General features: G+C 43.7%; 2 protein-coding genes across 17 annotated transcripts; both read right to left on the reverse strand.

Moving 5' to 3' along the window:
- Nucleotides 1–15,822: 15,822 nt before the first annotated feature.
- Nucleotides 15,823–31,010, reverse strand: LOC109438641 (leukocyte immunoglobulin-like receptor subfamily A member 5). 10 transcript variants are annotated; one of them, XR_016021966.1, is made up of 13 exons: nucleotides 30,871–31,010; nucleotides 30,037–30,102; nucleotides 29,848–29,880; nucleotides 29,377–29,663; nucleotides 28,930–29,232; nucleotides 28,570–28,620; nucleotides 27,127–27,240; nucleotides 19,655–19,697; nucleotides 19,503–19,561; nucleotides 19,237–19,289; nucleotides 16,994–17,194; nucleotides 16,389–16,512; nucleotides 15,823–16,271 (listed from the first exon to the last, which is right to left on the reverse strand). XR_016021966.1 is itself a non-coding variant. In XM_088800000.1 (12 exons), exons 1-11 carry the CDS (start codon nucleotides 30,873–30,875, stop codon nucleotides 18,595–18,597), a joined length of 1,104 nt encoding a protein of 367 aa, XP_088656126.1. In that variant the 5' UTR covers nucleotides 30,876–31,010; the 3' UTR covers nucleotides 17,058–17,194; nucleotides 18,572–18,594. The 10 variants fall into 10 exon arrangements, 7 of the variants coding, with proteins under 7 accessions (XP_088656123.1, XP_088656124.1, XP_088656125.1 ...); XR_016021964.1 differs by having other exon boundaries at nucleotides 15,823–16,512; XR_016021965.1 differs by having other exon boundaries at nucleotides 16,389–17,194.
- Nucleotides 30,913–51,237, reverse strand: LOC109438650 (leukocyte-associated immunoglobulin-like receptor 1). 7 transcript variants are annotated; one of them, XM_088800012.1, is made up of 10 exons: nucleotides 51,021–51,237; nucleotides 50,534–50,569; nucleotides 49,991–50,077; nucleotides 48,932–49,255; nucleotides 44,219–44,329; nucleotides 44,081–44,123; nucleotides 43,964–44,001; nucleotides 43,701–43,753; nucleotides 42,399–42,440; nucleotides 30,915–31,049 (listed from the first exon to the last, which is right to left on the reverse strand). In XM_088800012.1, exons 1-10 carry the CDS (start codon nucleotides 51,202–51,204, stop codon nucleotides 31,032–31,034), a joined length of 936 nt encoding a protein of 311 aa, XP_088656138.1. In that variant the 5' UTR covers nucleotides 51,205–51,237; the 3' UTR covers nucleotides 30,915–31,031. The 7 variants fall into 7 exon arrangements, with proteins under 7 accessions (XP_088656139.1, XP_088656138.1, XP_088656136.1 ...); XM_088800010.1 differs by lacking the exon at nucleotides 30,915–31,049 and adding an exon at nucleotides 41,495–41,628; XM_088800013.1 differs by lacking the exon at nucleotides 42,399–42,440 and having other exon boundaries at nucleotides 30,913–31,049; nucleotides 51,021–51,236.
- Nucleotides 51,238–72,089: the final 20,852 nt, after the last annotated feature.

A 72,089-nucleotide genomic window follows, 5' to 3' on the forward strand; every position in this document is an offset into this window, starting at 1 on the left:
ACGCTGGTGTGGGTAGTGATATCCTGTGGTTTTAGTTTGCATTTCTCTGATGACTAATGCAACTGGGGACGTTTCATATGGTTTGGGTTATTTGGATATTGTTCTTATTTTTGTGAAATGTCTGTTTGAGTTTTTTTCTTACTTCCTCATTAAAAAATAGGTTGACTATGTGTTTTTAACTAAACAGTAGGAAGATTTCTATTTTTCTTGTTATATGTGTGAGTTCTTTGCCAGATACAGTCACTGTGAATATCACTCTAGCTGAGGTTTCACTCTCTTTTTATTAATTAAAATTTATTGGGGTGACAATGGTTAGTAAAGTTACATAGGTTTCAAGTGTACAAATCTGTATTACATCATCTATATCTCACATTGTGTGGGGGACTGGGTGGTAGATGAGGGTAAACAGCATTAAATATTTGGAGATGGGAAGTTTCACTCTCTTATTGGCCAATTTTGAAGAACAGAATTTCCAAATCTCATTATAGCCCAGTTGACCTATATTTCTATTTTATATTTAGTGCTTTTTGGTGTTCTGATTGAGAAATAACTGCCTGCAGCAAAGCAGGAAGAAACGCTGTGTGTGCCTCCCAAGTCCTGGAGTTCTAACACAGCACGGTGGCTGCAGTCGACAAAACTGTGGTGTTACTTCCGAGTTGCTGAGGGACCAGATCTTCAGTGTCTCCACTACAGAGAAAGAAATGATAATCATAGGATGTGATGGAGGTGTGAGCTCACGCTGCGGGGGTAACCATGTTGAAGTATGTAAGTGTATCAAATGACCTCGGTGTTCACCTGTAAACAGTAATATAAACGGAGCCACTTCAACATGGAGCGGGAGTGCCATCCAGAGGAACGGCCTTGCACGTCTTGTGCCTCAAACCTTTGGAATGTTAAAAAAAAGGAGGGGGGCAAAAGAAATTTGGACTGGGCCTAAAGAAACATTGTGTCCCAAAGAACTGTTTGCCAAGACAACAAGAAAGCAGATATTATGACCACTGGACTGATGACTACTGGACTGAAAACTAAAAACATTGCTTAGAATACCATTGACTACCTTCCTTATGCTACACTCCACCTCTCCTAAGCATAAGGCCTCTCACTGTGAAGGGCCTTTTGTTTTTAGGTCAGCACAACTTAAACTTACACAATGTTATCTGTCAAAGATATCTCAATAAGAATAAATAAATAAGTAAAGCAATGACACGAAAGGATGGTGTGAGAAAAATCACTGCACTGTGTACGTCTTCAGTGGCTGAAATCACAGTGTACAGAAAGCCAGTCTAGCACAGTCTGCAAAGAAAGACATGGAAAGTGAGCTCATCCCTCCTGGGACTGAAAACATAGGTCAGACCAGGTCTCTGAGGAACGCCTCTTGGTCATATTCTCTCCTGAGATTGGGGTCTGCTTTAGGGGAGCTGTCCATTCTCCTGTGTCTTCCTTAGAAAGAAAGCGTGTGTGTACTATTAAAGTGGTAAGTTGACTCTAAACCAGTACTGACCAAGAAAAATATAATTTAATTTAAACCACAAATACAAGCCACATATGCATTTTTTAAATTTCCTAGCATCCACGTTAAAAAAGCAAAAAGAAACTGGTGGGAATTGATTACAATAATGTGTTTTATTTAACTCAACCTATTTTATTTTTATTTTTCATTACAGTGGACATCAATATTATATTAGCTTCAGGTATACAGCACAGTGATTAGACATTTATATAATTTATGAAGTGATCACCAGATAACTCTAGTACCCACCTGACACCATATATAGTTCTTACAATATTACTGACTATATTCCCTGTGCTGTACTTTACATCCCGTGACTATTTTGTAACTACCAATTTGTATTTCCTAATTCTTTCCCCTTTTTCACCGCACCCCCAAGCCCCTCCCGTCTGGCAACCATCAGTTTGTTCTCTGTATTTTTGAGTCTGTTTTTATTTTTAACCCAACCTATTTTAAAATGTTATATTTTCAATGTAAAAAATGATCAATGACATAGCTTACATTCTTTTTTTGGTACTATGTCTTCTTTTTGTTTCTTTCTTTTTAAAAAATGTTTTAAAACTGGTTTCAGGTGTAAAAAGCCACACAATAGTTAGACATGTAAACCCCTCATGAAATGATAACCCCACCCCCCAAGCTACTACCCCTCTGACAACTTTATAGCTGTTACAATACCATCGACTCCCTTGCCTATGTTGTGCTCCACATCCCGTGACTATATATACACCTACATATTTAGTTATAGTTGACATTCAATATTATTCTACTTCACCTCAGGTGTAGAGTGCATTGGGCAGGCATCTACACAGTCTATGACATGATCCCCCTGATAAGTCCAGTGCCCATCTGGCACTTACATGATCTTTACAACATTGTTGATTATATTCCCCATACTGCTTTAACTACCAATTTGTATTTCTTAATGCCTTCACTTTTTTCACCCTGACTCCAACCCCATTCCCTTCTATCACCCTGATAAACCTAGTACCTATCTGGCACCAAACCTAGTTATTACAATATTATTGACTATATTCCTTATGCTATACCCTACATCCCCATGACTACTGTGTAACAACCAATTTGTACTTCTTAATCCCTTCCCCTTTCACCCATCCTTAACCCCCCTCTGATCTTAAAGTGCCTCGATCATTCCTTGTAATACTGGTTTGGTGGTGATGAACTCCTTCAACTTTTTCTTGTCTGGGAAGCTCCTTATCTGTCCTTCATTTCTGAATGACAGCCTTGCAGGGTAGAGCAATCTTGGTGTTGCTTTTCATCACTTGGAATATTTCTTGCCACTTCCTTCTTGCTTGCAAAGTTTCTGTTGAGAAATCAGCTGCCAGTCTTATGGGGGCTCCCTTGTAGGTAACTAACTGCTATTCTCTTGCTGCTTTTAAGATTCTCTCTTTGTCTTCAACCTTTGGCATTTTAATTATGATGTGTCTTGGTGTTGGCCTCTTCGGGTTTATCTTGTTTGGGACTCTGTGCTTCCTGGGCTTGTATGTCCATTTCCTTCACCAAGTTAGGGAAGTTATCTGTCATTATTTCTTCAAATAGTTTTCAATTCCTTGCTCTCTGTCCTCCTTCAGGTACCCCTAATGCAAATGGTGGTACACTGGATATTGTCCCGAAGGCTCCTTATACTCTCCTCAATTTTTTGTATTCTTTTTTCGTTTTGCTGTTCCGGTTGGGTGTTTTCTGCTACCTTATCTTCTACATCGCTGCTTGGATCCTCTGCTTCATCTAATTTACTGTAGCTTCCCTGTAATATATCCTTTATTTCTGTTATTGTATCCTTTATTTCTGACTGGTTCTCTTTATGGTTTTCATATCCATTTTTATGCTTTCTATTTCTCTTTTGAAGTTCTCCCTAAGATCACTGAGCATTTTTATATCCAGTGTTTGGAACTTGTATCTGATAGGTTGCTTATCTCCATTTCGCTTTGTTCTTTTTCTGGAGCTGTGTTCTGTTCTTTTATTTGGGACATGTTTCTTTGTCTCCCCACTTTGGCTGCCTCCCTGTGTTTGTTTCTATGTATTAGGTAGGGCTGCTATGTCTTCTGGTCTTAGTAGAGTGGCCTTATATAGTAGGTGAGCTGTGGGGCTCAGTGGCACAGTCTTTCTCATCTCCTGAGCCATGCACTCCAGGTGTGTCCCTTGTGTGGGTTGTGTGTGCCCTCCTCCTATAGTTGAGTCTTGGTTGATAATTGTACATCAATGGGAGGGACTGACCCTTGGGCTCACTAGTTGTGAGGACTGGCCTTGACTACAGTGAGAGTTGTTGTGCAGGGGCTGATCCTACAGAGCAGGATCTGCCTCAGCAGGACTCTGGTGTCTGCCCAATCCGCCCTTTGGGTATGTCGTACTTGGAGGTGGCTGGGTGATGCTCTCGTTTATTTTGACACTGGCCACTGGGGGTGGAGCCCCAGGACCACTTTGGAGGGGATCCGCTGTAGGTCTACTTCAGCCACAGCTTGTGCCCCACTCAGGGCCGCCCAGCGGGAGCCAGAAAGCAATCCATGGATGGCTGCTGCCGGTGCTGGCTTGGAAGCTCCTTGAGAGGCCAGGCCGCGATCCAAGGCTGGCTGCCGATGCTGGCTTGGAAGCGCTTTGAGAGGCCAGGCCGCAATCCAAGGCTGGCTGCCGGTGCTGGCTTGGAAGCGCTTTGAGAGGCCAGGCCGCAATCCAAGGCTGGCTGCCGGTGCTGGCTTGGAAGTGCCTTGAGAGGCCAGGCCGCGATCCAAGGCTGGCTGCTGCCGGTGCTGGCTTATTGCTGCTTGGCCAGATGTACAGGACACGCTCAGGCCAGATGCTGCTTGTCTGGTTTCTGAGAACATTTGAGAGACCCTAGGAAAGTCTGCAGCTTGAGCCAAGGCAGGTGGTCTGCACAAAAAAGTGACTGAAAGCAGCCTGGATGTGCCCAAAAGTTGGGCAGTGGCAGGTCCCAAATTTGCAGGGCATGGTGAACAAATGGTGGAGACTCAGATATGGTGGCCACATGTGTCCACATGCCAGGAATTGGGAGGGCTCAATGAAGAAACAATGGCCTCTGCCAACTTCTCCGTCCTAGAGAAAGCTGCCTCTCCATCCCCCGTTCCAAGCCAGAAAACTCAATTCCCCACCATTTACCCCTGCCACCTTCCAGCTGCTGCCCCAACACTGGAGCTCAGAGTGAGTGATTCCAGTGGTGAGTAAGTCCAAGCACAGTCCCTTTAGAGGGGCGCCTGGGAGTTCAGCTGCCCTCAGTCTCAGTCAGTCACAATCTCTGCTGGTTTTCACAACCAGAAATTATAGGGACTTCTCTCCTCAGCACTGGAACTCTGGGCTGGAATCTCTCACTCCTTTAGGGGATGGAGGAGACCCCCACAGCCGAAATAGGCCTCCAGATCTTTAAGGGTCACATGCGGGTGTGGGACCAGCCCATTCAGCATCTCTGACCTTCCTACCAGTCTGGAGGTGCACGTTCTTCTGCATTTCCTTAGTTGAAAGGCTTCAGTTCAACTTGATTTTAGGCAATTCTCAATAATGGTTGTTTTGTAGATTAGTTATCATTTTGATGTGGTTGTGAGAGAAGATAAACACAGTGTTTACCTACTGCGCCCTTTGTTTTGTACCGGGTCTTCTTAATCCAGTGTGTGTTTTATACAAACAATGCATCCCAATTGAGACTGGCTTCATGTAACCTGCTCAATAGCCACGCATGGCTAGTGGCTACCATGCTGGGCAGCTGGGGGGACTCTTCCCTTGACTTGGAGATACCTGAGTGGCCCAGACTGGGCCCTGGAAGAGACATCCAGGTGAGGTGCTCCTGACTTGACTCAGAATCCACTCTTGGTTAAGTCTCTAAGCTGTGGACGCCAGCCTGGGGCAGGAGAGCTTAATGCTTGGGGAGGTAATATTGTGTTTCCCTGATTGTCTCAGCTCCCTTTGGAATCACCTGAGTCCTAGGGCCTTCCACTCAGCCAAGCCTTAGGTCGTGGGACGGAGTTGGTCTACATGATTAGGGGCTGTCTCTCCACCAAGAGAGGCTCTCTACAGAGGAGCAGGGGAGGGACTGAGACAGGCATGTGCTCCTCTGGGGCCAGCCCATGCGAACAGTGGCAACTATGAAGCCCAAGGGACAGATAGGGAAGTCACGTCGGGGAGCTTGACCCCAAGCTTGTTTTTGTTTCCTTGTTGATTTTCTCTCAGAAAGGGAAATAACTTTTCCTTGAGCTCGGTTCTCCTCACTGCCAACCTCAGCAGTGGTGAGGGGTGTTTCATAGGATGACAGATGTCTCAACTGCTTCAAAAGCCACTGCTCACCCAGCCTGACCGCCACCCATGACCCCAACCGACATCAAGTTCAGATGAATAAGTTGGTTCCTGTTCTTTAAAAAATAAGTTTTATTTCTTAGAATAGTGTTAGGTTCATAGAAAACTGAGCAGGAGGAAAAGATTTCCCGTACACCCCTGCCCCCCCACCAACCGCCTCCCCCATTATCAACATGCTGGCACCAGAGGGGTGCATTGTTACAATAGATGAACTTATATTGGCACTTTGTAACCACCCAAAGGCCATAGTGTCCTCAGGGATCACTCCAGGTGTTGTACATTCTGTGGATTTGGAAAAATGTATGACACGTATCCATCATTATAGTGTCTTACAGAGTCGTTTATTGCCCTAAGCATCCTCGGTGCTCCCCTTAGCCACCCTTCCTCCCCACATCCCTTGGCTCTGTAATGACAAGAGGGGAAAAGGAGGAGGAGGAACATACGCTAGAATGGGGCTAATGAATTTATTTAGCAATATCTAATCAATGTATTTAGCAATATGCAATAGCAAAAGACAAAGGCAATTAATAGAATGTGTTAATGATAGAAAGTAAAGGTGTTTAAGACTAAACTATATATATTGATAACAATGTCATGTCAAAGGAGTACACATATTTATAAGTTAAGAGATTCCAACATGTTTACTGTTGATCAAAAATCACTTGGCTAACTATACAACTAACATCAGTAAGGAGCATCCAAAAGCAGTACTGAGCTCTGTAGAATAGTAACTATTACAGTAGATGTCAAAAGCTCACCAAAGTGGGGGAGAACAGCACTGGAAAAGTCGTAAATCAAAACCTTGCCAGGTCTGTAGCTGAGAGAAACTCAAGCGTCTCCCACCCCGCTGCTTACAAGTTTCCAAGAATGTTGTTGTCTTTGTTGTTGTTAGAAGTCAGGGCGTCTTCTGATGTTGTAAGCTGCAAGCTGCACACAAGTTTTCTAGACGCTAACAAGTTCTCAGGAAGGCTAACCGTGGGGACAACACTGGAGAGGCCGGGAACCAGCCAGACCTCCCCAGGTTCGCGTCTGGGAGTCAGGCCATCCCCTGGTGTAAGCTGCATGTTGCTGGGAGTCTTCAAAATGTTAGAATGATGAAGAAAATCACCAATGACAAATGACCAAATGATGAAATAATAATTATACTGCCAACTGAGGTCTGTCTTATATATTTTCTCAGATGTACCTTAGAGCCAAGTTTTTTGTTCCTGCCTCCCCCTCCGGGAATGGCCAGTTCTGGGAGGGTCCAGCAGTTACTGATATGAATGTTGTCCATCTGGCCAAAGGGCCAATTCATCCGGATAAGCAATATCTACTGTTCTTGCTTGGGATCATCAGCCCAAGGTCTTCCAAAGCCTGGCAACGTGCCTGTCAGGTCGTCCTGATATAACTTAGCTGCTTCTTTACTTCATCTGCAGATGTGGGTGAAGCAGACAGAATAAAGAGGGAATTCTCTCAACCCCTGATCAAGATTTCTTTAACCCTAAGCTAACCATGACCTCACAGCACAGACAGAATAACAAACATCATCTCATATCTCCCCTGCTCAGGAGAATGAGACCGAAGGGGGAAGTTACTCAACCCCTGATCACAACAGAGAAATCACCTCACATATAGGGACAGATAAAAGCTAATAGACAAAAGCTCACATCAACCGGAGTGACGTCATAGGAATGGCGGCAGCGGGGCACACTTTATGAGTTCTCCTCCGGATCTTATCACAAACGGGACATCTATAACCCATCAAAGGACTCTCTGCTCATCACTCAGAACACCTAAGAGACTCGTGCAAGAATTACTTGAAGGTGGACAAATTGGGTGAGCGGGGGAAGAGGGAAGGGAACAGAGTGGAGACATGGCCCGTATCTGTGGCAGTGGAAATGCCCGCGGCATCTGCAGCTGCAGAGACGCAGGGGATCCCAGGATGGAACAGAGAACACAAAAGCCAGGAGGTGGGCTCTTTCCCTGCATCCCACAGCTGATCTCTCCTTCCAAGGGGGCAGGATATCCAGCATTTGAGGCAAATAACCTCAGTGAGACCTCCTGTTGGGCCCTAGACCGGACAAAGGACACAAATTCCATACCTGGACCCCTCCCCCCACTCTTACAATCCTACCCCCGCCCTTACAGAGACTTAAACTGGCCCCTGAACTGAGGAGTAGTGTCAGATTACAGAGGAGCCTTAGTGCTCAGGCTCTGGGAAGACTGGCGGGCAGCTCTGACCCAGAGAAGAGGCTGGGAAGTGTGTGACTTTTGCTGGGCTAGGAGAGAAGAGACTCCTCTGCCCCCAGCCACCACCTTTTCTGGCCTGCGGGAAGAGTGTGACACAGCTGGGCTGGGAAAGAGAAGACCCCTCCATCCCCAGCCCCTACCCTTTCTGGCCTGCCTAGGGCGGGGCAATTACATCTGCGGAGGCACTCTCAGAGATCAGCAGTAAGCGGCAGACACAGCTCTGGGCTTTCAGCAACTCAGAAATCTCCCGCCTGCCCCCCCCCCCCCCCCCCCACACACACACACGGAAGAAGTGCCCTAAGACTCAGGAGAACTGGGCACAGGGCTGGTGGTGTTACTCTCAGTGTGCATATGTGCAGGCAAGAGCAGAAACTGCACTGACTTTGTAGAAACTACCATCCAGACCCCTCAGCCCCATGCATCTAAATCTGCAGTCCCAACGTCACTCTGGGCACCAGGTGAGCGGCTCTGCCTGCACAATACAGAGGACTCTTTGGTACAGCAGAGGACAACCTGGAGATTACTTGGTGGGCTTAAGCCAAGACTGACATTGCTTTTTGTTTTGTTTTGTTTTGTTTTGTCTTTATAACTTTGATATCTTTGCCTGTGTTGAGTGGGGGTTGTCGGTTGTTTTTACATGTGAAGGTATTTGATTTTCTCTTTGTTGTTGCTGTTGTTGTGCTTGGTGATTTGCTTTGTTCTGAAATTGCCCTACCAGGGCCCAGCTTAAGAGGCAACATACCCAGAGGCCAACTCCAGACCAAACCAGAGTACTACAGGGTTTGACCTACAAGTGACACACCCAGAGGGAATTCTCTACAGGTACAAGAGCCCATAGAGGCCAAATCACATTTAAGCGGTCAACCCTCACGCAGCAGAACACCCTGCTCTGGGCATAGCCAAGTCTCACAACTAGTCAGCCTAGGAGTTAACCCCACCTACTCACAAGTGAAAAGCAATTAAAAATCTTCTTTAACAGGACAATATACACAACGCAAGAGTCACCTTTGGAGCACACACAGAGGAGAAGAACGAAGTAGTGCAAGTCAAATATAAAGGACACATACTACATAAGATAACCCAGCAAGAACTAAGAACTCTAGGGGATCTACCTAATACATCAAAGCAAACACAGAGAGTCAGCCAGAATGGGGAAACAAAGAAACATGTCCCAAGTAAAAGAACAGAAGAAACCTCCAGAAATGGAACCAAATAAAACAGAGGTAACCAACCTATCAGAGACAGAGTTCAGAACACGGATGATAAGAATGTTTAAGGAGCTTAGAGACGACATAAAGAAGGATGTAGAAATCATAATGAACAACCAGTTAGAACTAAAGAACACAATTACCGAAATAAAGAACTCACTTGAAGGAATTAACAGCAGGTTAGATGAAACACAGGATCGAATCAGCAACTTAGAAGACAAGTTAGCAGAGATCACCCAAACAGAACAACAGAAAGAAAAACGAATAAAAAACAATGAAAATCATTTAAGAGACCTCTGGGATAACATCAAGTGTAACAACATGTGCATCATAGGAATACCAGAAGGTGAAGAGAGGAAGCAAGGGATTGAGAACATATTTGAAGTAATAATGTCTGAAAATTTCCCTAACCTGATGAAGGAAACCAACATACAAGCCCAGGAAGTGCAGAGAGTTCCAACCAGGATAAACCCAAACAGGTCCAAGACACATTATAGTTAAAATGGCAAAGGTTAAAGACAAAGAGAGAATCCTAACAGCAGCAAGAGAAAGACAGAGGGTTACATACAAGGGAACTCCCATAAGACTATCAAATGACTTTTCTGCAGAAACATTGAAGGCCAGGAGGGAGTGGCAGGAGATACTCAAAGTGATGGAAAACAAAGGCCTACAACCTAGATTGCTCTATCCAGCAAGGCTATCATTTAAAGTTGATGGAGAGATGAAGAACTTCCCAGAAAAGAATAAGCTAAAGGAATTTATTACCACCAAGCCAGCATTGCAAGAAAAACTAAAAGGACTTCTGTAAATAGAAGAAAGACGAAAACAATCTAACTACAAATTTAAAAATGGCAATAACTATGTACCTATCAATAATCACTTTAAATGTAAACGGATTAAATGCTCCAATCAAGAGACATAGGGTGGCTGAGTGGATAAAAAAGCAAGACCCTTGTATATGCTGTATACAAGAGACTCACCTCAGATCAAAAGACACACACAGGCTGAAAGTGAAGGGTTGGAGTAAGATATTTCATGCAAATGGAAATGAGAAAAAGCTGGAGTTGAAATGCTTATATCTGACAAAATAGACTTTAAAATGAAGAAAATATTAAAAGACAAAGAGGAGCACTATATAATAATAAAGGGATCGATCCGACAAGAGGACATAACCCTAGTAAACATCTATGCACCCAACATAGGAGCACCTAAGTATATACAACAGATATTGACTGACATAAAGACAGACATCAACAGTAGCACTATCATAGAAGGGGACTTCAACACACCTCTGACAACAAGGGACAGGCCTTCCAGACAGAAAATCAATATGGAAACAACAGCCTTAAGTGACACAGTGGACCACTTGGATTTAATCGATATTTTCAGAGCATTTCACCCCAAAGCTGCAGAATACACGTTCTTCTCAAGCGCACATGGAACACTTTCCAAGATAGACCATATGTTAGGGCACAAAACAAGTCTTGATAAATTTAAGAAAATTGAAATCATACCAATTGTCTTCTCTGACCACAGGGCTATGAAATTAGAAATTAACTACAGGAAAAAGACTGGAAGACACACCCATTCATGGAGGCTGAATAACATGTTACTAAATAATGAATGGGTCAAGCAGGAGAACAAGGAAGGAATCAAAAGGTATCTCGAGACAAACGAAAATGAAAACACGATGACCCAAAATCTATGGGATGCCGCGAAAGCAGTCCTGAGGGAAATTCTAGCATTGGAGGCCTACCTAAAGAAACAAGAAAAATCACTAATCAACAATTTATCTTCACACTTAAGGGATCTGGAAAAAGAACAGCAAAATAAGCCTAAAGGGAGTACAAGGAAGGAGATAATAAAGATCAGAGTGGAAATAAATGAAATAGAAACCAGAAAAACAACACAAAAGATCAATGAATCCAAGAGTTGGTTCTTAGAGAAGGTAAACAAAATTGACAAACCTTTAGCCAGACTCATTAAAAAAAGAGAGAGAGGACCCAAATTAATAAAATCAGTAATGAAAGAGGAGAAGTGACAACAGACACCGCAGAGATACAAAACATTTTAAGAAATTACTATGAGCAACTATATGCCAACAAATTTGACAATCTGGAAGAAATGGACAATTTTCTAGAGGCGTACAACCTTCCAGACTAACTCAAAAAGAAACAGAAAACCTGAATAGACTGATCACCACCAGGGAAATTGAATCAGTAATCAACAATCTCCCAACGAACAAAAGCCCTGGACCAGATGGCTTCACAGGTGAATTTTACAAAACGTTCAAAAAAGAATTGTCACCTATTCTCCTCAAGCTCTTCCAAAAAGTCCAGAAGGAGGGAAGCCTCCCAAACACTTTTTAAGAAGACACTGTCACCCTGATCCCAAAATCAGACAAAGACAGCACAAAAAAAGAAAACTACAGGCCGATATCTCTAAAGAACATAGATGTAAAAATCCTCAACAAAATATTAGGGAACAGAATTCAGCAATACATTAAAAAGATCATACACCATGATCAAGTGGGATTCATCCCTGGTATGCAAGGGTGGTTCAACATCCGCAAATCAATTAATGTGATTCACCACATTAACAAAATGAAAAATAAAAATCACATGACCATATCGATAGATGCAGAAAAAGCATTTGATAAAATCCAGCAGCAATTTATGATAAAAATCCTTAAGAAAGTGGGAATAGAGGGATCATATCTCAACATAATAAAGGCCATATATGATAAGCAGAAGCAGAGCCCTAGCACAGGTCCAATGGTCAGAACGGGCCCTGCCGCTGATGTGACCCATTGGCTGCATAGGAAATTGCAGCACACTAGAAGCTGACCCATGTGGCAGGGGAGCAGACACTGGGGTCTGCCTTTGAAATGGCAGGAGATAGCAGATGCCTGCTATGACTGTGCCATCTGTGCCCAGGACAGCCCCCAAAGGCGGAGGCTCCCCTGGGAGACACAGCAGATTATTCGAGGGAGGGTGCTGGCAAATGGATTACATTGGACCCCTGCCTAAGGCCCACAATGCAATATATGCATTCACAGCAGTGGACACTGCTGCGGGGTTGATGTTTGCTTGGCCATGTCCGGCTGCGGATCAGCCACGTACAGTGGTCGCTCTTACACAGCTGTGCGCCCTCTATGGGCGCCCCCAAGTCATTGAAAGTGACAGGGATACCCATTTTACCGGGCAAGAAGTGTAGCGCTGGGCTGCCAGGATGGACGTACAATGGTTGTTCATACCCCATACAACCCACAAGCAGCTGGCATGATTGAACGCTACAACGGCCTTTTGAAGCAAGGCCTCCTGGTGTCAAAACACCCTCCCACGATGTGTGACTGGGCCTCGCGTCTGTGGGACGTCTTGAGAGTCCTGAATGAGAGACCACGGAAGGGAGGGCCTGCACCAGTAGAAGCTCTGCTACATCGGACGGCCGCTCCCATTCAGTTACAGGTTACCAATTGGCCACTGATATAACTGCCGGGACTGCGTTGATTGGTCGGTTGGTTGGCAGGCAGAGAACCGGATGGTGGATTGATTTGATCCCATTTCTTGTGTCTCACCTGGCTGCCAGCGAGACTGGGGCACAGGAAGACCCCTTGTTGAGGTACTGGCGGATGTTTGCTTTTGTATCTCTAACCCAGCTGTCAGGAGAATATAGTGGTATGACTCCCCTATCTATGGCTCCATTGTTGTTCCTGTTTGGCCTCACCATATGCTGCGTCCACCTGCCAATAGCGGGACCAGAGACCCTGCAGGACAAATCTCATCTAAAACAAAATCATTAAAGAGTGTTTTAAAGGAATAAAGACTGTGTTGCCAATGTGATATGTTGGCAGATGATGCATTACAGAATTGTACACTTGAAAGCTATGTAAGTTTACTATTCATTGTCAATGCAATAAACTTTAATAAAAACATGTGTTGCTATTATTTAATAAAAGTAGCTGATAACTTATAAATATTCAAAAAATTGAGTATAACACAAAGTGTTTATAAAAATTATTTTATCTTTTGAAATATTTTGCTTAAATATATAGCACTCATAACCACATGCTCATCTAATCACGTATCCTTGAGGTACATAAAGTCAGTACTTAAGTGGAGATTGAAAGAAACAGTTATAATATCGATTAAGTGGGTGAAAAGATATTTTTATGAGAGCAAGTGCCACAGAAAGGCTTGGCCTAATGTGTACACATTATAAAGCTTTGTATTACGTATATTGTATAAACATGCATAAAATTATTTGTGGTAAATAAATACAGTCTTATGTATATACCAACAAGGAAAGGACGCACATACTTAAGGTCCATATTGTACCTATAATGCTTAGCATTTAATAGACTAAAAAGCTAGTATTTTCATAGCTTTTCAAATTGCTATCCTACACTTTATGTACTCTGAGTAGATTGTAATTTAATTAGCAGTCAACAATAAGAAGATATGAAAAACCTCAATACTGCATGGAATAGGTAAAATCCTAAACTGTGGAATATTTGTTTGAATTTGAGTAATATTACGGAAGAGAATGATGAAGTTATATCATATGCAAACTTGGAGAATGCCAGAGGAAATAAAGCAGACATCTGAGAGATGTGAGCAGGATGGCGGATAAGTTTTCTGCCATTGGGCCCCCATTCAACATCAATTCTGACAACCCCAGATGAGAGAGTTCCTTTGTGGAAACCCGGATGTCTAGCAGAGAAGTTACAGCACAGTGTTGGAGCAAAAATTTGAGAACAGACCCACTAAATAGGACATGAAGAGCAGTTTCGTTTGGAACCATGCCTGGTCTGGAACCAATCCTGGGCTGTGACCCCAAACCACCACCAGATGGGGTTGAACCCAAACTTTGAAATCACCTCCAAGTCCATACTGCTGGGCTCCATCACAAGTAAGATTCTTGGGTCATTATGAGTTAGAACTCACATGGACCCAGTTTAAATCCTGCATCGTGTATTGTTTGCTATTGGTCATGTGTTTTGTTTAGAGTCTCAGTTTCTGACCTGGAAAGTGGCTCGTTGTCTGATTGGACTGAGGTGGGGCTGACCAGGAAGGTGAGGGCATGTTTGGTGGACATACAAAGCTCCCATGTGAAGTATCTACTCTAAGTGGTCAGCACCAGTTCGTTGTAGATGTAGTCACTCGTGTAGGCTGTGGCCTTCACCTCCCTAATTCATCCTCCGCTCACCGAATTGTAGGGAAAATAGTGATGGTTATGGAACAGTGTGGGGACAGAGTCCCAGAGAGGTTTCCAGGCTTTCAGCCTCGCATGCAGGGGTGCTGGCTTGGGTAGTAGATGGCCCTCAGCTGTGGCTGGTTGGCCATCAGCTGTAGCCATTGGCCACTGGTGTAACTGTGGCTAAGTCAGCAAGCACGGATTGCAGTGAGCAAGTGGGGTCGGTTGGCAGCGAAATGGCCGGCGGATTGCAGATCGTGTGGCTCCTGCTTCCTGTGTCTCCAACCCGGTCACCAGTGAGGATATAGTGGTATGACTCTCCTATCTATGGCTCCGTGGGTGTTCCTTTTTGGCCTCACCATATCCTGTGTTCTGGTGCGGGGAGCAGGACTAGAGACCCTGCATGACAAACAGGAAAGCACTGTCCACCAGTGGTGACAATCAGACTCCAGTTCAGAAGAACCTGAACAGTATTCTGGAACATTCTGTGGTTTCCATCTTGAAGAAAATGTTCCACCATTGCCTAACTTGTAACTACCATCATGGATTTCATGAATTCTTTATTTGCATTGATCATAGGTATACATTCCTGAATAATGCATGGTGTCTCCTTTTTAACTTTAGGTAAATGGAATAATACTAAACACATAGTTTTTAATCATCTTATTTATTCACCATCACATTTGAAGATGGTTGTACATGACCATGTGGAATTTTAATTTGTGCATTTTCACCGACAAAAAATATTTGACTTTTTAACATAGAACAGCGAATTCTCTCTCGTCTTTTTTGGTGCATGTAACTTTGTCATGGTCTGTGGCTCACATCCATAACTCTCTTGTCAATGTCCTGTGAGTGATGCTTATGTACATGTTTTCTCTACGGCATGGAGTCGAAGATGTCGCTGTGTGTCTCTCACTTTAACCAGAAAAGTGTAATCCACTCTCTACATTGATGAGCGTGTAGTCTGCCCTCCTACCAGTAATGCACTTGAGTTCTATGGGCTCACTGTTCCCTCTCACCACTGACATGAGGGTTTTTCATTTGCATCTCATCTGCGTGTGCTGGGATTGTGGTTTTGTGTTTTCACTGAAAGAATGCCATGAAACTGAAGTGGAAATGATCATTACCCATAAAATGCAAGGCAATTCAGGTGCACTTTGGGGTTCTCGGAGCAGAACTAATGGTGTCCGACATTGGCTCGCATTGTTTTGTGCAAGTCAGTTCTGGGCATCACTCCCCTAGTTTGCATCAGGACCACACATGGACGCCGTGAAGATGGCCATGAACCGAGCAAGTGGCACAGCCATGAACCGGTGTCTGTTTTTGCATCTACACATTGTGTTTATTTACAAACTACAGTTGACATTCAATATTATTTTATTAGTTTCAGGTGTACAGCATAGTGGCTAGACATTTATATAATTTACAAAATGATCCTCCCAAATTTACAAAACGATCCCCATCTGGCACCATATGTAGTCATCACAATATTGGTGACTGTATTCTCTGGACTGCACAAGGATCAGTGTTTTTAACTGGGTTTCTCAGAGGCAGTACAGACCAGGTGATCCCTTCAAACAACAATGTCTCGATTCCAAGTGGAGACATTTCTGAAGAAACTACACAGGTAGCATCTGAGGAAAATGACAGGCTTGGAGTTCAGAGAGAATGTTAGGACACCATTTTGGATTTCTCTCTCTCGGGCTAGCTCTTTGTTATGCCAACTTACAGATTTATTAAAATAGACTGCATGCTCCGAACCGAAGACTTGGAGTGGCAAGATAATCCAATGAGGAAGCAGAGGGGACCTGGCAGAGTAGAGACAGGGCTCATTAAGGGACCGCGTCACAGATGACAGGAGAACCAGGGCATCGGGGAGCACAGACACAGAAGGGAAACTCATGTCTCCCCAAGTGCTCACTCACACTCTCATTTCATGATTCTCGGGAGCAGCTGACACCATCAGCCCATCACAAAACACGTCAGACCCCAAGAGTGGTTCAGTGGGAGAAATCCTCAGTCATGGGACTGGGCTCTGAGGGTCATGTCCTGTCAATGAAATGCAGATGCCTTGGGGACATCCAGGGGACCTGGGGTGATTTTGGTCTGCGCTCACCTCTGAGTCCACAGTTCCCAGCCCCCCACCCCCAGAATACACAGTGGGGAAATCTCATCCAGATGGGCGTGGCTAGCTTTTGTCTCTTTCTAATCATTTTGTTTAGGCCCTTAATTTTCCCATTTGACCTTGATATGTAACATTTGCATCACCAGTAGGTAAAAATATGTGTTGATATAAAAGATTCACTTTATCTTTTCAGTAAAAAAATAGTTATATCTTCATTTGGGGTTTTCTTCTCTCAACCATTGGTTATGTAGAAGTGTATTGCTCTATTCCTAAAAATGTAGAGCTCATAATTATCTTAATCTGCAGAATTAGCTCACTCCTAAGGTCTTGGATATCCTGTTTGCTTTCACAAGGTCCCCAGGCTTGGGGTCACAAGCTGTGTCTCCATGGTGGCAGGTCCTGTACCTTCCACAGTCCCTGCAGGCCCCTCCCTGGAGTGGGGTGTGGGCCCTTCCCGGGCTAGTGGATGGCCAGAGCAGCGTACATGCTGGGCTCATCTGAGGTCTCTGCTGATGGAGAGGAAGGGGGTGCACTTGTCCCCCGTCTGAGCGTCAAGCGGTTCAGCTGGGCGTAGGTCACATCCTGGGGGGCATCAGATGGAGTATCCTGGAGGGGTGAGAGTGAGAGTCAGGTGCATGACTGGATTGGGGAGAAGCCGGGGCTCTGGAAGCAGAAAAGGTCCACCCGACTGTCCATCTGCCTGTCCTCTCCTACTTGTCTGGCATTTGTGTCCAGCAATTCCTCTGACAGATCAGAAGGCACAGTGGCCACGCCCACCCCTGTCTGAGCCCTGAGAGGTTCAGCTGGGTGTATATTACTCCCTGGGGGTCTTTGTTGTCGGGCCTCTGCTAGGCGGAGACAGTGAGGGGGTGAAACTCCTCTCTTTGCTTTCACTTATCCCTCTTTAGTTAAGTTTCTGCCCAGAAGCCAGAGAGCTGACTTTAAAACATCCATCAGATCATGTTACTAGCTTACTCAGATGTGTCTTCATTCTTGTTTACATTAGCTAGTCAGTGACAGAGCCTTGCAAAGATAGATCCCTAGTTAGTATTGTTGACTCACTGAATAAGTAAATGAACTAATAAGGGGAAACTAGCTTTGATTCATCACTTCACCCAACAGACACATACAAGTATGTCCACACACATGTATATAGTATATGTATAGTGTATATATAGAGGATATATAGATATATAATATATATGCTGTATAGATACATATATATTATTTACATATATGCTGTATGTTGTGTACATCTATCTATAGAGAGAGACATAGCAAAAGATGGAGAGACAGGGCACTTGCCAGGGGTCAAATAAGACAGATAAGGTCCCTGTGCCCAAGGAATTGATAGTCTCTGGGTTGGGAACAGTTCATAAACAAGGAAACAGATAATTTGGGATGGTGGTAAGTGTTCGGGAGAAAATGAAATAGCGATACCATAAAGAGTGACTGAAGGAAGTACTTTAGTTACGATAATGTCCCTCCACTCAGAAGAATGGACACGCTTGGCCAGGCGAGTGTTTGTTGGTGGGGCCGACCTGTGACGGGCAGGGTATTTAGCAGCATCCCTGGCCACTGGGTGCCATTGGCACCTCTCCCTGCTGTGACAAATAAAATGTCTCTTGACATCGGTGTGGGGACAAGGAAAGAATTGAGAAAGACTTCTGGATTTTTTGGAGTTAGTGAACATTGTGGGAGAAACAACTCTTTGGGGGGGTTTAAGAGTTGCATGTGAGATGTTACAGTGCCTGCTGGATGGACAATAGAGACGGCTCACAGGTAGCTGGACGTACGAGGCTGGTGCTCAGGCAACAGGTCAGGGCTGCAAATAATTGTGGATTCATGAGCATAGAGAGAACCTTGCTACACCTGGGGGTAATTAAATTTGACAACAGAAAATAGTGTATTCTCACGGTGAGGTTAGCTGGGTGGACTTCCTGTGCGGTAGGAGCCAAATGCTAATTGCTGCACCCAAGGTACCTTATTGTGCGGCTCCACTGCGTCTAAATCCATGGGACCAGAGGCAGGAGCATAAACAGAGGAAAAGGAAGGCAGGGGATCCACGTGCCTCGATGGGCTAGTCCATAGGGGGCCTTTGTGTGAAAAGAGAAGGCACACCACTCAGACCCCACCGGTAGGGTCTCAAACCCTACGAGTCTTACTGTGCAGGGCACAAGCTACACAACTCTCCATGGCAGCACTATCAGTACAAGTACAACAATTAAAAGGACCCAAGTAGATAATAACTAATTAAATCCATGTGTTGCATTTGGGGAGTTTTGGGGGAAGGGGTTTTCTATGCCATGAAGCAATATTCAGTGAAACTAATTCCCCAGCATAAGATTTCAATAAACTTGATGAAAGTGACACACACACACACACACACACACACACACACACACATATATGTATATATATCTATATATATATCTCCAAGTAGGGGAACCAAGAAGGAGGGGCCCATGTGGTATCAGTAAAACCTGCTGAGAAGTGGTCTCCTAGCAGCCTGAATGTATCCTCTTTCAGGAGGAAAGGCAAGGTCAGAGGCTGCTGAATGTTGAGTGACAGGAGGAGAGAGAAGCGTCCTATGGATGTAGCTTATTAACAAGCCTGTGCAGGGTCCCCGGACAGGGCAGGATTCTTACCCAACTGTCCATCTCTTTGTCCTCCTCAGGCTGGGGATCTCTTATGGGAGCATCTGGAGAACAAGAAGATTCTATCTCGTGCCAAGATTGCTGCAATCCTGCTATCCCACATAGCCCTCCCCATCTTAGGTGGGGAGACTGAGGCCCATCAAGGTGCAGGAATGTGCCTAGCATCACACAGCTGTGGAAATTTTCATCTTTCCTCAGCCCTAAGCCCAGAACCCCTCCCAACCACTCATTGCCCCTGTCTCCCAGCAGGCCCTCACCTCCTTCCCTATTACACTGCTTCTCCTCCTGGACACAAGCCGTGGAGCTGGACCTGGAACTGAGGGGAGGAACACAAGGGCATTAGGCAGTGGTGATAGAGCCACAGGTGGGGGAGGGAGGCCGGGGGGGGGTGTCTCTGGGGAGAGGTTACCTTTTCTGCAGTGCTCTGGCCTGAGCTTCAGGGTGTGAAACACCTGCACAAAGTTAGAGACAAGCTTCTAAAATGCCCCAGAACATAGCCTTCAGGGCTGCATTAAGATCTCAGAGACTCTGGGAATGCTTGGGAAAAATGGCGGCGTGAGGTGAGCCTCTGTAAAGCTCCCCTGGAATTCACAAAGAATCAAACAACAAAAACTCCACAAAGGACTCCCTGCACAGCAGACAGGCAAGATGAAGAGGCCCACTACTGACTGAAATCACCTACAGGTGGGAGATTCGCGCGCGCGAGCGGGGGGAGGAGGAAAGTGAGAAGTGAGCGGAGACGCAGCTCCGCGGGCGCAGGACTCAGACCCAGCTCAGTGCGCCGAGCTCGCTGCTTCCCAGAACTACCGCAGCTGCGGGAGATCGGACTGCTAGGGCTCCGCCAGGGCTCCACAGGGCTGAGGGGACAGCATATAACACGGCTGAACCCAACGCTCACGGCAGAGACCTCGGAGAAAAGACTGAGGGAAAAAGGCTGAAAATGGTGGTTTAAGCCCGCACTGCCGAGCAGAGAACGGAGCCTTAGGCACTGAGACTAGCCGCCCCCTCCCACCCCTCCCAGAGCTCGCCCCGCCCCCAGCTGCCTGGTGCTAGAAGCGAAACAGTAGCAGTGTCAGATAAAAACAACAGAAAATTTGCTATATTTGAGAACTGTGGCCCACAAACACAAATCCACAGCCCAACTAGTTCCGGCAAAGGGAAGAGAGCTGTAGAAGCAGGACAGGCTGTGGTGGTGATCGCCACCATTGCTCTGGGCCACCTCTCACAGCTCACCCCGCCCCTGGCCCCACCTATCTGGGTGGATCCCTGCAGGAGTAAACAGAACTGCTGAACAAAAGAAAGACCTCTTCCTATCAACTTGTTGCAGAAGTCACTCCTGTAGATGTCTAGGAAGAGAAATAGTAAACCAGTAATCGCCATGAGTAACCAAGGCAACAAGATAGCTCAGAAAGAAAGTGAAAAATCTCCAGAAAAGGCACTTAAAGATACAGAAATATGTGACTTAAATGACAGAGAATTCAAGGCTGCAGTTCTGAAAAAACTCAACGAGATACAAGAAAACACAGATAGGCAGTTAAATGAACTCAGAAACTCAATTAAAGAACAGTATGAGCATTTTACGAAAGAGATTGAAATTTTAAAAAAGAACCAAATAGAATTTCTGGAGATTAAGAACTCAATAGAAGAAATTAAGAATGAAATAACAAGCTTAGGTAGTAGAGTTGACCAGATGGAGGAAAGAATCAGTGACATCGAAGATAGAAACCTGGAAATGACACAGATAGAAGAAGAAAGAGACTTGAGACTTAAAAGAAATGAAAGAACTCTACAAGAACTTTCTGACTCCATCAGAAAGAGCAATATAAGAATAATGGGCATACCAGAAGGAGAAGAAAGAGAGAAGGGAACAGAGAATATATTCAAACAAATCATCGATGAGAACTTCCCAAATTTGTGGACAGAACTGGACCCTCGAATCCAAGAAGCAAGTAGAACACCTAGTTACCTCAATCCCAACAGGCCTTCTCCAAGGCACATTGTACTGAAGCTGTCTAAAATCAACGACAAAGAAAGAATCCTCAAGGCAGCCAGGGAAAAGAAGACGGTAACCTACAAAGGAAAGCCCATTAGAATATCATCAGATTTTTCAGCAGAAACTCTACAAGTCAGGAGGGAGTGGAACCAAATATTCAAACTATTGAAAGAGAGAAATCATGAGCCAAGAATAATATATCCAGCAAAGATATCCTTTAGATATGAAGGAGGAATAAAGACCTTTCCAGACATACAGAAGCTGAGGGAATTTTCTAGTACACGACCTGCACTACAAGAAATACTAAAGGAGGCTATTTGACCACCATCAACAGGGACAATTTGTGGCAACCGAAACTCAAAAAGGGGGAGAGTAAAGGCCTGAACCGGAATATGGGAATGGAGAAAGTAAGCGTGCTGAAGAAAATGGAATACTCTAAATATCAAACTTACTTTTACATAAACTTAAGGGTAACCACTCAAAAAAAATCCAGAACTGAAATATATACTGAAATAAAAGAAGAAACAGAGGGAAACATCATAGAATACCACCACACAGAAATAATAGACAACAACAAAAAGGCAAAGAAACAATGGAGACACAGCCTTACCAGAAAACTAAAGATAGAATGACAGGAAATCCTCACATATCAATAATCACCCTAAATGTAAATGGACTGAACTCACCGATAAAAAGGCACAGAGTAGCAGATTGGATCAAAAAACTAAACCCAACCATATGCTGTCTCCAAGAGACACATCTCAGCTACAAGGACAAGCATAGACTCAAAGTGAAAGGGTGGAAATTGACACTCCAAGCAAATGGTGCCCAGAGAAAATCAGGTGTAGCCATAATGATATCAGATGAAACAGACTTCAAGGTGAAAAAGATAACAAGAGACAAAGATGGACATTTCATAATGGTGAAGGGGACTGTAAAACAAGAAGACATAACAGTCATCAATATTTATGCCCCCAGTCAGGGAGCACCGAAATACACCAAGCAACTACTAACAGAACTAAAGGGAAAATTGACCAAAACACAATTATACTAGGGGACTTAAATACATCATTGACAGCTATGGATAGATCATCCAAACAGAAAATAAATAACAAAATAGTAGCCCTAAATGACACATTAGATGAAATGGACATAATTGACATTTATAGAGCACTTCATCCTAAAACATTAGACTACACATTCTTTTCTAGTGTACATGGAACATTCTCAAGGATAGACCATATATTGGGACATAAAATCAGTCTCAACAAATTTAAAAAGATTGAAATCATACCATGCATATTCTCTGATCACAAGGCTTTGAAATTGGATATCAACTGTAAAAAGACAGCGGGAAAAAACACAAATACATGGAGACTAAACAACATACTTTTAAAGAAAGACTGGGTCAAAGAAGAAATTAGAGGAGAGATCAAAAGATACATAGAAACAAATGACAATGAAAATACATCCTACCAAAATTTTTGGGATGCAACGAAAGCAGTTTTAAGAGGGAAATTTATCTCATTACAGGCCTATCTCAAGAAACAAGAAAATTCCCAAATAAATAACCTCATGTTACACCTTAAAGAACTAGAAAAAGAAGAACAGTTAAAACCCAAGGTCAGCAGAAGAAAGGAAATAACAAAAATTAGAGCAGAAATAAATGAAATAGAGAACAGAAAGACAATAGAAAAAATTAATGTGACAAAGAGCTGGTTCTTTGAGAAGATTAACAAAATTGACAAACCCTTGGCTAGACTTACTAAGATAAAAAGAGAGAAGACACTGATTAACAAAATCAGAAACGTAAAAGGGGAAGTTATCACGGAGACCACAGAAATACAAAGGATCATCCAAGAATACTATGAAGGACTATATGCCACCAAATTCAACAACCTAGAAGAAATGGATAAGTTCTTAGAAACATATAGCCTTCCAAGGCTGAACCATGAAGAACTGGAAAATCTAAACAGACCGATCACCAGTAACGAAATTGAATCAGTCATCCAAAACCTTCCCAAAAGCAAAAGTCCGGGACCAGATGGCTTCACTAGTGAATTCTAACAAACCTTCAAAGAGGACCTAATACCAATTCTGCACAAACTCTTCCAAAAAATTGAAGAAGAAACAGTACTCCCCAACTCATTTTATGAGGCCAACATTACCCTGATACCAAAACCTGGTAAGGACAGCACAAAAAAAGAAAACTACAGACCAATATCTCTGATGAATACCGATGCAAAAATCCTAAATAAAATTCTAGCAAATCGATTACAACAATGCATTAAAAAGATTATTCATCACGACCAAGTGGGGTTCATCCCTGGGGCACAAGGATGGTTCAACATACGCAAATCCATCAATGTGATACATCACATAAACAAAATAAAGGACAAAAATCATATGATTATATCAATTGATGCAGAAAAAGCATTTGACAAGATACAACATCCATTTATGATTAAAACACTTAATAAAATAGGTATAGAAGGAAAATACCTTAACATAATAAAAGCCATATATGACAAGCCCTCTGCTAATCTCATAATTAATGGAGAAAGACTGAAGCCCTTTGCTCTACGTTCAGGAACACGACAGGGATGTCCCCTATCACCTCTGCTTTTCAACATCGTGTTGGAAGTCCTTGCCAGAGCAATCAGGCAAGAGAAAGAAATAAAAGGCATCCAAATTGGGAATGAAGAAGTTAAATTATCACTCTTTGCAGATGACATGATGCTATATATAGAAAACCCTAAAGACTCCACCAATAAGCTATTAGAAACAATCAACGAATACAGTAAAGTTGCTGGCTACAAAATCAACGCACAAAAGTCCATTGCCTTCCTATATACCAACAATGAAATCTCAGAAATAGAAATTCAAAAAACAATTCCTTTTACAATTGCATCAAAAAGAATAAAATACCTAGGAATAAACTTAACCAAGGATGTGAAAGACCTATATGCTGAAAACTATAAGACTTTTCTGAAAGAAATTGAAGAAGACACAAAGAAATGGAAAGACATTCCGTGCTCATGGATTGGAAGAATCAACATAGTTAAAATGGCCATATTACCCAAAGCAATATACAGATTCAATGCAATCCCCATCAAAATCCCAATGGCATATTTTAAAGAAATAGAACGAAAAATCATCAGATTTGTTTGGAACCACAAAAGACCCCGAATAGCCAAAGCAATCTTAAGAAAAAAGAACTATAATGGAGGTATCACACTTCCTGACTTTGGCTTGTACTACAGGGCCACAATAATCAAAACAGCATGGTATTGGCAGAAAAACAGACATATAGACCAATGGAATAGAATTGAGAACCCAGAAATAAAACCACATAAATATGGACAGATAATTTTTGACAAAGAAGCTAAAAACATACAATGGAGCAAAGACAGCCTCTTCAATAAATGGTGCTGGGAGAATTGGATAGCCACGTGCAAAAGAATGAAACTGGACTGCTATTTGTCACCATGTACCAAAATTAATTCAAAATGGATCAAAGACTTAAGCATAAGACCTGACACAATAAACTGCATAGAAGAAAACATAGGTACTAAACTTATGGACCTTGGGTTCAAAGAGCATTTTATGAATTTGACTCCAAAGGCAATGGAAGTAAAAACTAAAATAAACGAATGGGACTATATGAAACTTAAAAGCTTCTGCACAGCAAAAGAAACCATTGACAAAATAAAGAGGCCACCAACTGAATGGGAGAAGATTTTTGCAAACAGTGCCTCCGATAAGGGGCTAGTATCCAGAATATACAAGGAACTCATGCAACTCAACAACAAAAAAACAAACAACCCAATTGAAAAATGGGCAGAGGACTTGAAGAGACATTTCTCCAAAGAGGACATACAAATGGCAAATGGACATATGAAAAAATGCTCAACATCACTAATCATCAGAGAAATGCAAATCAAAACCACAATGAGATATCACCTCACCCCAGTCAGAATGGCCATCATCAACAAGACAAATAGTAACAAATGTTGGAAAGGCTGTGGAGAAAAAGGAACCCTCATACACTGTTGGTGGGAATGCAGACTGGTGCAGCCGTTATGGAAGGCGGTGTGGAGGTTCCTCAAAAAATTACGAATAGAATTGCCATATGACCCAGCAATCCCTCTCCTGGGTATCTACCCAAAAAATCTGAAAACATTTAGACATAAAGACACGTGTGCTCCAATGTTCATTGCAGCTTTGTTTACAGTGGCCAAGACATGGAAACAACCAAAATGTCCTTCGATAGATGAATGGATGAAGAAGTTGTGGTATATATACACAATGGAATACTATTCGGCAGTAAGAAAAGATGATATAGGAACATTTGTGACAATATGGATGGATCTTGAGAGTGTAATGCTGAGCAAAATAAGTCAGACAGAAAAAGCAGAGAACCATGTGATTTCACTGATATGTGGTATATAAACCAAAACAACAAAAGAACAAGACAAACAAATGAGAAACAGAAACTCATAGACACAGACAATGGTTTGGTGGTTGCCAGAGGGTAAGGGGGGTGGGGGGTGGGGGGTGGGAGATGAGGGTAAGGGGGATCGAATATATGGTGATGGAAGGAGAACTGACTCTGGGTGATGAACACACAACGGGATTTATAGATGATGTAATGCAGAATTGTACACCTGAAATCTATGTGATTTTGCTAACAATTGTCACCTCAATAAATTTAATAATAATAAAAAAAAAGGAAATAAACTCATCCTCCTGTAAAAAAAAAAAAAAAAAAAAAAGATCTCAGAGACTCTGATCCCCACCCCGGTCCATTTGGAATTCAATGTAAATAAGACTAAATGGTAACACACAAAATTTGCATGGATGGTTTCAATAAATTTTTATGAAACTGAAAGAAAAGTTTTAAAAGTCTAAGTCTGTCCTTATTAAACCTCTTTATTCTAATAGAGTATGGTACTTAAAAACCAAGATCGGTGATGGGTATGTTTATTTCTACTGGGCTGTCACTGTGTGCAGTGGACGTAGCTGGGACACACAGTACAAACACTTACCTGTAACCATTTCTATGTCAATTGATATATACACATTTTTTTAATGAGGTTATACTGACATTTCTAATTCCAATAGAACACCTCACTTCTTTCTTGCCAACTGCCTTTGCATATTTATAAATCCTTCACAGACATTTTTCCCCAAGATATTTATATATTCTCTCCAATCAACTAAACTCCCAACCACTTCCACATCTTCCCCCACCCCTCCCCACCCTGCCCACTCCCCACTGCCCTTGACAATGACACCTTCACGTGGCACCCCGCCCCATCACCAGCGTGGCCCTTCAGGTGCTTGGTACACCCCTGCTACCTCCATGTGGGACCCTGCCCCTCGATGCTACACTTCCATGGGAGTTCCACATCACCACCCCAAGACTTGAGGTGCAAGTTGGGATGGAAAGAGTTTCCTAGAAATTTTTGATTGTTTAATTAAGAGAATTTTCAAAAATGAACATTTTTTTCTATCTTTTTGGTGCCATATTTTAGCTGGTGCCCTAAGACGTCACTTCATGTGTCTTTAGAAGAAGGTCTCACCAAACAAATGAGAAACAGAAACTCATAGACACGGACAATAGTTTAGTGGTTGCCAGAGGGTAAGGGGGGTGGGGGGGAGGTGAGGGTAAGGGGGATCGAATATATGGTGATGGAAGAACTGACTCTGGGTGATGAACATACAATGGGATTTATAGATGATGTAATACAGAATTGTACACCTGAAATCTATGTAATTTTACTAACAATTGTCACCCCAATAAATTTAATTTAAAAAAAAAAAAAAAAAAAGAAGAAGAAGAAGGTCTCACCTCTCAGATAGACCAGGTCTTCCCATCTACTCACCTGACTTGCTGCATTTGTGCTGGTGCTTGAGGAGGAAGAGGAAGAGGAGGAGGAAGAGCAGCAGGATGAAGGTCAGCGAGACCCCGATCAGAACTTTCTGGTACATTTGAAGACCTTGGACAAGTGATGTCATGAGTGAACCAGTGATACCATTTAACTGAGCACCTACTGTGTGCCAGGCACGTTCTGGGGTCAGTGAATTCATCATTTCTAAATCTCACAACAATCAAGCAACATGGGAATGCCAACCCCACCTCCAAACATTTCACAGGTGAGGAAACTGAGGCTCAGAGAGATAAATCTGATGACCTAGGTCGCCATGGAAGTGGTAGAGCTGGTATTTGAACCCAGGACTGTGCTCTCCTCATGCTGCTCCACTAGGCACACACCAGCTTCATGCTCTGGTGGATCTTTATCTGATTGTAATGGCCTATTCCCTGGTCCCTGTGTGCTCCAGCTCTCTCCTGTAGCTAGAGCTGAATGCACCTCTGCACTGTCACTCCAACTCAGCAACCCATCAGAGACTTTGGGGGGCCTAAATAGGACCACTCAGAGCCGCGGCCTGTGTGGGAAGGACTCTTTGCCATTCCCAAACCTCATGTCTTGCGAGGATCTATCCTCAGTCCTGCTGACCCCACACTCCCCATGGGACCTGCCTGGACTTTTCCATGTGTATATCTGGGAGGGGACACAAGGATGGATCTGCCATTTCTTGAGCACCATGCTGAGGGCTTCCGATTCTGGGGTCTCACCTAAATCTTTTAGCAAACCTGTGAGGGAGGTGGTAGGGGACACGTTCCACGGACAATGAAACTGGGACTCAGAGAGAGAATGTGGCCTGTCCATGGTCCCAGGGCTGGAAATCAGCAGAGCTGCGATTTAATATCCCGTAGAGCCTGGTCTCCAAGCCCTTGTTTATTTTTGTTTGATTTTGATGTTTCTCCTTCGATAAGAACAGGCTGAGCACCAGAGGGCTGACAGGAAAGTGCTCGGGACATCACCTGTGTCATTGTTCTGATCTTCCCTGTCACCTCAAACACCCAACGTTGCCCGTTCTTCACTTCTGCACACCTGAGGTGGCGTCCTGCATGGACAGGACTGAGATGTCCTTTGAGATATACTGCACTACACAGGGAGAAATGAGACCCAGATAAGAAGGGACCTGTGCAACATCACCACCTCTGGGAGCAGTGAGACCCACTCTGCCCGTGGATCCCGCCCCATATATCTCCCTCTGCCGTGACCGCCCCACCCATCGTCTGTCAGCCTCAAAGCCCCTGGACTCTTCTGGTGCCGCCGGCCCTGGCTCTCCCCCCAACTCGCAGCCGCCCAGGAGACAACCCGGTCCTTGAATATCTGAGGGACATCACATCCTCTGAGAGACTCAGAACTAACCTGGGGTGGTCTGTGCTCCCTCTGAGTAAAGAGGACCCAGGTACTCACCAGCTGGGGAGGTGGGTCCAGTGAATGAAGGATTGTGGTCCCCTGAGTGTCCTGGGCAAAGGACAAGAGAAGGATGAGAGCCTGGTGCTCCCCACAGAGACGCTGTATTTGTTCCCACTCTTCTCCTGCCCTGTGGCCTCCACAAGGCCCTCACTCCAAGACCTGGAGAATTCTGGTGACAGGTGTGTGGAAGGGGCAGGACTGGGAGGGTCCTGTTGTTCTCCATCCCTCTCAGGGGCAGATTCTCATTGGGGTGACCCTCCCTTAGAACCCCCTCACTCCCTTCCTAGATGGGGGCTGTCCTGGGTACGGTCAGAGCTGACCACACAAACACGAAGAAAACAGGTTTGGGCTCCTCACCTGAGACCAGGAGCTCCAGAGTGTCACTAGGGTGTGACCACACCTGGAGGGTGTTCCTGTAAGAGCCATAACATCTGAACAACCACCTGTGGCTGGGGGTCACGGGGCCCACAGGGAACAGGGCCTGGAAATCCCCACTGGAGTGTCGCTGTGAGTCCAGTGTCCAGGGGGTGCTGTGTTCTCCTTCCTTAGTCAGAATGAACTTGCCAAATCCCTCCTTTGAGCCACATAGGAGGGTCACGTTCCCTCCTGAGGTCACAACAGGGCTCGGCAAGGCTGAGAGGTAGGGTTTGCTGTAGGACCCTAGAAGAAGAGGAGGCAGAGTATTAAATAGGGCTCACACCTCCCTCATACCCCCTAGGGCTGGTCTATGAGAGGAGACACCCTGAGAGCAGACCCCCTTCCTGAGGGCAGAGGCTGAGCCTGGGACCCTGAGTGCCCTCTCACCTGTCACCACCAGCTCCAAGGGGTCACTGCGCTGTGACCAGCTGGTGGAGCTGAGGTAGTAACAGCGATATCTCCCTGCAGTGCGCTCTGTCATGTGTGTGATGGAGAATGTGGCCTTGTCCACGGGCTCCAGTGGCTTCCATGTGTACCAGGGCTCTGTGCTTCCCTCTTTATCCACATGGAACTCCTGGGCCTTCAGGGTCCCCTGACACCAGATGGTCACAGGGCTCCCCCAGGGGATCACAGAGCCTGGCTCAGCCCAGATGGTGGGCTTGGGGAGGGTCCCTGGAAGGAATGAGAAGCTGGTTAGAGACACTCCCCACTCCCACTTCCCAGCTCTCCACCCCAAACCTCCCAGACACTCCCCATCTGTCAACCCAGATCTGTTCTCCATCTCCAGCTGCCCATGGGATGGCCCCTTGTCCCCAGTGAAGAGATGGGACCTGGGACACCTGGGGACAGACTTACCTGCCTGTACTCGGGTCCTCGGCCCCACACTCAGTCCTGGAAGAGAGACCCTGTGAGAGATTTGCCCTGAGTCCTGAGCAGAGCCCTCCTCCCCGTGAGCCTCCTGAGCCCTGGGGCCTCCTGACTGACCAGGGCCTGGATGTGGGTGGGGTCCCTCCCAGACCAGGGCTTCCCTCCTCTTGTCAATCTCACCGAGGCAGAGCAGGGCTGTGAGGGTGGGGATCATGTCCTCTCCTTCCTCTGGTCTGGGCTGTGCAGCTGCAGGAAAGCACAGAGCCCTCAGGACAGACAGACGCACAGGGTGCGGACACTCAGAGGATGTCCCTCCCTCTCATGGGGTTGTCATGGCAGTGGCTCCACAGAAAGAGGAACAACCCCTCCTCAGAAGTCTTTTATCATTACTAGGATGGAACAGCAAATAGACCTAGTGAGTTCCTGAGACACCTCTCCCCTGTGAGGTGACCCAGGGCACGTCCCTTTTCTGCTATAGCCTCTCCCATCGGATCTCCTTCATCCTCAGCTTGTCCACCAGCACCTCCTTGTGGGGTCTTCACCATGGGCCATGGTCACCCAAGGCCCTGGAGAAGCTTTGAGAAGACATGGGTTCCTGCTGCGGAGCTGAGATCAGCAGATACACACATTTAACATCTCACTGTGCAGTTCAGGGAGCATCACTGTGACAATGAGCACAAAGGGAAACACAGGGAGATAATGGAAGGAAATGTGACCTTTCTTCTGGCCCAGAGTGTGGTTTTCTTTCTATCACAGCCCCCGCCATGGACTTCTCCCTTCTCTCAGTGACGGCATGTACCCTGCCTTCCTGGAACAAACCCCTGAGTCATTCCTGCTCCTCAGTGCCCCTTGTTCCTTGGCAGAGCTGTGCCCTCATCCTGTGGTCCCACATGTAAGCTTTAGGGGACTTATATTTGGCTTAGAGTTTTAATTTTTAAGAGAAAGATGACCTTTATGTCAGTACTTATCTGTCACCCACTGCCTGTGTGACCTGGACAATAACAAATTATCTACCTCATTGTCTGTTTCCTTGCTTGGATCACATTGTCATAAATCCCACTCCTCAGCAACTCCAGGTGTCACTGGTTCCTGGTTCATGACAGGGGATCAATCACTGTTGACTTTTAGACCAGGTCATGGTGTCAGACTTCAGTCAAGGTGGATGTTCGTTGTGTTCACTCCAGAGCCCTTGTCTGCATCAAATACCAATAAGTGCTACTCAGTCTTTCTGAAATATGTAGAAATAATCATTTGCAATAAAAGAGAAAAGAAATTTCCCCAAATAGACAAGAGACCACAAGAAAGAAGAGAGAACAAAGCTGAGTAGCTGCCTGTACCCGGGACCATCAAAGGGCCATAGAGTAGAGGTTTCCAGCTGTGTGGACACAGAGAGGGACCCTAGGTCCTCACAGGAAAGGAGGATCAGGGCTCAAGTGCAGGTTGGAAGCTGTGGTATCCCCTACCTAGTGTTTGTGGGTGGGCACAGGAATATCTCTGCTCACTCATCCAGGCCCATGGTCAGCACTGAGTCACCTTCCTGTGAGTGTGTGTGGAACAGATTCATTGCGACTTCTGCTGACACGTGAGCATGAGGCCAGCAGTGACACATCCCTGTCTAGCCCTGAGCAGGCGCTAAGTCTGAGAGAGTGGACACCACGGAGCAGGAGAAGCTGCAATTTTCCCTCCTGTGCAGCCTGACTCCCAGGGCAGCCTTGGAAGAAACGTTTCTTGGAAGATCATCTGTGTGGGAGGAGTGCCTTCCAACCAGAATGGACAAGAGAGAGTAATCCTAATAATGACAAACAGGGCTGTGGACAACAAGCTGCTGATAATGGGGATTATCATGTGCAACGAAATATAATCAATAGGAAGATATGAGAGTTACTTAGCATTAACCATGTTTAAATATCTGGAAAAATAAAGGGGGATACTGAATTTTTGAGACAAGACTATCAATTAAATTACAGAAAAATAGGCAGTTATTGAAATGATTTAGAAATATTAGAGGTGAAAAATCCAATAGAATGAACACATTAAAAATGCATTCCAAAAAAATTAAAAACAAAACAAAAATGCACTCCAAGAGATTCCAATATGGCAGAGTAGATAAACACTATGCCTGCATCTTTCTGTGTACACATTAAAATTACAACTGAACTATAAAACAATCAACCTGGAGAACTATCTGAAGTCTAGCTGAACAGAAGTCCTACAATTAAAAATATAAAGAAGAAACCACATAAAAATGGCAGCTTGAGGTGAATCTCTTGAAATCTCCCCTGGAATTTACAACAAATTTAACAGCTATAACTCCACAAAGGACTCCCTGTGCAGCAGACAGGAAAGACTAAGAGACCCACTACTGAAATCACCTAAATGTGGGCATATTGTGCAAGCAGGGGAGGAGGGAAGGGAGAAGTGCAGAGATGGGGCCACATGGGCCCGGACGCAGACCTAGCTTGATGCTCTGAGCTCGCTGCATCCAGGAACTACTGCAGTTGCAGGAGAGGGAAGAACTCGAGCTGCTAGGGCTCCACTTATAGCCCACAGGGCTAAGGGGATAGCATATTACACAGCTGAACCCAACACTCATGGCAGAGACCTTGGAGCAAAGACTGAGGGAAGAAGGCTGAAAATGGCGGATTAAGCCCTTACTGCAGAGCAGAGAGTGGAAGCCTTAGCCATGGAGCCTAGCTGACCCTTCCCTACCCACCCAGAGCTTGCACTACCTCCACCTACCCGGTGCTAGAAGCAGAACAGTAACAGTGTCAGATCAAAAGAAGAGAATATTTGCAGTTCTGAGAACTGTGGTCCACAGACACGGACTCACAGCCCAACTAGTTCTGACAAAGGGGAGGAAGCTGTGGAAGTAGGATTGACTGTGGTGGTGGTCCCCGCCATTGTTCTGGGCCACCTCACACAACCAACCCCACCCCTGTTCCCACCTATCTGGGCGAATCCCTGCAGGAATAAACAGAGATGCTGAAATATATGGTCTCTGAATCTGGTGCAGGAAGAGCTTTGGAACTTCAGAATCTCTCCACATAGCCCAAAGGAGGTGGTGACCTATGACCCAGGTGAACTGTTCACAGAGGAGACGCCCTCCTCCAGGAAATCCCCCCATTGTGTGAGAATCTGGTATAGTGCAGAGAAAACATAACACTACAGTGAGAGAGAATAAAAGGCTACAGTTGGAGAGAAAATAAAACATTCTACCAACACGTACTGGAAAACAAAAGAAAGACCTCTTTCTATCAACCTGTTGCAGAGCCCACTCCTGTAGATGTCTGGGAAGAGAAAAATAAATCATTAATAGCCATAAATAACCAAGGTAGCAGATAGCTCAGAAGGAAAATGAAAAGTCTCCAGCAAATGAACTTAAAGACTTGGAAGTATGTGACTTAAATGACAGAGAATTCAAGATTACAGTACTTAAAAAACTCAACAAGATGCAAGAAAACACCGACAGGCAGTTAAATGAATGGAGGAACACAATCAAAGAACAAAAGGAACATCTTACCAAAGAGGTTGAAATTTTAAAAAAAGAACCAAATAGAATTTCTGGAGATTAAGAACTCAATAAAAAAAATGAAGAATGGGGGCCGGCCCGGTGGCTCAGGTGGTTGGAGCTCCGTGCTCCTAACTCTGAAGGTTTCGAGTTCAATTCCCTCATGGGCTCTCAACCACAAGGTAGCCAGTTCAACTCCTCGAGTCCCAGATGTGGGCTCCGCCCCCTGCAACTAAGATTGAACACAACACCTTGAGCTGAACTGCCTCCCGGATGGCTCAGTTGGATGGAGCACGGGCTCTCAACAACAAGGTTGCTGATTCGACTCCCACAAGGGATGGTGGGCTGCACCCGCCTGTAACTATCAATGGCAACTGGACCTGGAGCTGAGCTCTGCCCTCCAAAACTAAAACTGAAAGGACAACAACTTGACTTGGAAAAAAAAGCCCTGTAAGTACACACTGTTCCTCAATAAAGTCCTGTTCCCCTTCCCCAACAAAAAAAAAAAGAAAGAAAGAAAAGAAAAGGAAAGGAAGAAAGAAAGGAAGAAAGGAAGGGAGGAAGGAAGGAAGGAAGGAAGGAAGGAAGGAAGGAAGGAAGGAAGGAAGGAAGGAAGGAAGGAAAAAAAAGAAATTTAGAATGAAATAACCAGCTTAGATAATAGAGCTGACCAGATGGAGGAAAGACATCAAAGATAGAAATCTGGAAATGACATGGATGGCAGAAGAAAGAGACTTCACTTAAAAGAAATGAAAGAACTCTACAAGAACTTTCTGACTCCATCAGAAAGAGCAATATAAGAATAATGGGTATACCAGAAGGAGAAAAGACAGAAGAGAAGAGAGAGTATATTCAAACAAATAGTTGACGAGAACTTCCCAAACTTGTGAAAAGAACCGGATCCTTGAATCCAAGAAGTAAATAGAACACCTAATTACCTCAATCCCAACAGGCCTTCTCCAAGGCACATTGTATTGAAGCTGTCAAAAATTAACAACAAAGAAAGAATCCTCAAGGCAGCCAGGGAAAAGAAGACGGTAACTTACAAAGGAAAGCCCCATAGATTACCATCAGACTTTTCAGCAGAAATTCTACAAGTCAGGAGGGAGTGGAAACAAATATTCAACTATTGAGAAAAATTATGCCCCAAGAATAATATATCCAGCAAAGGTATCCTTTAGATATGAAGGAGGAATAAAGACCTTTCCAGACATACAGAAGCTGAAGGAATTTTCTAACAATGACCTGAACTACAAGAAATACTGAAGGAGGCTATTCGACCACCATCAACAGGAACAATTTGTGGCAACCAAAACATGAAAGGGGGGAGAGTAAAGGCCTGAACCGGAATATGGGAATGGAGAAAGTAAGTGTGCTGAAGAAAATGGAATACTCTAAATATCAAACTTTCTTTTACATAAACTTAAGGGTAACCACTCAAAAAAAAATCCAGAACTGAAATATACAACCTAATAAAAGAAGAAACAGAGGGAAACATCATAGAATACCACCACACAGAAATAACAGACAACAAAAAGGCAAAGAAACAATGGAGACACAGTCTTACCAGAAAACCAAAGATAGACTCACAGGAAAACCTGACATATCAATAATCACCTTAAATGTAAATGGACTGAACTCACCAATAAAAAGGCACACAGTAGCAGATTGGATCAAAAAACTAAACCCAACCATATTCTGTCTCCAAGAGACACATCTCAGCTACAAGGACAAGCATAGACTCAAAGTGAAAGGGTGGAAATTGACAATCCAAGCAAATGGTATACAAAGAAAATCAGGTGTAGCCAAACTGATATCAGATGAAAACAGACTTCAGGATAAAAAAGGTAACAAGAGACAAAGATGGACATTTCATAATGGTAAAAGGGAATATACAGCACGAAGACATAATAGTCATCAACATTTATGCCCCCAATCAGGGAGCACCAAAACATACCAAGCAACTACTAAGAGAACTAAAGGGAGAAATTGATCAAAACACAATTATAGCAGGGGACCTAAATGCATCATTGACAGCTATAGATAGATCATCCGAACAGAAACGTAATAAAGAAATGTCAACCCTAAATGACACTTTAGATGAAATGGACACAATTGACATATATAGAGCACTTCATCCTAAAACATCAGACTATACATTCTTTTCTAGGGTACATGGAACATTCTCAAGGATAGATCATATATTGGGACATAAAATCAGCCTCAGCAAATTTAAGAAGATTGAAATCATACCAAGCATATTCTCTGATCACAAGGCCTTGAAATTGGATATCAACTGCAAAAAGAAAGCAGGAAAAACCACAAATACATGGAGAGTACACAACATACTTTTAAAGAAAGACTGGGTCAAAGAAGAAATTAGAGGAGAGATCAAAAGATACATAGAAACAAATGACAATGAAAATACATCCTACCAAAATTTTGGGGATGCAGTGAAAGCAGTTTTAAGAGGGACATTTATATCATTGCAGGCCTATCTCAAGAAATAAGAAAAAGCCCAGATAAATAACCTCACATTACACCTTAAAGAACTAGAAAAAGAAGAACAAATGAACCCCGAGGTCAGCAAAAGAAAGGAAATAACAAAAATCAGAGCAGAACTAAATGAAATAGAGAACAAAAAGACAATAGAAAAAATTAATGTGACAAAGAGCTGGTTCTTTGAAAAGATTAACAAAATTGACAAACCCTTGGGTAGAGTCACTAAGATAAAAAGAGAGAAGACACTAATTAACAAAATCAGAAATGAAAAAGGGGAAGTTATCACAGACACTACAGAAATACAAAGGATCATCCAAGAATACTATGAACGACTATATGCCACCAAATTCAATAACCTAGAAGAACTGGACAAGTTCTTAGAAACATATAACCTTCCTAGGCTGAACCATGAAGAACTGGAAAATCTAAACAGACCGATCACCAGTAACGAAATTGAATCAGTCATCCAAAACCTTCCCAAAAGCAAAAGTCCGGGACCAGATGGCTTCACTAGTGAATTCTACCAAAACTTCAAAGAGGATTTTTTTTTTAAATTAAATTTATTGAAGTGACAATTGTTAGTAAAATTACATAGTATATAAACCAAAAGCAACAAAAGAACAAGACAAACAAATGAGAAACAAAGAGGATTTAATACCAATCCTGCTCAAACTCTTCCAAAAAATTGAAGAAGAGACAGTACTCCCTAACTCATTTTATGAGGCCAACATTACCCTGATACCAAAACCTGGTAAGGACAACACAAAAAAAGAAAACTACAGACCAATATCTCTGATGAATACAGATGCAAAAATCCTAAACAAAATTCTAGCAAATCGAATACAACAATGTATTAAGGGGAATCAAACGTATGGTGATGCAAGGAGAACTGACTCTGGGTGGTGAACACACAATGGGATTTATAGATGATGTAATACAGAATTGTACACCTGAAATCTAAGTAATTTTACTAACAATTGTCACCCCAATAAATTTAAAAAATAAATAAATAAATAAATAAATAAATAAAAGATTTTCATCACGACCAAGTGGGGTTCATCCCTGGAGCACAAGGATGGTTCAACATCCGCAAATCCATCAATGTAATACATCACATAAACAAAATAAAGGACAAAAATCATATGATTATATCAATTAATGTAGAAAAAGCATTTGACAAGATACAACATCCATTTATGATTAAAACACTTAATAAACTAGGTATAGAAGGAAAATACCTAAACGTAATAAAGGCCATATATGACAAGCCTTCAGCTAATCTCACAATTAATGGTGAAAAACTGAAGCCCTTTGTTCTATGTTCAGGAACACGACAGGGTTGTCCCCTATCACCTCTGCTTTTCAACATAGTATTGGAAGTCCTTGCCGGAGCAATCAGGCAAGAGAAAGAAATAAAACGCATCCAAATTAGGAATGAAGAAGTTAAACTGTCACTCTTTGCAGATGACATGATGCTATATATAGAAAACCCTAAAGACCCACCAAAAAGCTATTAGAAACAATCAACGAATACAGTAAAGTTGACGGCTACAAATTCAATGTACAAAAGCCCATTGCCTTCCTATATACTAACAATAAAATCTCAGATAAAGAAGTAACAAAACAGAATTCCTTTTGCAATTGCAGCAAAAAGAATAATATACCCAGGAATAAACTTAACCAAGGATGTGAAGGACCTATATGCTGAAAACTATAAGAGATTTTTGAAAGAAATTGAAGAAGACACAAAGAAATGGAAAGACATTCCGTGCTCATGGATTGGAAGAATCAACATAATGAAAATGTCCATATTACTCAAAGCAATATACAGATTTAATGCAATCCACATCAAAATCCCAATGGCATTTTTTAAAGAAATAGAACAAAAAATCATCAGATTTGTTTGGAACCACAAAAGACACCGAACAGCCAAAGCAATCTTAAGATAAAAGAACAATAATGGAAGTATCACACTCCCTGACTTTAGCTTGTACAACAGGGCTACAATAATCAAAACAGCATGGTATTGGCAGAAAAACAGACACATAGACCAATGGAATAGAATTGAGAACCAAGAAATAAAACCACATAAATATGGACAGATAATTTTTGACAAAGAAGCTAAAAACATACAATGGAGGAAAGACAGCCTCTTCAACAAATGGTGCTGGGAGAATTGGATAGCCACGTGCAAAAGAATGAAACTGGACTGCTATCTGTCACCATGTACCAAAATTAATTCAAAATGGATCAAAGACTTAAACATAAAACCTGACACAATAAACTGCATAGAAGAAAACATAGGTACTAAACTTATGGACCTTGGGTTCAAAGAGCATTTTATGAATTTGACTCCAAAGGCAATGGAAGTAAAAGCTAAAATAAACGAATGGGACTATATGAAACATTAAAAAAAAAAAAAAAAAAGTTTCTGCACAGCAAAAAAAACCATCAACAAAATAAAGAGGCAACCAACTGAATGGGAGAAGGTTTTTGCAAACAGTGCTTCTGATAAAGGGCTAATAACCAAAATATACAAGGAACTCATGAAACTCAACAACAAAAAAACAAACAACCCAATTGAAAAATGGGCAGAGGACCTGAAGAGACATTTCTCCAAAGAGGACATACAAATGGCAAATAGACATATGAAAAAATGCTCAACATCACTAATCATCAGAGAAATGCAAATCAAAACTACAATGAGATATCACCTCACCCCAGTCAGAATGGCTATCATGAACAACACAAATAGTAACAAATGTTGGAGAGGCTGTGGAGAAAAAGGAACCCTCATACACTGTTGGTGGGAATGCAGACTGGTGCAGCCGTTATGGAAGGCAGTGTGGAGGTTCCTCAAAAAATTATGAATAGAATTACCATATGACCCAGCAATCCCTCTCCTGGATGTCTACCCAAAAAATCTGAAAACATTTAGACATAAAGACACTTGTGCTCCAATGTTCATTGCAGCTTTCTTTACGGTGGCCAAGACATGGAAACAACCAAAATGTCCTTCAATAGATGAATGGATAAAGAAGTTGTGGTATATATACATAATGGAATACTATTTGGCAGTAAGAAAAGATGATGTAGGAACATTTGTGACAACATGGATGGATCTTGAGAGTATAATACTAAGCGAAATAAGTCAGACAGAAAAAGCAGAGAACCATATGATTTCACTGATATGTGGTATATAAACCAAAAACAACAAAAGAACAAGACAAACAAATGAGAAACAAGAACTCATACACACAGACAATAGTTGAGTGGTTACCAGAGGGTAAGGGGTTGGGTTGTGGAAATGAGGGTAAGGGGATCAAATATATGGTGACGGAAGGAGAACTGTCTCTAGGTGGTGAACACACAATGGGATTTATAGATGATGTAATACAGAATTGTACACCTGAAATCTGTCCAATTTCACTAACAATTGTCACCCCAATAAATTTAATTAAAAAGAGAAACACAGACACACACATTAAATAAATAAATATATAGATAAATAAATAAATACATACATAATAAAATAAAACATGCTTTTACCACAGAAACCCAGAAAATATAAGATATAAATAACCAAATGTGTGCATACATATATACACACACATATGTTTACTATAACTTTGTTATGCTCTGACCCAGAAAGAATCAGACTAAATAAACTACATTTCAAGAAAAAAAACAAAAACACAACAGTGTCATGGGAAAGGGAGTAGGGATGTGTTCATAACACAACCCCATGGTCAGTGATCCAGGGGTCAGGGAGGCATGAGGGCGACTCCCACATGTGGAATTCAAGAGGGCTGGGAGGACTTGACACCATGTAATGTGGGACAGAGATGAAGAGCAGATTCAGGAAAATGGGGGAATCTGCTTTGTGCACCCCACAAAGGTGGGAGCTCTGGGGCAACAGCTCCCTGGGCAGCCACACCCCTTCTCTGGACCACGGCTTTGTCACTGTCAGAATGTGTGTGATTAGGAGAGCGTAACTATTACAGCCAATGGACCCCAAAATCTAATGACTCACTTGGGAGAGAAGGTTTAAAATAGTGTGATTAATAGGAAATTGGAGGGATGGGCTGACAGATCAGGAGACAATGGCCGTTGAAGACAGTCTGTTACTCACAGTTCCCAGGAGGACGGGACACTCAGGGAAGCACCAGTGTTGGTCAGTAGCAGGGGAGGGGAAATCATAGGCAAGGGCCTGTCAGGTGGTTTCCAGAAGAAGAAATGGGCAAGACAGGGTAAGTGGGCTTAGGGATGTCTGGTTTAATTGTTTCAGAGGGCTCTGGAGTGCAAGGGTTGGTGCTGCTTGTCTGGTACCTGGACGTGGGGTGATAACAGCCAGCAGATCATGGCCCAGAGTGTGACAGCCCCACAAAGGAGGTGGTGGGGATGTGGGCAAAAGATTGGCTGGGTTATATTTGAAAAGTGACTCCAAGAAGAGGTCACTTGCTCAGGAGGGGCAATGAGGGAGGCAGGAGGCCAATGCAAAGTGACTTGGGCATATCATAGGGTCTTCTAGGACAAGGCGTGTTTGGCATGTACCTGTAGGACAGATGTTAAAGCATCAAGTTTACAGACACCTGAAACGTGGTGAATCCAAATGGGAACAGAGACTCTGCTGCATAATCATCCTGGGAACCTGGTGCCACCTCTTATGTGAGGTTTCCAGGGTCACCCAGGACATCAGTATCCACTAGCAAAGGGAAGAGCAGTGAGGACCTTATGTGGAGGGGTTTATGGGCCAGGGCTGGAAGCAGCTGCATCAATCCTGCTCACACACTGGCTAAAATTCATCCCTGGACACGCCCAACGCCAGGGAGGCTGGAAAGGTGGTCTTGCTGGAGCCCAGGAAGGGAGGACACCATGCTGGTGAGCAGCCACAGTCCTGTCACACAGGGCACCTGGGGGTAGGCATTTCCCATCTCCACTGCCTCTTACCCAACCTCCTCTTAGTGGAAGTCCTAAGAACACAGCAATTCATCAGACTCTCAAACATCTGACAGTTCAGAAGCTGGTGTGAGAAGGAAACACTCCTGCAGGAGAAAGTCAGAATTCACAGAGAAGTGTTCAAGCCCAGAGGAAGCCCATGGGCGGACGCAGTGTTGAGGTTGGACACTGAAGACAGAATAATGTCCCCCAGAGGTGTCCAAGTCTGATCCCTGGAACCAGCTGGTGTGTTACCTTATGTGGCCAAGGGGTCTTTGCAAGTGTGATTGAGTTAAGGATATGGAGATGGAAGACCCTGGATTACACAGGTGGGCCCAGTGTCATCACCAGGGTCCTGTGAGAGGCAGTCAGGAGGGTCAGAGACAGAGGGAAGGAGATGTGATCACGGAAGCAGGAGTCCTAGTCAGAGAGTAGGGTTTGAAGAAGCTGCAGTGCGCCTTGAGGATGGAGGAAGGGGACACAAACCAAGGAATCACCTAGACGCTGCGAAAGATGAGATGGATTCTCTCTGGAGCCTCCAGAGGGAGCGCAGCCCTGCGGACACCTTGATTTTGGCAAGTGAAACTGATTTCAGACTTCTGATGTTCTGACCAATAAGACAATAAATTGTGTTGTTTGAAGCCACTAAGTGTGTGGTAATTTGTTACAGCAGCCACAGGGAATTAATACTCTCATTGTAGGGGAGGAGTTTATTGCACACTTATTGGGAAGAACAGCATCCAATCCCAGACTTAGAGGGCAGTGGCCAGGTGAGGGGTGAAGCTCAGTCAGATCAAGGACGATGTCCGAGAGGTGGATCGGTACTGTTGTGTTTGGAGAATGTATGGTGTCCAGTGGGGATGAACCCAGGGTGTGGATGGGAAGTGGGAACTGCCATGTTCCTCCGAGTAGGCTAAAAGCCTGCGGGCCTGTCCTGTGCAGTCATGGCCTTGCTAATCCCTCGCCCAATTCACTCATGTGTCCATGAGTGTGCACGTGTGCGGGTGTATGTGATTGTACAGTGTGTGCATGTGTCTCTGTGTGTCTGCATGCATTCATCGGTGTGTGCATGTGCATTTGTAGCTGTATGTGTGTAGATGTGTTACATGTGTGTGCATGCATGCATCCATGGGCATGCGCAAATGTATGTTTATATAGTGTGTGCATGTGTGTCTGTGTCTGCATGCATTCATCGGTGTGTGCATGTGCATTTGTACCAGTGTGTGTATGTGTGTAGGTGTGTTACATGTGTGTGCATACATGCATCCATGGGCATATGCAAATGTATGTTTATACAGTGTGTGCATGCATGTTTGTGTGCATTCATGGGCATGTGCATGTGTATGTGCATTTGTACCAGTGTGTGCATATGTGTAGCTATGTGTACATGTGTTTGAGTGCATGCATTCATGTGCATGTGCATGTATGTGGGGTGGGTGGGGTGTATACTCTGCACCTTCACCAGCCACACATCCCCTCAGACATCTCCCTCACTCATCCCTGAGACCCAGACTCAGATCAGAAAACACCGATGACTTTTTTTCCCTCACTAAGTTTTGAGCATCTGTGGAGGCAGAGACTGGGGAAGAAGTACCTGTGTACCCCGTCTCCTCATGCAGGGCTGCTGTGGCTGCGTCTGTGAAAACATTTACTGATGAACAAGGTGAAGCAGGATTCAGAAAAATGGGGCCCCAGCTATGAGTTGCATAAGTACAGCCCAGGTTCAAGGTCAGCAACTGGACTCGAGGAAGGGCTTCAGAGTCAGCTGAGGAGAAAATGGTTAAAACAGTCTCTGGGGAAAGCTGGGGATTCACAGGGCATGTCTGGAATCAGCTGGGTGACTGTAGTACTGTATCTGTGTCTCTGGAAACAGCCAAGTGACTGCAGCTGGGTGTCTGGAAACTGCTGAACAACAGCAGCTGGGTGTCTGGAAACAACCAGCACCTGTAGCTGGGTCTCCGGAAACAAGTGCTACATGGGAGTTCCAAGCAGCTGGTGGATCCCAGGAGGGGCTGCCTGGTTAATGAATCTCCTAGATGTTCATTAGGTCTCCAGACTCCAGCTCTCGTCTCCAGGAGAACTGACTGGAGGACATTCCAGGAAGGGATGGTTTCATAGGGAAGCCCTGCAAGTGGCTACTTCAGACTTTTTCAAGAGCGACTTCCTGTGTCTCTAGGTGCAGAATACAGGTGGGCCTGAGATCAGCGTCTGGCAAGGGCTGCATATGTGTCGGAATCAGCCGTGGGCTCCGTGGCCTGTGGGGACACAGCTCTGGCCGCCCTCAGTGTGAGGGCCTGGTGGTCCAGCTGGGCATATGTCACCTCCTGGGTGTCTCCTGCAGCAGGGCTCTGAGGGAGAGACCCAGTATGGCCGAGGGTGAGGGGAGGGGGCAGTGGGAAGGGAAGATGGTAGCAGCCAGCCTCCAGGTGCACCCCTGCCCCTGTGATCCCACCACTGTGATGAATCACCATTGTGTAGATCCTCCCACATAGAATCAGAATTGGTCTGTGACCAACAGATACAGCAGAAGTGAGGGCATGTCACCTCCATGGAGAGGCCACAAAAGACATTGTGGCTTCTGTCCTTCCCTCTCTGCGATGCCACCCTTTGGGGGAGGCCGGCTGCCATGGAGAAGCTCATGGGAAGAGGAACTGAGGCGTCCTGTCCACAGCCCTAAGAGGACTCTGTCTTGGCAATTGAACTTTCCAGCCCAGTCAAGCCTTCAGATGAATGCAGCCCTGGTCATCATGACAGCAACCTCATGAGAGACCATGAGCCAGAACCACCCAGCAAATCCACTTCCAAATTTCTGGCCCAAGAAACAGATAATTTTGTAAAGCTGCTAAAGTTGGGGAAGTTGGTTACGCAGCAGAAGGTGACTCATATAAGGACTTACTGGGGTGTGCGTCTCCCTGTCCTTCTCAGGAAGGTGATCAACTGTGGCAATATCTGGAGGGGAAAGGACAATGGTCAGTTCTCTGGGGTGGAACTTGAAAGGCAAATTTGCCTGAAACCTCACACATTCAGATTTCATCCTCGACCTCATCTAGAACATCACAGAATATTCCCAAATGTTCCTCCTCCCCCCATTACATCTTGAATGGCACTGAATACCCACTTCCCCTCTCCCAGGCCTGTCGCCGCTCTTTGTCTCATTACCTGGTGTCCTCTCTATGATGTCAACAGCTGGGCTGAGCCTGTGTGGAAAGAACAAGTGAGCACAGGGGGCTCCTGGAGAAAGAGGACTGGGTGGTGGGTCGTGCCCAGGGGCCTCACCTCTCCTGGGGCCTCTGCTCCTCACTCTTGTTGCTGAGGGGCCCTGAGGACAGTCAGAAGTGTGAATTAGGAGGGGGGCTGTCTTCCCAGCACCCCAAACAGCCTGCCAAGGTCACCCACCCTGTCCCTGAGACCTACCGTGTTTTCTCTGATGCTGACGGTGGACTAAGAGGAAGACCAGGAGGAGAAGACAAAGGAGGAAGGCCACAGAGACCCCAGCGAGAACATAAACATACTCTGTCGGCAGGCCTGGGAGAGGAGGGAGGTTGGAACCAGAGAATCAATACTGCATGCATTGATTGAGTACCTACTGCATACCATGCATATGCTGGGTGCTTGTCATGTACACACACACATATATAGTCTCTCACACGCATGGTAGTCCTGCAACATGGGAATCATTATTCTCATGTTACAAAACGGGTCCAGAATGCTGACATCCTCTGCCAACAGGGCATTGACAGAGCTGGAATCTGACCAACACCAAAAGCCCACTCTTTGCCCCCTGTCCCCAAGAGGCACACACCAGGTCCATGGTCCATGCTCCTCTCTGCCCATCACTCACCATGATTGTTACTGTCACATGAACGTGTCTGCGTGTCTCTTGGGGTGAGGAATCAGGAGGACATAGGTCAAAGGCCCAAGCTGGACAGAGGAGGCTCTGAGTCTCCTGGTCCTCCCACAGGGGTCTTAGAGCCTTAGCTGCACCAGCCACGTTTCAAGGGCCCAGTGGCCACACCTGGGTAATAACAGTCTCACTGAATGGCACAGACAGCCATTTCCTTTCTGCAAGAGGTTGTGTGGGACAGCGCTGCCCTCCACCCTTTGGCATTTTATACAGACCAACACTCGGTAGGAATGGGGAGGCACCTCCCTTTGCTGACCTCCTTCTGGTTCCCAACCCAAGTGCAGGAACCCCATCTCTGATTTCTTGTTTATCACAATGGCCTCTGATGAGGGTGGAACTGCCCTTCTGTGAGTGAGGCAGTCAAGACCGGACGTCCCTGTGTTGCCCCTGCAGTTAGCCGGCGAGTTGATGGAGCACCAGCCACGGTCTGGTCTTGGCGCATGCGCTGTACATCCATCACCTCCTTTACCATTCACCTCCTCTGCGCAGTGCGTATGACCACGTATTTCACAGGTGTCAGACGGAGGTCCTGGGGGCTCCTCCACACAGGGTTGGAGCCTCCGTGGTCCCTGTCTTGGAACGGAGCTCCAGTCCCTCCCACTGGTCCAGGGGCTGAATTCTCAATATGCTTTAAGAAAGGCAGGAAACTTCACCTCCCTGAGTGCCCTTCTGTCAATACCTTGTGCTCGGTCCACAATCCACCACAATTTAAAATTATATATATATGCAATATATGTGTAATATGTATAATACATTGCAATGTATTTATATAGTTGTTATGTACTGTATAAATATTTTTATGTAATTATAAAAATGTATATATATTTAAAATTATGTGATTTAACATATATGTATAATTTAAATTACATGTAATTTAAAAGAACTTACAGTATATGTTACAAAAATATGTCTATTACACATTTATTATATAATATATGGTAATATTTATGTTAACATTTACATATGTAAATTTTAGTAATGCATAATATAATGTATAACATAATATACAAAAATGTACTTTATATTCATTTGAAATGATATATGAATGCATTTTATTATATTAATTACATTACTCATATTTTGTTAATATACAATGTAAATGTATACCCTAACAAAATGTAAATTATAGATCTGAAATTTTGCATTGTAAATTATATATTTACAGGTAAATACCCAAGAGAGGGATTGCTGGGTCATATGGTAATTCTATTCTTAATTTTTAAAGGAACCTCCACACTGCCTTCCATAGCGGCTGCACCAGTCTGCATTCCCACCAACAGTGTATGAGGGTTCCTTTTTCTCCACAGCCCCTCCAACACTTATTAGTTATCCTGTTGATAGCCGTTCTAACTGGTATGAGGTGGACCATTCCCACAAGGGGGCGACGCAGAGCCGCAGACAAACCCTGAGGTCTGGGCTCTGTTCCACCCCTTCAGAGCCTTGTGCCTTTGGACAAGAAACTTGACCTTCGTTTCTGCACATCCAAAAAAGCGGAGGCTCTTAGGGATCAGACGAGGACCTCCCTCATTGGCTGTTGTTGGCATAACAGCTTTCACAGAGCCTGACACAGAGTTAGTCAAACATGTAAGTGCTATTCTCTTGGTCCTTATGAATGTTAGTGACACCCAGTGCCCTGCGGGTGGCAGCCCCTAGCTGTGGCCCTTCACAGTCCCTAATCCTAGCCTAGGGCAGAGGGCTGGGCCCTGGAGCCTGAACCCCAGCAGAGGCATCCCCCCCAACCCCAAACCTCTGCAGGCCGAGGTCTCTACTCATCAGCGGAGGAGGGGGGCGCGCTGTGTGTGTGAGGGGGTTGGAGCTGCCGCCTGTGGTGACTCCTGTGAACCGAGGCAGGAGAAGGGCTGAGGTATGTGAAGGCTGCCTGGGGTCTGTCCCCCTCAGCCTCCTAGTGAGAAAATTCCGTGAATCTATAACATAATGAGACTTAGCCAGTTTGCAGTTTAACTCACTGCATAGCTCGCTGTCTAGCCACCTGTTATTAGACTTAGTTTGTTTGCAGTTTGATCCATCCTGATGTTCATCCGTTTGCTCTTTGTTTCTCCCCTCGCTGATTAACTGAAGAACTCTGTTCCCTTTCTCAAGGCCACCCATGTCTCATTTATTAACAACATCCTAACCTAAAGAGAGCAATTTCTTAATCCTCAGGCGCCCAGACACCGGACAATGGAATCCAATCTACAACTTCTTGCAGTTTTTACTGGTGATGCATTGAAATCCCCAGGTCTCGATGGCCGAGTCCGAGTCTGGAGATAACATCATCTTCAAACAGACCAGACCCCAGGAAGGATGTCAGCCCTCAAACCTGCGTGACCGACTCCCTATTTCCTCTGTAAGAAAAAGCTAACCTGCAGTTAGTGCAGCTGTCCACTCTCAGACTCTGGACTCTGCCCTGGCGACTCCCCACCCCACCAGTGTTTCTCTCCTCACAACTTGTGGCAGTGTCATCTTTGGACACTGCCATGGGCATTCTCTCTCTGCCCTAACTTTAATAAAAACTTCCTTTATAGATTCTGTGAATGCTTTCACTTTTTATGAATGACCAGAGGTTAATTCCACATCACAACAAGCCTGGCCTCTCTGCACACTGAATGTCCACTCACAGGCCACATGTGGCCATCACTCAGTCCCAAAAGACACCCTGAGATTCCTCATAAATGGAGCAGGGCAGGAGGCAGGAAGGACCCTCTGCTCTACACATCACTGCCTATGCTTCCCTTTATGACATGTGTGTGTGTATATATATATATGTGTGTGTGTGTGTGTGTGTATATATATGTGTGTGTGTATATATATGTGTGTGTATGTATATATATGTGTGTGTATATATGTATGTGGGTGTGTATATATATGTGTGTATATATATGTGTGTGTGTATATATATGTGTGTGTATGTGTGTGTGTATATATGTGTGTGTGTATATATGTGTATATATATGTGTGTGTGTGTATATATATATATATATATATATATATATATATATATATAATACAGTTAAGTTTGCAAACTCACCCTAGAAAAAGTGCTACATACCTCATTGCTGAATATCACTACAGTCACCTTCGAAGTGCTCCCCCTGGGAAGCTATGCACTGACACCAGCACCTAGTCCACCCTTCAAAGCCATTTTGGAACTCTTTTTCTGGAATGGCCATCAGAGCTGTTGTTGTATTACCCTTGATATCTTGAATGTCATCAAAATGTCTTCCTTTCAATATTTGCTTTATCTTCGGGTAAAGAAAGAAGTCACTGGGGGCCAGATCAGGTGAGTAGGGAGGGTGTTCCAATACAGTTATTTGTTTACTGGCTAAAAACTCCCTCACAGACAGTACCCTGTGAGCTGGTGCATTGTTGTGATGCAAGAGCCATAAACTATTGCAAAAAGTTCAAGTCGTCTAACTTTTTCATGCAGCCTTTTCAGTACTTCCAAATAGTAACCTTGGTTAACTGTCTGTCCAGTTGGTACAAATTCATAATGAATAATCCCTCTGATATCAAAAAAGTTTAGCAACATCATTGCAACAAGTTTGTGAACTTAATTGTCAGACCTTCATGTGTGTATATCATATACACACACACATATGCTGGAGCGGTGGACACCCCTCTCACCTCCCACCACCATGCTCCTCTTCACCTCCCAGATTCAGCAAGGAACAGCTCGTCTGAGTCCCTGGGAGGACTGGAGGGGTGTCGGAGTGCCCCGATGGACCCTGAGTTTAGACCATCTCGGGGGCTGACCACACACAGGGCAAGGACGGCCTCAGCCGAAAGGGGCCTGAAAGCACTGTCCTGCTCTTGTCAGGGCCCCCCTGTGAGTTGCCCAATGGATGGGGGACCTCACCACAGGGGACATGTGGCCTGGGCCTCCCACAGAGTGGAGCTCAGTGGAAAGGAGGGTTTAACACCATCCTGAGCAAAAGGACACATGCTCCCTTGAAGGGGGTCTGTCCCCATCGGATCTCTGGAAGCCCACTCCCCACCCAGCCCAGCAGGGCCAGCTCCCTGCCCACCCGATGCTGGGCTGAGTGTCCAGGCCATCATGGTGTCCAGATGGGGCCAGAACTCCAGGGCCCTGAGCCTGGTGTGAAGGCCGAGGGACATGTGTGCAGATGGGCAGGGGAGCCAGAGGGCTGGGGGTCCCCAGGAGGGCAGGGAGCCTGTGGACAGAGGATACAGCTGGGGACAGTGTCCAGGGACCTGGCACAAACCTGAGGGCACAGTGGAGACTTCCTCATCTGTCAGCACCAGTTCCAGGGACTCACTGAGCTCAGACCACTCGGACCCTTTCTTATAGAGACAGCGATAAGGCCCAGCAGTGACGTCACTCACTGCATGGATGAAGAATCGGGCCTCCGTTCCCGGGGATCCATGTTGAGACGTGATTTTCTGATCCGTGTATGTAGATCTGTTCTCCTTCTGCTCCAGGCGGAATGTGTGAGCCCCAGCAGGGCCCCGGCACAGGATGGTCACAGGCCGCCCCCGGGGGACCTCAGGGCCTGGCTCAGCTCTGATGGAGGGTGGGGGCAGGAGCCCTGGGAGGAAGCAGAGCAGGACCTCAGGTGCGTTCTGAGGAAACCACCACACCTCACAATTCACCCATTTTAAGTGTGTTCGATCTGTTTTAGCAACTGTACAGAGTTGTGCATCCATCACACTCCAATTTTGGAACATTTCCATTATCTTCTCCCCAAAACCCCCCAAGCCCATTACAGGTGGGTGTGAATTCTCATCACTGCAGAGTTATTTCCCCACAGGACAAAAGGACCCCTAGTTTTGGTCACATCTTGGACTTTTCTAGGGTGGAGCGGTAGGTGTCAGAGCAGCCTGGGGGCCTGGTTATATCTACCTGCCCACGGCCACTTTCTAGGGAGACAAAGAGGGCTGGGAGGAAGGCACAAGATGAGGACGACCAGGTCATTGGGGCGACAAAGGAAGCAGGAGTCTGAGTCAGTAGGAACGATCTGGGCCTCCTGTCTCCAGGGCAAGTCCTCTGTGCAGCGCCCACCTCTGTTCCCTCTGTATTGTCTACCTTCTTCTCAGCCTTATTTCCATTTCCTTGATATTGAGGCTTTTGAAAAACCCGTGTGTCTCAACTAGGCTGGGGTAGGGGGTGGGGAGGAAGAGAGGCTTTGTAGCCCTGAAACAGGAAGATGGCATCAATGTTATGCAGTCCGGGATAGAGACAGGCAGGAGCTGGCAAAAGTTCATTCATTCATTCATTCATGCATTCATTCATTCATTCATTCTGTGTTTCCTCCATGTCTTACTTCCTATCTCTCCAGTCATGGATGCCCTCCATGTGCCATTGGGTCCACAAGCACGAGAAACACACACAGGGTCCCTGCCTTTGTGGGCTGAAACACAGAAGCTGATTAAAGAATTGTGCAAATCCACAGCTACGCACTGTGATACATGCCCGCGGGTGAGTGTGGGAATGTCAAGGCGGTGGAGGCAGAGCTGCCCTCCTCTGGGAGTCGGAAGGAAGAGGCACTGAGCTGACACCCAGGGCCAAACGTGAATTACCCAAGCTGAGCGATAGGGGGCGCCGGGCACTCAACAGGGAGATGTCACCCTGGGTGGAGGCCCGGGGTCTACCGGGGAAAATGGTGTTTGTGAAAGTGAAAGAAAGCCAAGGTTTCTGAAGACAAGTGAGTCAGGCCGCGTGGGGACAGACAGACGCAGGCAAAGAGATCTGTGGGTCTCATTTTATCTGAAGATAAACTGTGAGAGGACTCTAAGGAAAATAATATTTTCCCTGAAAATAAAATGTATATATATATGAAAAACGAAATGATTAAATGTAGACTCACCATTTTGCATGTGAATCATCTGGCCCAGGCAGAGCGCTGGAAGAGAAGCTCAGTGAGGAAAACGCCCAGCCCCTGGTTTCCTCACAGGGCTGCGGACAAGGGGCATTTGATGGAGCCGGACGTGAGCCCCCCGTAGCTTCCAAACCACCCTCCTCAACATAGTATCTAAGCACAGTGTTTCTCCTTGCCCTGAAAGTCTCAAGATGAACCCCCAGTCTCCTCTTCCAAACAGGTCCTCCTCCCCCAGTCCTTCTTCCAGTCTGAACTAGTCCCCACCCCCAGATACCAGCATCTAGGGCTGAACCTTCCATGGTCAGACTTAGGTCTGGGCCACAGCTGAGGGGGCAGACCCCCGGAGGGGACCACTTTGCTCCCCCAGGGTCCCAGAGTCTCCTGGACTGGACTGAGGACTGAACAAGGACACAGACCCTTCCCCAAGTCCCACCCCCTCTGTCCCTGGAAAGCGGATCCTCCATTCGAGACTCACCCAGGCCCAGGATGGTGGTGGGGTGAGGGGCCATGGCCACCCCTGCTGCCTGTGCCGTCCTGGAGCCAGTGGGTGCAAGGACGGAGCCTGCAGCTGACAGAAGAGGACAGGATGTGTTGGCCAGGGGCCGTCTTGGGGTTTCTACATCAACTACCTCCCCCAAAGGGGAAGCACACTCTCCCATCCTGTCCACTCTTCCTGCTGATGAGACAGAGGGAGGACCTTGGCTTCCGTTTCTTTCCTCATGCTCAAGTGAGGCTGATCTCATCTCCAATGAACCCCCTGGGTGTGGACCTCATTGCCATCTACTGGGCAAGGAAGAGCGTGGATTTGTGCCACAAAGTGACTTTGCCATCAGTCCCAACCCTGCAAACTAACCATCTGTTCTTGGGCATGGTGACGCTACTTTATGGCAACACGTCCTCATATTTAAAATGGAAGTCTAAACTCTCCCTTCAAGTATTTAATGTTATGTTACATGTTAAATTCCCAGCAAGGTACAGAGTGCATTAAAATGTCCTACTAACACGGGTTCTTTCCCCACCTTCTCCCAGTGGCATTAGAACGAGAGGAATAGGGTGGCCCATCAGCATATGAGAATCCTAAGGGCCCCAGGTTTGGGGCCAATGGGGCATCCAGCTGGGTGCTGGGATAAAAGTCCAGATCAGGGAGGGTGATGGCGTTTGTGCATCACAGAACTACAATGACAATCACATTGCAATATAAATGCATCAAGTCAATACGTTGTACACCTTAAACTTACACAATGTTCTATGTCAATCATATCTCAATTTTAAAAAAAAGGTGATTTGGCATCAGAATAGTTGACATATTGCAGAGAGACTCTGGCATGGTCACTCCATGTTGACCAGTCCTCCTTCTGGGATGTGATGGGCCTGCCCTCGTCGCTCATGGGTAGACTGGGTTCTTGAGCTGGACCCTGGACCCATCTGCATGTTACAGCCCTGGGTCTTGCCCTCATTACATGGAGTAACTGATGAGATCTCAAAGACCCCTGTTTCTGAGCATCCCCAGCTTGGCTCAGCCAAACGGGAGTGTCTGCAGTGGGGTCTACAGGACAGAATCTGACTGGACCTAGATGCCCAGGGATCTCTGCTTTGGGTGTTTCCAGTTCAACTGCAAAGCCCTCCCTAAGCTGTCTGCGTTAGCCCACGCCTCTGTCTCCACTCCTCCTGCTAGAAGACCTTGGGATTCAGCCCAAAACGCAACCTAGGGCAGAGCTGGACTCACCTACTTGCATCTGCATCCTCTGGCCTTGGTGGAACCCTGGAAGGAAGCCTTCATGACCGGTGATGCCCCTTCATCTGGATCCTGTCATCTTGGCTGTAACCCCTGGCAGCCTGTCCTGGGCTTGGATAGTGGATGAACTTGGCTTTCCACAGGCTCCCACCCTCAGCTCTGGGTTGTGGAAGGCCACGTCTACAGGACAGAATTTTCCACTATAATCCTCTCCTCTCATCCCTTTCTGGACTCACTGAGACAAACACACAGGCAATGAATGTGGGAGACGCAAAAGGCTTCGGCTGCACCCAAAGAAGGAGCCAATCCAAACTAGAAAGCGCGTGCTAACACATTGCAGTTTAAATAACAACCATACATAAAAGCGAGCCGTTTTCCTCCCAGTCTGTATAGGTCTCTGATCTTCCCCAGATTGGAGCAGAGAAGGGAGCACAGCTTCCTGACATTTTTCTACAGGAGACCCAAGGCCGTGTTAGGCAACCCCATCACCTAATTAGTACCCAGCACGAATGCATTGTGCCCCGAGCCTCAGATCCCAAATGCTCACATTGTGGTTTTACCAAACTCACATCGAAGCTCAAATATTTTTACTTTCCTTAACTACAAGGTCTTATTATTATAATACACAATATTCCTCTACCAACTAAATATGTAAATATTTTATTCTTGTAAAATAAAGGGAAACATTTGAAACACACAAATTCAAATGATTACTCCCACTAGAAGTTTGACTCAGTGTCACTTATAAAGATATTAATCTTCCTTATGGAGGTCAGTGAATCACTGAATGTACCTTAGAATTCCATTTAATAGAACAGTATGATACATATAGAAACTGTTTCTTGAGGGTTTTATGAAAAATCCTCTTGTTCGTTGGCCAAATAAGATTTCCCTCTCCCTCTCCTCCCTCTTCCTCCCCTCACCTCTCTCTCTCTCTCTCATCGTATGTCTAGCTTTCTCTCGTGTGTCTATAAGTATTTATCATTTATCTGCATCTATGTGTTAAATATCATTATTGTCTCTCATCTATCAGTCATTTATCTATATTGTGTTTATATAGCAATATCTAAGTATCATCTAATTATCATTTGTCTATGTATCATCTATCTATCTATCTGTCATCTATCTATCTGTCATCTATCTTCTACATCTAGCACCTCTCTCTCTCTCTCTCTCTCTCCCTCCCTTTCTCCCTCCCTCCCTTTCTCCCCCTTTTCCTCCCTCTTCCCGGTTCCTAAACTTTATTTTCCTTAAGGACAGCCCTATGGCTCTGGGCCCTTGGATTAACACAAGTTTTCCTTGACTTAATGCTACACTCTGTAGTGTGCTGGAGCCAGCCAGCTCAAACCGTCATCCAATGCCACATTCAGTGGTGCCCATTTGTAGCTGGAAATCAGCCATGATGTGAGTATTTACACTACAGAAATTGGCAAATACTACAAATCAGATATTTTTCTCAGAAATCTGACTGTTGCACATTTACCATCATGCTGCCGGTCAATGTCCAAAGGCCAATTTAGAGAAAATTAAACGGAGCATGTAAAGAAAACCCCTGTGAAATCAACATCCTTCAGGAGAACTAGAAAACTCATGAAGTCATATCTGCATCTGTGGTGTACCCCATCCTGCCCCATTCCTTCCTCTCCTCGAGTAAACAGCATCTGAAATCTCGTGCTCAAATTTCCATTGCCTGTGTGTAGATACAGTGTTACCACATGTATACCAGTATCTATATGCATGTATATATATATATATATATATATATATATATATATATATATATATATATATATATATATCCAATGTCGTTTTTAACTTTATGACAAAATAAAATGATTTTCTAAATCTTGTCAATTATAGAGTGATCACGTGCCAATGTTTTATTAATTCATTAATGATGAAATAATCGTTTGGAATTTCTGTCTTTGTCAAATATTTGCCCTTTCCACTGATTTCCTCCTTTCCTGCATTCTTTGTTTCCATAGATATTATTTTCCTTTTTCCTGAAATTTTATGCTTTTGGCACCGGTCTGTTGGTGGTGAATACAGCTTTTTGTTGCCTGAAATGTCTTTATTTCACCCCCATTGTTGAAGAGTGCTTTCTCTTGCTGTAGAGTTCTTGGCTGACACTTTCTTTCAGCTCTTTAAATACAACCTCACCTGGTTGCTGGCATCAATCATTTTCGTTGTGAGTAAAATGTAAATCTTCTGATTCCTCATTCGAGAATGTGTTCTTTTTCTTTCAGCACTCTTAAGATGTTGTCTTTGTGTGTCAGCAGTTTCACTATGGTGTGTCTCAGGGTGTGTGTGTGTGTGTGTGTGTGTGTGTGTGTGTTTGCTGAAATATAACAGACAGAAGACGCCCAAGGCAGAGGCCCAGCTGGATGAAGGCTCCCTACCTGGGCACAGCCATGTCAGCACCACCCTGGTTCCTAAACGGAGCATTTCCAGCTCCCCCTTTATTCTGCTTTCCAGTAATTTCTCTCCAAGGGCAATGACTACCTGACTTCTAACAGCGTGGCTTAAATTTGCCTGTTTGGGTTCTTTACACAAATGTGAATATACTCTACTGTCTTTCTGTGTGGTTTCTTTTGTTCAAACAAAGGTTGGTGAGGTTTATCCATAGTGATGCATGTGGAGGTGTCGGCCATGGATCCTCCTTGTTTTCGAGTATCCTGGTGTGTGAATATCCACAATGTACACTTTCGTTCTGGTGTTATTGGGCCTTCTTTAGCTTCTAGTTTAGGCTCTCAGGCATAGTGCTGCTTTGCATGTCTTACTGCATACCTCCTGATGTGTGGATATGAGCGTTTCTGCTGGAATACACCTAGGAGTGTAATTGCTGTGTTTCATGCTGTGCAAGCATTCAGTTTTGGTAGGTACTGCAAAACACTGTTCAAAGTGACTGTATCAGTTTATATCCAGTTCATTTGAGTGCCCTGAGTGTCCTTACCAATTCATCAAGCTGTCACCTTTTTATTTTAGCTACGCTGGTGTGGGTAGTGATATCCTGTGGTTTTAGTTTGCATTTCTCTGATGACTAATGCAACTGGGGACGTTTCATATGGTTTGGGTTATTTGGATATTGTTCTTATTTTTGTGAAATGTCTGTTTGAGTTTTTTTCTTACTTCCTCATTAAAAAATGGGTTGACTATGTGTTTTTAACTAAACAGTAGGAAGATTTCTATTTTTCTTGTTATATGTGTGAGTTCTTTGCCAGATACAGTCACTGTGAATATCACTCTAGCTGAGGTTTCACTCTCTTTTTATTAATTAAAATTTATTGGGGTGACAATGGTTAGTAAAGTTACATAGGTTTCAAGTGTACAAATCTGTATTACATCATCTATATCTCACATTGTGTGGGGGACTGGGTGGTAGATGAGGGTAAACAGCATTAAATATTTGGAGATGGGAAGTTTCACTCTCTTATTGGCCAATTTTGAAGAACAGAATTTCCAAATCTCATTATAGCCCAGTTGACCTATATTTCTATTTTATATTTAGTGCTTTTTGGTGTTCTGATTGAGAAATAACTGCCTGCAGCAAAGCAGGAAGAAACGCTGTGTGTGCCTCCCAAGTCCTGGAGTTCTAACACAGCACGGTGGCTGCAGTCGACAAAACTGTGGTGTTACTTCCGAGTTGCTGAGGGACCAGATCTTCAGTGTCTCCACTACAGAGAAAGAAATGATAATCATAGGATGTGATGGAGGTGTGAGCTCACGCTGCGGGGGTAACCATGTTGAAGTATGTAAGTGTATCAAATGACCTCGGTGTTCACCTGTAAACAGTAATATAAACGGAGCCACTTCAACATGGAGCGGGAGTGCCATCCAGAGGAACGGCCTTGCACGTCTTGTGCCTCAAACCTTTGGAATGTTAAAAAAAAGGAGGGGGGCAAAAGAAATTTGGACTGGGCCTAAAGAAACATTGTGTCCCAAAGAACTGTTTGCCAAGACAACAAGAAAGCAGATATTATGACCACTGGACTGATGACTACTGGACTGAAAACTAAAAACATTGCTTAGAATACCATTGACTACCTTCCTTATGCTACACTCCACCTCTCCTAAGCATAAGGCCTCTCACTGTGAAGGGCCTTTTGTTTTTAGGTCAGCACAACTTAAACTTACACAATGTTATCTGTCAAAGATATCTCAATAAGAATAAATAAATAAGTAAAGCAATGACACGAAAGGATGGTGTGAGAAAAATCACTGCACTGTGTACGTCTTCAGTGGCTGAAATCACAGTGTACAGAAAGCCAGTCTAGCACAGTCTGCAAAGAAAGACATGGAAAGTGAGCTCATCCCTCCTGGGACTGAAAACATAGGTCAGACCAGGTCTCTGAGGAACGCCTCTTGGTCATATTCTCTCCTGAGATTGGGGTCTGCTTTAGGGGAGCTGTCCATTCTCCTGTGTCTTCCTTAGAAAGAAAGCGTGTGTGTACTATTAAAGTGGTAAGTTGACTCTAAACCAGTACTGACCAAGAAAAATATAATTTAATTTAAACCACAAATACAAGCCACATATGCATTTTTTAAATTTCCTAGCATCCACGTTAAAAAAGCAAAAAGAAACTGGTGGGAATTGATTACAATAATGTGTTTTATTTAACTCAACCTATTTTATTTTTATTTTTCATTACAGTGGACATCAATATTATATTAGCTTCAGGTATACAGCACAGTGATTAGACATTTATATAATTTATGAAGTGATCACCAGATAACTCTAGTACCCACCTGACACCATATATAGTTCTTACAATATTACTGACTATATTCCCTGTGCTGTACTTTACATCCCGTGACTATTTTGTAACTACCAATTTGTATTTCCTAATTCTTTCCCCTTTTTCACCGCACCCCCAAGCCCCTCCCGTCTGGCAACCATCAGTTTGTTCTCTGTATTTTTGAGTCTGTTTTTATTTTTAACCCAACCTATTTTAAAATGTTATATTTTCAATGTAAAAAATGATCAATGACATAGCTTACATTCTTTTTTTGGTACTATGTCTTCTTTTTGTTTCTTTCTTTTTAAAAAATGTTTTAAAACTGGTTTCAGGTGTAAAAAGCCACACAATAGTTAGACATGTAAACCCCTCATGAAATGATAACCCCACCCCCCAAGCTACTACCCCTCTGACAACTTTATAGCTGTTACAATACCATCGACTCCCTTGCCTATGTTGTGCTCCACATCCCGTGACTATATATACACCTACATATTTAGTTATAGTTGACATTCAATATTATTCTACTTCACCTCAGGTGTAGAGTGCATTGGGCAGGCATCTACACAGTCTATGACATGATCCCCCTGATAAGTCCAGTGCCCATCTGGCACTTACATGATCTTTACAACATTGTTGATTATATTCCCCATACTGCTTTAACTACCAATTTGTATTTCTTAATGCCTTCACTTTTTTCACCCTGACTCCAACCCCATTCCCTTCTATCACCCTGATAAACCTAGTACCTATCTGGCACCAAACCTAGTTATTACAATATTATTGACTATATTCCTTATGCTATACCCTACATCCCCATGACTACTGTGTAACAACCAATTTGTACTTCTTAATCCCTTCCCCTTTCACCCATCCTTAACCCCCCTCTGATCTTAAAGTGCCTCGATCATTCCTTGTAATACTGGTTTGGTGGTGATGAACTCCTTCAACTTTTTCTTGTCTGGGAAGCTCCTTATCTGTCCTTCATTTCTGAATGACAGCCTTGCAGGGTAGAGCAATCTTGGTGTTGCTTTTCATCACTTGGAATATTTCTTGCCACTTCCTTCTTGCTTGCAAAGTTTCTGTTGAGAAATCAGCTGCCAGTCTTATGGGGGCTCCCTTGTAGGTAACTAACTGCTATTCTCTTGCTGCTTTTAAGATTCTCTCTTTGTCTTCAACCTTTGGCATTTTAATTATGATGTGTCTTGGTGTTGGCCTCTTCGGGTTTATCTTGTTTGGGACTCTGTGCTTCCTGGGCTTGTATGTCCATTTCCTTCACCAAGTTAGGGAAGTTATCTGTCATTATTTCTTCAAATAGTTTTCAATTCCTTGCTCTCTGTCCTCCTTCAGGTACCCCTAATGCAAATGGTGGTACACTGGATATTGTCCCGAAGGCTCCTTATACTCTCCTCAATTTTTTGTATTCTTTTTTCGTTTTGCTGTTCCGGTTGGGTGTTTTCTGCTACCTTATCTTCTACATCGCTGCTTGGATCCTCTGCTTCATCTAATTTACTGTAGCTTCCCTGTAATATATCCTTTATTTCTGTTATTGTATCCTTTATTTCTGACTGGTTCTCTTTATGGTTTTCATATCCATTTTTATGCTTTCTATTTCTCTTTTGAAGTTCTCCCTAAGATCACTGAGCATTTTTATATCCAGTGTTTGGAACTTGTATCTGATAGGTTGCTTATCTCCATTTCGCTTTGTTCTTTTTCTGGAGCTGTGTTCTGTTCTTTTATTTGGGACATGTTTCTTTGTCTCCCCACTTTGGCTGCCTCCCTGTGTTTGTTTCTATGTATTAGGTAGGGCTGCTATGTCTTCTGGTCTTAGTAGAGTGGCCTTATATAGTAGGTGAGCTGTGGGGCTCAGTGGCACAGTCTTTCTCATCTCCTGAGCCATGCACTCCAGGTGTGTCCCTTGTGTGGGTTGTGTGTGCCCTCCTCCTATAGTTGAGTCTTGGTTGATAATTGTACATCAATGGGAGGGACTGACCCTTGGGCTCACTAGTTGTGAGGACTGGCCTTGACTACAGTGAGAGTTGTTGTGCAGGGGCTGATCCTACAGAGCAGGATCTGCCTCAGCAGGACTCTGGTGTCTGCCCAATCCGCCCTTTGGGTATGTCGTACTTGGAGGTGGCTGGGTGATGCTCTCGTTTATTTTGACACTGGCCACTGGGGGTGGAGCCCCAGGACCACTTTGGAGGGGATCCGCTGTAGGTCTACTTCAGCCACAGCTTGTGCCCCACTCAGGGCCGCCCAGCGGGAGCCAGAAAGCAATCCATGGATGGCTGCTGCCGGTGCTGGCTTGGAAGCTCCTTGAGAGGCCAGGCCGCGATCCAAGGCTGGCTGCCGATGCTGGCTTGGAAGCGCTTTGAGAGGCCAGGCCGCAATCCAAGGCTGGCTGCCGGTGCTGGCTTGGAAGCGCTTTGAGAGGCCAGGCCGCAATCCAAGGCTGGCTGCCGGTGCTGGCTTGGAAGTGCCTTGAGAGGCCAGGCCGCGATCCAAGGCTGGCTGCTGCCGGTGCTGGCTTATTGCTGCTTGGCCAGATGTACAGGACACGCTCAGGCCAGATGCTGCTTGTCTGGTTTCTGAGAACATTTGAGAGACCCTAGGAAAGTCTGCAGCTTGAGCCAAGGCAGGTGGTCTGCACAAAAAAGTGACTGAAAGCAGCCTGGATGTGCCCAAAAGTTGGGCAGTGGCAGGTCCCAAATTTGCAGGGCATGGTGAACAAATGGTGGAGACTCAGATATGGTGGCCACATGTGTCCACATGCCAGGAATTGGGAGGGCTCAATGAAGAAACAATGGCCTCTGCCAACTTCTCCGTCCTAGAGAAAGCTGCCTCTCCATCCCCCGTTCCAAGCCAGAAAACTCAATTCCCCACCATTTACCCCTGCCACCTTCCAGCTGCTGCCCCAACACTGGAGCTCAGAGTGAGTGATTCCAGTGGTGAGTAAGTCCAAGCACAGTCCCTTTAGAGGGGCGCCTGGGAGTTCAGCTGCCCTCAGTCTCAGTCAGTCACAATCTCTGCTGGTTTTCACAACCAGAAATTATAGGGACTTCTCTCCTCAGCACTGGAACTCTGGGCTGGAATCTCTCACTCCTTTAGGGGATGGAGGAGACCCCCACAGCCGAAATAGGCCTCCAGATCTTTAAGGGTCACATGCGGGTGTGGGACCAGCCCATTCAGCATCTCTGACCTTCCTACCAGTCTGGAGGTGCACGTTCTTCTGCATTTCCTTAGTTGAAAGGCTTCAGTTCAACTTGATTTTAGGCAATTCTCAATAATGGTTGTTTTGTAGATTAGTTATCATTTTGATGTGGTTGTGAGAGAAGATAAACACAGTGTTTACCTACTGCGCCCTTTGTTTTGTACCGGGTCTTCTTAATCCAGTGTGTGTTTTATACAAACAATGCATCCCAATTGAGACTGGCTTCATGTAACCTGCTCAATAGCCACGCATGGCTAGTGGCTACCATGCTGGGCAGCTGGGGGGACTCTTCCCTTGACTTGGAGATACCTGAGTGGCCCAGACTGGGCCCTGGAAGAGACATCCAGGTGAGGTGCTCCTGACTTGACTCAGAATCCACTCTTGGTTAAGTCTCTAAGCTGTGGACGCCAGCCTGGGGCAGGAGAGCTTAATGCTTGGGGAGGTAATATTGTGTTTCCCTGATTGTCTCAGCTCCCTTTGGAATCACCTGAGTCCTAGGGCCTTCCACTCAGCCAAGCCTTAGGTCGTGGGACGGAGTTGGTCTACATGATTAGGGGCTGTCTCTCCACCAAGAGAGGCTCTCTACAGAGGAGCAGGGGAGGGACTGAGACAGGCATGTGCTCCTCTGGGGCCAGCCCATGCGAACAGTGGCAACTATGAAGCCCAAGGGACAGATAGGGAAGTCACGTCGGGGAGCTTGACCCCAAGCTTGTTTTTGTTTCCTTGTTGATTTTCTCTCAGAAAGGGAAATAACTTTTCCTTGAGCTCGGTTCTCCTCACTGCCAACCTCAGCAGTGGTGAGGGGTGTTTCATAGGATGACAGATGTCTCAACTGCTTCAAAAGCCACTGCTCACCCAGCCTGACCGCCACCCATGACCCCAACCGACATCAAGTTCAGATGAATAAGTTGGTTCCTGTTCTTTAAAAAATAAGTTTTATTTCTTAGAATAGTGTTAGGTTCATAGAAAACTGAGCAGGAGGAAAAGATTTCCCGTACACCCCTGCCCCCCCACCAACCGCCTCCCCCATTATCAACATGCTGGCACCAGAGGGGTGCATTGTTACAATAGATGAACTTATATTGGCACTTTGTAACCACCCAAAGGCCATAGTGTCCTCAGGGATCACTCCAGGTGTTGTACATTCTGTGGATTTGGAAAAATGTATGACACGTATCCATCATTATAGTGTCTTACAGAGTCGTTTACTGCCCTAAGCATCCTCGGTGCTCCCCTTAGCCACCCTTCCTCCCCACATCCCTTGGCAACCACTGACCTTGTTACTGTCTCCATGCTTTTGCCTTTTCCAGAATATCATACACATGAAATTATACAGTCTGTGGCCTTCAGATGGGCTTCTTTCACTTAGTAATATGCATTTAAATTTTCTCCGTGTCTTTTCATGGTTCATAGCTCATTTCTTCTTAGCACTGAGTCATGTCCCATTGTCTGGATGTGCCACAGTTTACTTCTTTTTTTTTTTTTTTCAGTTTCAGGTGTACAGAACAATGTAATAGTTAAGTTAGACATTTACACCCCTCACAAAGTGATAACCCCCCAATCTACTACCCATCTGACATTGTATATAGCTGTTACAATACCATTGACTATATTCTCTATGTTGTACTCCACATCCCATGACTCTATACATATAATTTAATTATAGTTGACATACACTATTATTCAACTTCAGCTTCAGGTGTACAGTGCAGTGATCAGGCATCTACATCATCCATGAAGTGGTCTCCCTAATAAGCTCAGAGTCAATCTGGCACCCTACCTAATCTTTACAACATTATTGATTATATTCCTCATACTGTATTTCATAACCCTCTGACAATATTGTGACTACTAATTTGTTCTTTCTAATCCCTTTACCTTCTTCCCCATTCCCCTCCTATCCATCAAACATCAGTCCCTCCCCATATCTCTGAGTATATTTTTGTTTTGTTTGTTCATTTATTCTGTTCTTCAGATTCCACATATAAGTGAGATCATATGGTATTTGTCTTTCTCCATCTGACTTCTTTCACATAGCATAATATTCTTTACGTCCATCCATATCATTGCAAATAGTAAGAATTCATTCTTCTTTATCGCTGAGTAATATGCCATTGTATAAATGTACCACAGTTTCTTTATTCAATTGTCTACTGATGGGCATTTTGGTTGATTCCATATGTTGGCTATTGTGAATAGCACTGCAATAAACATAGGGGTGCATATATTTTTTCAAATTAGTGTTTTAGATTTCTTTGGAGGGATACCCAAGAGCGGAATTGCTGTGTCATAATGTAGTTTCATTTTCATTTTTTTGAGGTACCTCCATACTGTTTTCCACAGTGGCTGCACCAATCTGCAATCCCATCAACAGTGCACACCGGGGTGAGGTGATATCTCATCGTGGTTTTTATTTGCAGTTCTCTAATGATTAGTGACATTGAGCATTTTTTCATATGTCTGTTGGCCATCTGTATGTCCTCTTTAGAGAAATATCTCTTCATGTTCTCTGCCCATTTTTTAGTTGGGTTGTTTGTCTTTTTGGTGTTCAGCTGTATGCATTTTTAAAAATAAATTTTGGATATTAACCACTTATCAGATGTATCAATAGAAAACGTCTTCTCCCATTCAGTATGATGCCTTTTTGTTTTATTGATGGTTTCCTGTACTGTAAAAAAACTTTTTAGTAGTGTGATATAATCTCATATTATTATTTTGTGTTTTATTTCACTTGCCTGAGGGGACATATCAGTAAAAATCTTACTCAGCTAATGTCTATAAACTTCCTTCCTATATTTTCATTAGGAGTTTTATGGTTTCAGAGCATACATTTAAGTCTTTAATCCATTTTGAATTTATTCTTGTATATGGTATAAGAAGTGGTCCACTTCATCTTTTTTGCATGTGTTTGTCCAGGTTTCCCAGCACTATTTATTGAATACACTGTCCTTACACCAACGTAAATGTTTGCTTCCATTGTTGTAGATTAAATGACCATATAGGCATGGATTTATTTCTGGGCTCTCTATTCTGTTCTATTGATCTATATGTATGTTTTTATGCCAGTACCATGCTGTTTTAAGTACTGTAGCCTTGTAGTATAATTTGATGTCAGATATCGTTATACCTCCCACTTTGATCTTATTTCTCAAGATTGCTGAGGATATCTGGGGTCTTTTATGGTTCCATATAAATTTTAGGATTATATGTTCTATTTCTGTGAAAATGTCCTTGGTAGTTTAATAGGAACTGCATTGAATCTGTATATTGCCTTAAGCAGTATGGACATTTTAACGATATTAATTCTTCCTGTCCATGAGCATGGTATGTGTTTCCATCTATTTGTATCTTCTTTAATTTCTCTCTTCAATGTCTTATAATTTTCTAAGTTCAGGTCTTTTACTTCATTGGTTAAATTTATTCCTAGGTATTTTATAATCTTTGAAGCAATTGTAAATGGGATTGTTGTCTTAATTTCTCCTTCTAAGAGTTTATTATTGGTATATACAAATGCAACTGATTTTGAATATTAATTTTGTATCCTGCTACTTTACTAAATTCATCTATCAGCTATAATAGTTTCTTGGTGGAGTCTTTAGGATTCTCTCTATATAGTATCATGTCATCTGCATATAATGACAATTTTACTTCCTCCTTACCAATTTGGATGCCTTTTATTTCTTTTTCTTGTCTGATTGCTGTGGCTAGAACTTCCAGCACTATGTTGAATAGAAGTGGAGAAAGTTGGCAACCTTGCCTGGTTCCTGATCTTAAGGGGAATGGTTTTAGCTTTTCCCCATTGAGTATGATGTTAGCTGTGGGTTTATCATATATGGCCTTTATTATGTTGAGATATGGTCCCTCTATTCCCACTTTCTTAAGAGTTCTTATCATAAATCGCTGCTGGATTTTGTCAAACGTTTTTTCTGCATCTATTGATATGACCATATGATTTTTATTTTTCATTTTGTTAATGTGGTGTATCACTTAATTGATTTGTGGATGTTGAACCACTGTTGCATAACAGGAATTAACCCACTTGATCATGGTGTATGATCTTTTTAATGTATTGATCAATTATCTTTGCTAATATTTAGTTGAGGATTTTTGCAACTATGTTCATTAGGGATATCACCCTGTAGTTTTCTACTTTTGTAATGTCCTAGTCTGATTCTGGGAACAGGGTGATAGTGACTTCATAAAAAGTCTTTGGGAGCCTTTCCTCCTTCTGGATTATTTGTAATAGTTTGAGGAGAATAGGTGATAATTCTATTTTGAATGTTTTGTAAAAATCATACATAGGAGACGTCATCAAAATGGCAGCGGGTGGTGAGCTTCTGTAAAGCTCCCCTGGAATTTACAACGAATCGAACAACAATAACTCCACAAAGGACTCCCTGCACAGAGGACATGCAAGACGAAGAGGCCCACTACCGAAGTCACCTATAGGGGGGCGAATCGTGCGAGCGGGAAGGAGGGAAAGGAGAAGTGCAGAAACAGAGCCGCGAGGGCGCAGGACGCAGACCTAGCTCAGTGCTCCGAGCTCGCTGCATCCCGGAACTACCGCAGCTGCTGGAGAGGGAAGAACTTGGACTGCTAGGGCTCTGCTTATGGCCCACAGGCCTGAGGGGGCAGCATATAACACAGCTGAATGAAACACTCACAGCAGAGACCTCGGAGAAAAGACTGAGGGAAAAAGGCTGAAAACGGTGGTTTCAGCCCTCACTGCCCCAGAGAACTGAAGCCTTAGGCACTGAGACTAGCCGCCCTCTCCCTCCCCTCCCAGAGCTCGCCCCGCCCCCACCTGCCCGGTGCTAGAAACAGAACAGTGACAGTGTCAGATCAAAAGAACAGAATATTTGCTGTTCTGAGAACTGTGGACCGCAGACACAAATTTGCTGCGCAACTATTTCCGGCAAAGCGGAGGGAGCTGTGGAAGCAGGACCGGCTGTGGTGGTGGTTGCCGCCATTGCTCTGGGCCATCTCTCACAACTCACTCCGCCCCTGACCCCACCTATCTGGGTGGATCCCTGCAGGAGTAAACAGAACTGCTGAAACATACGGGCTCTGAATCTGGAGCTGGAAAGCTTTGGAACATCAAAAGCTCTCCGGATACCCACTGGGACACTGCGCCCTGTGACCTAGATGAACTATTAACAGAGGAGAAGCCCGTCTCCCAGGGAATCCCCCCATTGTGTGAGAAGCAGGAATAGAGCAGAGAAACATAGCACTACCGTGTGGGAGAAGAAAAATAGGCTGCAGTCAGAGAAAAAATAAAACATTCTACCAACAAGTACTGGAAAACAAAAGAAAGATGTCTTCCTATAAACCTGTTGCAGAAGCCACTCCTGTACATGTCTAGGAAGAGAAATAGTAAATCAGTAATTGCCATGAATAACCAAGGCAACAAGACAGCTCAGAAAGAAAGTGAAAAGTCTCCCGAAAAGGAACTTAAAGATACAGAAATATGTGACTTAAATGACAGAGAATTCAAGATTGCAGTTCTGAAAAACCTCAGCGAGATGCAAGAAAACACTGATAGGGAGTTAAATGAACTCAGAAACACAATCAAAGAACAGCATGAGCATTTTACGAAAGAGATTGAAATTTTAAAAAAGAACCAAATAGAATTTCTGGAGATTAAGAACTCAATAGAAGAAATTAAGAATGAAATAACCAGCTTAGGTAGTAGAGTTGACCAGACGGAGTAAAGAATCAGTGACATCGAAGATAGAAACCTGGAATTTACACAGATGGAAGAAGAAAGAGACTTGAGACTTAAAAGAAATGAAAGAACTCTAAAGAACTTTCTGACTCCATCAGAAAAAGCCATATAAGAATAATGGGCGTACCAGAAGGAGAAGAAAGAGACAAGGGAACAGAGAATATATTCAAACAAATTGTCGATGAGAACTTCACAAATTTGTGGACAGAACTGGACCCTCGAATCCAAGAAGCAAATAGAACACCTAGTTACCTCAATCCCAAAAGGCCTTCTCCAAGGCACATTGTATTGAAGCTGTCTAAAATCAATGACAAAGAAATAATCCTCAAGGCAGCCAGGGAAAAGAAGACAGTAACCTAAAAAGGAAAGCCCATTAGATTATCATCAGATTTTTCAGCAGAAACTCTACAAGCCAGGAGGGAGTGGAACCAAATATTCAAACAATTGAAAGAGAGAAATTATGAGCCAAGAATAACATATCCAGCAAAGATGTCCTTTAGATATGAAGGAGGAATAAAGACCTTTCCAGACATACAGAAGCTGAGGGAATTTTCTAATACTCAACCTGCACTAGAAGAAATACTAAAGGAGTCTATTCGACCACCATCAACAGGGACAATTTGTGGCGACCAAAACATAAAAAGGGGGAGAGTAAAGGCCTGAACCGGAATATGGGAATGGAGAAAGTAAGCGTGCTAAAGAAAATGGAATACTCCAAATATCAAACTTTCTTTTACATAAATTTAAGGGTAACCACTCAAAAAAAATCCAGAACTAAAATATATACTGTAATAAAAGAAGAAACAGAAGGAAACACCATAGAATACCACCACACAGAAATAATAGACAACAACAAAAAGGCAAAGAAACAATGGAGACACAGCCTTACCAGAAAAGTAAAGATACAATGACAGGAAATCCTCACATATCAATAATCACCCTAAATGTAAATGGACTGAACTCACCAATAAAAAGGCACAGAGTAGCAGATTGGATCAAAAAACTAAACCAAACCATATGCTGTCTCCAAGAGGCATATCTCAGCTACAAGGACAATCATAGACTCAAAGTGAAAGGGTGGAAATTGACACTCCAAGCAAATGGTACCCAGAGAAAATCAGGTGTAGCCATAATGATATCAGATGAAACAGATTTCAAGGTGAAAAAGATAACAAGAGACAAAGATGGACAATTCATAATGGTGAAGGGGACTGTACAACAAGAAGACATAACAGTCATCAATATTTATGAACCCAATCAGGGAGCACCGAAATATACCAAGCAACTACTAACAGAACTAAAGGGAGAAATTGACCAAAACACAATTATACTAGGGGACTTAAATACATCATTGACAACTGTGGATAGATCATCCAAACAGAAAATAAATAATGAAATAGCAGCCCTAAATGACACATTAGATGAAATGGACATAATTGACATTTATAGAGCACTTCATCCTAAAACATCAGACTACACATTCTTTTCTAGTGTACATGGAACATTCTCAAGGATAGACCATATATTGGGACATAAAATCAGCCTCAGCAAATTTAAGAAGATTGAAATCATACCAAGCATATTCTCTGATCACAAGGCTTTGAAATTGGATATGAACTGCAAAAAGAAAGCAGGAAAAATCACAAATACATGGAAATTAAACAACATACTTTTAAAGAAGGACTGGGTCAAAGAAGAAATTAGAGGAGAGATCAAAAGATACATAGAAACAAATGACAATGAAAATACATCCTACCAAAATTTTTGGGATGCAGCGAAAGCAGTTTTAAGAGGGAAATTTATCTCATTACAGGCCTATCTCAAGAAACAAGAAAAATCCCAAATAAATAACCTCATGTTACACCTTAAAGAACTAGAAAAAGAAGAACAAATGAAACCCAAGGTCAGCAGAAGAAAGGAAATAACAAATATCAGAGCAGAACTAAATGAAATAGAGAACAGAAAGACACAGAAAAAATTAATGTGGCAAAGAGCTGGTTCTTTGAAAAGATTAACAAAATTGACAAACCCTTGGCTAGACTCACTAAGATAAAAAGAGAGAAGACACTAATTAACAAAATCAGAAACGTAAAAGGGGAAGTTATCACGGACACCACAGAAATACAAAGGATCATCCAAGAATACTATGAAGTACTATATGCCACCAAATTCAATAACCTAGAAGAAATGGACAGGTTCTTAGAAACATATAGCCTTCCAAGCCTGAAACGTGAAGAACTGGAAAATCTAAAAAGTCTGATCACCAGTAACGAAATTGAATCAGTCATCCAAAACCTTCCCAAAAGCAAAAGTCCAAGACCAGATGGCTTCACTAGTGAATCTACCAAACCTTCAAAGAGGATCTAATACCAATCCTACTCAAACTCTTCCAAAAAATTGAAGAAGAGACAGTTCTCCCTAACTCATTTTATGAGACCAACATTACCCTGATACTAAAACCTCGTAAGGACAGCAAAAAAAAAAAAAAAAAATTACAGACCTATATCTCTGATGAATACTGATGCAAAAATCCTAAACAAAATTCTAGCAAATCGAATACAACAATGCATTAAAAAGATTATTCATCATGACCAACTGGGGTTCATCCCCGGGGCACAAGGATCGTTCAACATCCTCAAATCCATCAATGTGATACATCACATAAACAAAATAAAAGACAAAAATCATATGATTATGTCAATTGACACAGAAAAAGCATTTGACAAGATATAACATCCATTTATGATTAAAACTCTTGATAAAATAGGTATAGAAGGAAAATTCCTTAACATAATAAAGGCCATATATGACAAGCCCTCTGCTAGTCTCATAATTAATGGTGAAAAACTGAAGCCCTTTGCTCTACGTTCAGGAACATGAGAGGGCTGTCCCCTATCACCTCTGCTTTTCAACATAGTGTTGGAAGTCCTTGCCAGAGCAATCAGGCAAGAGAAAGAAATAAAAGGCATCCAAATTGGGAATGAAGAAGTTAAATTATCACTCTTTGCAGATGACATGATGCTATATATAGAAAACCCTAAAGACTCTACCAAAAAGCTATTAGAAACAATCAACAGTAAAGTTGCTGGCTACAAAATCAAGGTACAAAAGTCCATTGCATTCCTATATACTAACAATGAAGTCTCAGAAAAAGAAATACAAGGAACAATTCCTTTTGCAATTGCAGCAAAAAGAATAAAATACCTAGGAATAAACTTAACCAAGAATGTGAAAGACCTATATGGTGAAAACTATAAGACATTTTTGAAAGAAATTGAAGAAGACACAAAGAAATGGAAAGACATTCCGTGCTCATGGATTGGAAGAATCAACATAGTTAAAAAGGCCATATTACCCAAAGCAATATACAGATTCAATGCAATCCTCATCAAAATCACAATGGCGTTTTTAAAAGAAATAGAACAAAAAATCATCAGATTTGTTTGGAACCACAAAAGACCCTGAATAGCCAAAGCAATCTTAAGAAAAAAGAACAATAATGGAGGTATCTCACTGCCTGACTTGGCTTGTACTACAGGGCTACAATAATCAAAACAGCATGGTATTAGCAGAAAAACAGACACATAGACCAATGGAATAGAATTGAGAACACAGAAATAAAACCACATAAATATGGAGAGATAATTTTTGACAAAGAAGCTAAAAACATACAATGGAGGAAAGGCAGCCTCTTCAATAAATGGTGCTGGGAGAATTGGATAGCACGTGCAAAAGAATGAAACTGGACTGCTATTTGTCACCATGTATCAAAATTAATTCAAAATGGATCAAAGACTTAAGCATAAGACCTGACACAATAAACTAACCCTAACACTAACCCTAAACTCTAACCCTAACCCTAACACTAACATAACCATAACCCTAACCTAAACCTAACCCAAACCCTAACCCTAACCCTAACATTAACACTAAACCTAACCTTAACCGTAACGCTAACATAACCCTAAACCTAACACTCACCCTAACTAAACCCTAACGCTATCCTAACCCTAAACCTCACCCTAACCCTAACCCTAACCCTAACCTTAACCCTAACCCTAACCCTACCCTAACCCTAACCCTAAACCCTAACCCTAACCATAACCCTAACCCTAAACTTACCCTAAACCAAACCCTAACCCTAAACCTAACACTAACCCTAACGCTAACATAACCCTAACGCTAACCCTAACACTAACCCTAAACCCTAACCCTAACCCTAATCTGAACCCTAACCTAAACCTAACCCTAACCCTAACCATAACCTTAACACTAACCCTAACCCTACCCTAACCTGAACCCTAACCCTAATCCTAAACCCTAACCCTAACCATAATCCTAACCCTAACCTTACCCTAAACCAAACCCTAACCCTAACCCTAACGCTAACATAACCCTAACGCTAACCCTAGCACTAACCCTAAACCCTAACCCTAACCCTAATCCGAACCCTAACCTAACCCTAACACTAACCGTAACCCTAACCCTAACCCAAACGCTAAACCTAGCCCTAACCCTACACTAACCCTAACCCTAACCCTAAACCCTAACCCTAACCCTAACCCTAAACCTAACCCTAACCTTACCCTAACCCAAAACCTAACCCTAACCCTAACCCTAACCATAAGCCTAAACTAACCCTAACCCTAACATTAACACTAACCCTAACTCTAGCCCTAACCATAACGCTAACATAATCCTAACCCTAACCCTAACCCTAACCTAACCCTAACCCTAAACCTACCCTAACCCTAACCCTAAACTGCATAGAAGAAAACATAGGTACTAAACTTATGGACCTTGGGTTCAAAGAGTATTTTATGAATTTGACTCCAAAGGCAATGGACGTAAAAGCTAAAATAAATGAATGGGACTATATGAAACTTAAAAGCTCTGCACAGCAAAAGAAACCATCGACAAAATAAAGAGGCAACCAACTGAATGGGAGAAGGTTTTTGCAAACAGTGCCTCCAATAAGGGGCTAATATCCAGAATATACAAGGAACTCATGCAACTCAACAACAACAAAAAAACACAACCCCATTGAAAAATGGACAGAGGACCCAGAGAGACATTTCTCCAAAGAGGACATACAAATGGCAAATAGACATATGAAAAAATGCTCAACATCACTAGTCATCAGAGAAATGCAAATCAAAACCATAATGAGATATCACCTCACCCCAGTCAGAATGGCTATCATCAACAAGACAAATAATAACAAATGTTGGAGAGGCTGTGGAGAAAAAGGAACCCTCATACACTGTTGGTGGGAATGCAGACTGGTGCAGCCGTTATGGAAGGCAGTGTGGAGGTTCCTCAAAAAATTATGAATAGAATTACCATATGACCCAGCAATCCCTCTCCTGGGTATCTTACCCAAAAAATCTGAAAACATTTATACATAAAGACACGTGTGCTCCAATGTTCACTGCAGCTTTGTTTACAGTGGCCAAGACATGGAAACAACCAAAATGTCCTTCGATAGATGAATGGATAAAGAAGTTGTGGTATATATACACACAATGGAATACTATTCGGCGGTAAGAAAAGATGATATAGGAACATTTGTGACAACATGGATGGGTCTTGAGAGTGTAATGCTGAGCGAAATTAGTCAGAAAAAGCAGAGAACTATATGATTTCACTGATATGTGGTATATAAACCAAAAACAACAAAAGAACAAGACAAACAAATGAGAAACAGAAACTCATAGACACAGACAATAGCTTAGTGGTTACCAGAAGGTAAGGGAGGTGGGGGGTGGGAGATGAGGATAAGGGGGAATCAAATATATGGTGATTGAAGGAGAACTGACTCTGAGTGGTGAACACACAATGGGATTTATAGATGATGTATTACAGAATTGTACACCTTAAATCTATGTAATTTTGCTAACAATTGTCACCCCAATAAACTTAAAAAAATCATCCGTAAAGCCTTCTGGTCCAGGGCCTTTGTTTGTTAGGAGCTTGTTGATTCCTGATTTAATTTCCCTGGTAGTAATCAGTCCATTCAGGTTTCCCGTTTCTTCTTGAGTTAGTGTTGGAAGGTTGTATGCTTCTAGAAAATTGTTCATTTCTTCCAGATTGTCTAATTTGTTGTCATATAGTTGTTCATAGTAATTTCTTTAAAT

This window comes from Rhinolophus sinicus, chromosome 8, assembly GCF_057876585.1.
Source record: "Rhinolophus sinicus isolate RSI-liver-muscle chromosome 8, RSI-T2T, whole genome shotgun sequence".
NCBI classification, from domain to species: domain Eukaryota; kingdom Metazoa; phylum Chordata; class Mammalia; order Chiroptera; family Rhinolophidae; genus Rhinolophus; species Rhinolophus sinicus.

Coding starts and splice junctions, on each gene's coding strand:
- LOC109438641 (XM_088799997.1), bottom strand. Junction 29,664..29,847: donor GCCGAGGACCCGAGTACAGG/CAGGTAAGTCTG, acceptor CTCATTCCTTCC/AGGGACCCTCCCCAAGCCCA. Junction 17,195..19,236: donor ACAAAGAGATGGACAGTTGG/GTAAGAATCCTG, acceptor TCACCCCTCCAG/GATACTCCATCTGATGCCCC.
- LOC109438650 (XM_088800008.1), bottom strand. CDS start 51,204: ATGGGAGAGTGTGCTTCCCCTTTGGGGGAGGTAGTTGATGTAGAAACC. Junction 49,256..49,990: donor CATGACTGGAGAGATAGGAA/GTAAGACATGGA, acceptor GCTTCCTCCCAG/GGCTCCTGCCCCCACCCTCC. Junction 43,754..43,963: donor CATCATAGAGAGGACACCAG/GTAATGAGACAA, acceptor TTTCCCCTCCAG/ATATTGCCACAGTTGATCAC.